Raw genomic sequence first — 56,137 nt, 5'->3', positions numbered from 1 at the left:
TATCAGTATGTAATATAATTTTAATAATTTTAACTAATGAATTCTGTCATACCTCCTGAAGAACTACTACTAATTATCTACTAATTAAGGTTAAACAAAAAAAATCACTAAGAAGTAACTACTGAACAGTCATACAAAACTAACCTCAGATTATTTGTATATTTTATATACAGTACTGTGTGTGTCTGTTTTCCTCAGCATAGAATGCCATTGAGTAAATTCATGTATTTGAGGCAACGACTGAGGGAAACTGAAAATATAGGGAACTTATTAGTAATTAATAAATAAGTATCAAATAATTCTGCAGGAATTAGGCTACTTATAATCTGAAACAGTCTTCTAAAGTGAAAATATAAGGAACTTATTAGTAATTAATAAATAACTTTTAAATAGTTCTTCAGGGATTACTTAGAAGCTGGAACAGTATACAATACAGGGAACCCATTAGTAATAATTAATAAATAATTATCAAATAATTATCTGGGAATTAGGTTACTTATAACCTGAAACAGTCTTCTAAAGTAAAAATATAAGGAACTTATTAGTAATTAATAAATAATTATTAAATAGTCCTTCAGCAATTTCTTAGAACCTGAAACAGTATTCTAAAGTGACAATATAGGGAACCCATTAGTAATTAATAAAGAATTACCACATCCTCCTGACTCAATTCAAACTTACTGTATGTGTGTGTATATATATATATATATATATATATATATATATATATATATATATACATATATACACTCTCAGAAAAAAAAGGTACAAAAACTGTCACTGGGGCTGTACCTTTTCAAAAGGTAGACTTTTGTATCCAAAAGCTACATATTGGTACCTTAGTGGTACATATTAGCACCTGAAATGTACATATTAGCTCATGAAATGGACATATTATCACCTAAAATGTTCATATTGCCACCTAAAATGGACATATTAGCTGATGAAATGGAAATATTACCACCTAAAATGCACATAGCTCATAAAATGGACGTATTATCACCTAAAATGTACATATTACCCCGTAAAATGGACATATTAGCTCATGAAATGGACATATTAGCATCTAAAATGTACATATTAGCACATAAAATGTACATACCGGTATTAGCACCTAAAATGTACATATTATCACATAAAATGGACAAAAGTTTACCTTTTGAAAAGGTACAGCCCCAGTGACAGCTTTTGTACCTTTTTTTCTGAGAGTGTAGCCTATACAGTATATATTAACGTAATCATCTAAACTTTTGTAAAATACATGACAATTACTTGTTTAAATGATATCTTCCTTTATTTCAGATGAGAACATTTTTTAATATAGCAAAATTTTTATTTCGTTTTAACATGTATTATACTGTTTACGTTTAAACTCATTTAACAAACATTTTAGAATTAAAAAAAATACTTGACTCCATAACCTGCCCATAACAGTCAAGTCAAGTTTATATAGCGCTTTTTACAATAGAAATTGTTTTGAACCCCATGAACCCCAACTAAGCAAGCCAAAATGGCGACAAAGGCGAAGAGAGGCGAAAAAGGCAATGAACGCATTGGACAGACTGATCTCATGAAGTAGCGTGTGTATGACACGCCAATTCGTATTTCTATTTTTGGCGTGCTATCAAGACGCATAATCGCTTTTCAGCGTGTTTATGAATGCGGTGACTTAACGTTACATTACTGTATATATAAACTTGACTTACCTCAACCCCGTCCCTAAACCTAACCGTCACTGGGGTTAATGGCATTTATGACTGGACATTTGACGGCGTGTACAGACACGCGTAATGACGCGAACGTTAATGGCGTAGACATACACGCGGATAGCACAAAATGCGTAGAGATAACACGCCACCTGACTCGAAAGTGGCGTGTATGTTTACGCAAAAGTCATGATGTCATGTTGGAATGGAGAAAAAAACCTTGGGAGAACCCAGGCTCGGTGTATGTGGCGACCGCGATATTGCCAGAACTTGAATGGTGCAAAAGAAGTTTAAAATGTATAAGAACTAAGTATGATGATAAGGTGTAATATACATGATATGTTTTTGCTTATTTGCAGATCATAGCCTATAGGTAAATGTCTGCACTTATCTTTCTTCGTGCTGAAGAATGACAAACTGACTACTGTGTATGACTGTTAATTAGTAGTTACTTACTTATTTTTCTTGAACCTTAATTATAGATATTTAGTAGTAGTTCTTCAGGAGGTATGACAGAATTCATAAGCTATTGATTAACTAACTGATACTAAACACAATCATACAATTATATTACTGATTAGTTAACACATCTTCCTTAGTAGTTAACAGTAGTGACTTAAGTGTTAATAAAGAATTACATATTAGTTCTTCATTAATTCCTTATTAGTTATGCAGTAAGTAAGATACGGTATTCTAAAGTGTTACCAGATATTTGGCAAAACATTGAGAAAATCTCTTTAAAGTTGTCCATTGATGTTCATGATTGTGCTGCATTCACTCACAAAAATAAATGTTTTCTATTTAGTTACAAAATATCTTCATGGAACATGATCTTTACTTAACATCCTAATGATTTTTGGCATAAAAGAAAAATTAATCATTTTGACCCATACCACACCCGTGCGACGTGACTGGTTTAGTGATCCAGGGTCTCATGGGGACAACACTCAGTTGCAATCACTTTGCATGTTCCTCCTGAGGAACAGTTGATCAAGAGTTAATCGATTTTGTAAAACAACCTTCCTCATTTCATCCATTTCCTCTGCAAAGATAGTTTTAGCTGCGGCCTCAAAAAAATGGGACCAACCATTTTTCAGTTTCAGAGATTGAACGCTTTGATTAAATTGTCTCGCATAATCCTCTGATTGCCAGTAGAAGATACGCCAAACAGCATCTACAGTACCTTCCCATCCTGAGCGTTGTTCCCATAAACAAGATATGTGCCATTCGGAGCAATGAGTGTTTCGTTTGTCGTTGTTTGAAAATTAAAATTTGAAATGCTTTTCTGGCTTAGCTTTCACTACACTGTTTCTTTCACTACACCAGGAAGAATTCCCTTCAGATTGAACATAAAGAGCCAACTGATCTGAATCACTGTTGAATGCCATGAAGTATAATGTGGACGAGAACCACTTCTGTAGTGACAAACACTGCTTGTAATCAACACACCTGTAAGGATTTGATGTCACCAATGTTTTATTTCAACTGTGCATTCGGCACCAGAGAAGTGATCAGTAAGGAAACCAACACCGTTAAGAAAAGCCTCATGTTCATTTGGTGCATATCCTTCAGTGTGATAGTTGAGAATTGTCCACAGGCCTGGCTTTAATTTAGATACAGGCTAAAAATGTTTAGGGCTGCTATTATACCCACAAGAGCGGCATTTCGGTCTAGATTCAGGCAAAACACCCTGAAAACAAATGAAACTAACCGTACATGACGACTTTCCCTGCTGGAAATAACTACTGATTTTTTTTAAGAATCTTCTGAAATTTGGGTATGATTGAAACGGTCGGGGGTAGTTTTTTTTGTTTTTTGTATTTATGTCTTGCTCTGATTGGTTAATTGTCTTGTTTGTGCACAGGTGTCCCTTGATTAGTCCTTGTGTGTAGTGTATCTAAAAGCCCTCATGTTTGCCATGTTCCCTTGTCTAGTATTGTCCCACTGTTGGTGAGGTCATGTCCTTTGTTTTATGCTAAGCAATGTCAAGCCAAGTATTTGTTTTTGTGTTTAGTCCATGCTCATGTTAAGCCTCTGGGGTTCTTCGGGTCAATAATGACCCGAAGCGTTTAAATAAAAAAATGTTAAAAATCGTAGCTTCATAGGAATGGTCCGAAACTTGGTGACTTATGAACACCCAAAAAAATTGGGGACAGGATTTGAAAAGTCTAAGTGGTCGTAAAAAAAAAAAGTCACAATCAGGACAAAAAAATGACCCGCATAGGAAATGAATGGGAAATTGGCAAAAATGTGAAAATACTGAGTTTTTTTGTGCGTACAATGTACAAATCAGCCACGATCTTGGAAAAAAAGCACACAACAGTGAAGGGGTGAATCTATAAAACATCAAGAGTGCAAAACAGACACATCCACACACACACACAAACACAAAAAATTCAGATTATACATGCGTTTTGCATTTTTAAAAAGCTCAGTTTGTCCACGAGATGGCATCCATCTAATTTCAAAAATTGCTTTTATGAAGCCTAGGCTTGACTCTAAAATGAAATACAGCTTTAAAAAAAAAATATATATTTTTTAAAATATTTTTTTCTATTATATTCAATGGGGGAAAATTTGGTCATGATTATTGCATTAATACTACTACTAATTTTTTTTTTTTTTGAAATTTTCTCAAAACACCAAAAAAGAAAAGAAAAAATATTATAAAAAACAAGTAAAAAAAAAAAATTATGATTTTCTTTTTTAAATATGAATCCCGCCCTTTGGGTCAATTTTGACCCGAAGGTCCCGAAGAACCCCAGAGGGTTAATAAACTGCACGTGGGTTCTTCTGCAAACTTGCCTCCATCGGGTTTCACTACATCTTTTAAAAATACATTATTTAAAATCTTTAAGTTGTAGTATATTTAAGGCTACATTTGAGTATATATTATAAGTTTTCTTGGAATTCACTTCATCACATGGACATTACTTTCAGAAAGTGTTAAGATTTTTTTTTAATGTATGCAGTGTAGAATTGCCTATTGTGATTCAAGTCTAAATAATATGTTTAATAAGTTCACACGTGCAGAGAAGAAGAATCACGTAACATAATAGATTTCTAAACCGTACCTTCGGTTTTTCAATACATTGCCACATATTTCATAATCCGTGCACACTTCGGTTGTTTAGTAATATTCAGTTCCTGTGAAAATTTGTGAAAATCTCTTCCAGTAGGTGAAGTTTTCATAAGACCTGATACACAACAATAGTGCTGTTAGATTATGAATGCATGGTTATTAATATTTGGATGTAATATTCAGTCCTGTGAAAAACTGTGCCAGGTAATGGAGTATACACAGGTGATGTGTAATAATAAACTCCACCTGGAACAGTTTCAACAGGAACTGATCACATCCAAATATTAATAACCACACATTCATAATCTCACAGCACTATTGTTGTGTAATCAGGTCTTGTGAAAACTTCACCTACTGGAACAGATTTTCACAAATGTTCACAGAAACTGAATATTACAAAACACAGGCTCAGTTTTGCAAACTGTACTTTAGGAAACTGTAACTGTTCATTTTAGTAATCTAGTCTAGAACAAGAACAAGCTCCCAATTCTGTTTCTGTATATTGTTTTATTTGTGTATTGTGTAATTTCAAATACTGTCTTCCTCTTTTAACTTGTTTGACTTGGTTGCCTCTATTTGCAGGTACTGAGAATTTTGACTGTTCAATCTCTGCCATAATTGTTATTACCAGAGCCCGTCTACTACGGAGAGCCTTGGCACCATAGATATCTCTATAAAGGCTAGATATCTCGTCCACGCTGCTGGCCAATGGAGGTCGACGTCTACACCTGGCGGCCATCTTGTCACAGGCAGCTCGCTCACTCGTAACATTGTGTTAATGGCACATGTTCTATTTAAATGACCATAACTTGCTCAATTTTATACCGATTTTCAAACGGTTTGTTTTGTTATAAACGTCAGAGATGTAGTTATGACACTGCATACTTATGAATAAAAAGTGTATAAAAAATAATCATCCAGATAATTATAGCCACGTTAATAACGTTTGTAAGAAACCAAACCGTTTGTAAATCCGTCAAGATTTCAACGAGATAAGAGTATTTGTGTTCGTGCTGACCACTCATCTTACATCAGCTTATCTGTGACAAGATGGCCGTCGGTGATGACGACAGAAACTCCGCCTTAAGACTTCTAGCCTTTATATAGATATCTATGCTTGGCACCATAGATATCTATATAAAGGCTAGATGTGTTACGGTGGAGTTTCCATCGTCATCACCATAGAAGCATGTTAATCTGCCAGTCATGGGTCTTTCATGTGTATACTTTCCTCGTGTTTTGCAATTAGAATATAATGATGCATTTAAAAGTAATGGCTAAACGTATCCTTACAAAAGTTCACAATGCTGCTGCAGATGCAATATAATGTGGAGAACAGTGAATAAATTAATTTTCGTCAGATCAGATCGTGTTAATTAATCACTCAAACCTCTTTATCTAAACCTCTCAACATAACCGCGGGACTCGCGCGTCCTCCGTGTCTGTAGTTTTTTTTTTTTTAACACTTTTTACTCGTGTTTGTAGTTCTAACCGAATCCTCGTCCAACGCGCAAAGGGTTGTGGGCAATATCAGCCGTTAGAGTGTGCATCGATCTACACTTCGGATTCTGACCGGAAAAAGTAGACAATTTTAACATACTTCGGTTTGGGACGCACTAATTCTATTTTCGAATACTATTTAGGACGGATAGTATGCGAATTGGGACGCAGCAAATGTTGTATCGTACATATCAACGATAAACTCAGAGAAAACGGAAACTTCTGGATGATCTCTTTTTTTATTAGGAGTAGGACTCATCTCTATAGACACACACACACACACACACACACACACACACACAGCTTTCTTCTCTGCTTTGAACGGTGCCGTGCTAGCGCCCACAAACACAGTGCGCCACCGCCCCCTTCTGGACAAATCCGATACCACCCTGAACAAACAACAACTTTGTATGTCCTAATTATTACCTTTTATGACATCATTTTTAATTTGTCATAATTATTATTTATTATATTAATCAATAATTATTTTATCAGAATTTTGCCCTTTTTAAGTCATTTTTGTCAGAATTTGTCACTTTTAAGTCAGAATTTCACAAATGTTATGTAATAATTTTGACTTCTAGAATTTAGTCAGAATTTCAACTTTTTAATTAACAATTATATTTTTTTTCCAGTCATAAGTTTGGCTTTTTATATCATAATTAAAGTATTGAGAAATGTTCTCACCCTGATCAAATGTTTTGAATGGTAGTGTATTACTTTCCACAAAAATATGAAGAAGCACAAATGTTTTCAACACTGATGATAATCATAACTGTTTCTTGAGCATCAGATCCTCATATTAGAGTGATTTCTGGAGGATCATGTGACTCTGAAGACTGGAGTAATGATGCTGAACATCACAGGAATAAATTACACTGTATATTCACATAGACAACAGATGATTTACACTAGAATAATATTTCACAATTTTACTGTATTTTTGATCAAATACTGCAGCCTTGGTGAGCAGAAGACACTTTTTCAAACACACACACAAATAATCATTATTCAAAAATGGCTAACTTTTGCTACTGTATTATTAATGTATTACTCTATTTGTCTTTAATGTGTTCATTGATCATTATGATTTCAGAAACACGTTTCTGCTGTCTCTTGTGTCTTTACAGTGATTGTTTGGCGTCATATAACACACACACACACACACACACACACACACACACACACTCTTTCTCTCTCTCTGACTGACACACACACACACAATCTTGTGGGGTGTGTCTTTGAGGCGCCCATGTCTTTGTGTGTGTGTTTGAGAGAGAGAGTGAGAGAGAGAGAGAGAGAGAGAGAGTCTCAGTAGAAGTTCTGTAGTCCAGTTCAGTTTTCAGTTCGGGTGTGTTCTGATCATGTCTTAAATGCTCTGCAGCGGATCCGTGTGTGTGGGTGTGTGTTCAAACTTTCTGGAAGACACGAACAGCGTCATTGTCTCGCGGTGAGTTTGTGATTTTGTGTTTGAGAGAAACTTCTTCAGACTCTCGGCGAGCTTTAGATCGTTCCGCTCGAGCACAAAGCGAATCGGTGAGAGATTTATGCACGTTTATTCTGTGTGTGTGTGTGTGTGTGTGTGTGTGTGTTGTGAGACATGAGGAAAGACTCACCTGAAGTCCCGCGTTACTGTAACACGTGCTCGATACATTCCCACTGTTACTTTCAAACGCGTCTTTGATGTGGCCGCGAGCGCACTGTGGCGTCACTCTCCGTCGGAAGCGCGCTTGTCTTTGATGTTTGAACCGTTTGTTTATTGCGTCTGTCTCTCGTTCCAGTGCTCATTCAGGTCCGGTGGGTTCGCTTCGTAATGCAGCCTTCATCTTCATCTTCATCCTCATCAGTGTTTCTTCTTCTTCTGTCAAGTTTTTCTCTTGCTTTGGCCTGTAATAAAGCTCTGTGTGCCAGTGACGTCAGCAAGTGTCTCATTCAGGTAAGAGTCTCGCGTTCTGTTTAATGTGTATAATGGATCACAAATAAACACTTCAGAAAGTTCAGTGAATCATGTGTTGGATATGATCATGTGCAAGATAGATGCTTTTCAGCTTCATAATCTTTATGATTTTAACATTTACAATTGAGTCATGTTTATTAATCTGCCTTTACATACAGTCATTTTGCTTTGCACATATTTGATACTCTCTGTAATAAAAGGATATAATATCTAAAAAAATGTTGGCTTACATGCTAGATTCCTTCCCTCATATTTATCACCAAGACAAATTCCTTGGCAATAAAAAAATAAGATTATTTGTAGGCTCATGTTTCTGATTATGTTATTTCGGACTTTGTAAATGTGATTTGAACACCGGAATGAACCTTCTTGTAGGAGCCATTTAATTTTTATTTGTACTTTGTTACTTTTATTATTATTATTAAAGCTGCTGCTGTTGTTGTTGTTGTATTGGCAGGAGTTGTGTCAGTGCCGGCCGGCCGATGGGAACTGCTCGTGTTGTAAGGAGTGTATGATGTGTTTGGGAACTCTCTGGGAAGAGTGCTGCGACTGTGTGGGTGAGAACATCATATTATTGATATATGACACTACAGAACATTATAATATCTGCTGCATCGTGTCGGTTCTGACGGCAGAAATCATAATCAAGTGCAAATAAACAAGTACGTGTTCACTTACACGTTTCAGAGGAGGTCATTTCTATTCCTGCAGATGACATGCATATTGTTTGGTGATTAAATTTGAATATTTTCTTTAATTGAAAATGAACAATTGTATTTTTAGTTATTTATTTTTAATTTTAAAAAGGTCGGAATTGTGAGAAATATATTAAACTCACTATTGTAAAAAAAAAGTCTGAAATGTGACATTATTATCCATTATCCAACATTATTTTCGGAGTTTATTTCTCGTCATTATGACTTATCTTTTCCATAATGACTTTATTTACATCATAACGACTATTTTTGTCATTACGACTTTTGTCTGCCATTATGACTTTATTTACATCATAACAGCTTTATTCTCGTCATAACGACTTTATTTCTTGCCATTACGACTTTATTTTCGTCATTACGACTTAATTTCTCGCCATTACGACTTTAATTACATCTTAATGAAGCGACTTTATTTCTCGCCATTATGACTTTATTTCTTGTCATTACGACTTAATTTACATCATTACGACTTTATTTCTTGCCATTACGACTTTATTGTCGTCATTACGACTTTATTTTCATCATTATGACTTTATTTACATCATAACGAAACGCCTTTATTTCTCGACACTACGACTTTATTTACATCATAACGAAACGCCTTTATTTCTCGACACTACGACTTTATTTACATCATAATGAAACAACTTTTTCTCGCCATTACAACTTTATTTCTCAGCATTACAACTTTTTATTCTCATCATAACGACTTTATTCTCATCATTACAACTTTATTTCTCGCCATTACGACTTTATTTCTCACCATTACGACTTTATTTCTCGCCATTACGACTTTATTTTTTTGCCATTACGACTTTATTTCTCATCATTACGACTTTATTTTTTTGCCATTACGACTTTATTTCTCATCATTACGACTTAATTTTTTTGCCATTACGACTTTATTTCTCGCCATTACGACTCTGTGAGATAAAAAAAATTGCAATAAAAAACGAAATTGTTTCTTTAGTTTTTTATCCCGTGGCAGAAACAAGCTTCCATGAGTTAATTCAGTCTAAATCAGTTTGATATTTAGTTGTGTGCGTGATGCGTTACGTGAGTGTGTGAGGCAGTAAAGTGTGTGTTCTGTCACCTCAGGCATGTGTAACCCGAAGAACCACAGCGACACGCCGGCGACGGCCAAGAGCACGGTGGAGGAGCTGTTCCGGCCGATCCCGTCGCTCTTCCGCGCGCTCACCGAGGGCGAAGCGCCCGTCAACATGATGGTGGTGTCGTTCCCCGTGGCCGAAGAGCTTTCGTATCACGAGAACCTGCTGTCCTTCCTGGAGACGCTGGAGGACTCGCACCAGAACGTGTCTCTGCCGGGGAACAGCATCCACGCCAGCTACGACACCAGCGGTGAGGCTTAGCATTATTGCTGATCGCTGTTGATATGCTGTACTATAAAACTCCTCTAAATATCCTCCATGGTTGCATATACCGATCTGCAGGACACGTGTAAACGACTTTACTTGGACCTGTTGTGCGAGTCTTTTTAATACCACGTGTTTATATTAGGGGCTTTTGAACGTTTTCATCGTTCCTAGAACTAGCGGCGGGAGTTTGGCGTGTTAGCACCGCATGAACTGGGAACGATTTCAGTTCCAGGAATCCTTCAGAGGGACCACAGTGACGGTAGTGTTTGCTGATTGGCCGGAGAACAGGAGAATACGATCTCTGGCATTCTCATCGCCGTCAAAATAAAAGTCCCAACAGCAAGCGCGTCTCACGTCACTTCAGAGTTCCTGCCGGCGCTCGAACGACACCAGGAGAACGCTGACATTTGACACACACACCAAACAAGAGAACATGTACCGCATCTATCTCAAACCCTGTTGCACGCCGTTACAGGAAACATGTCGTTCAACCCGGAAACCGTAGCAAAACGCTGCTTGAACATGCCCTAGCGCTTCACTGAGCAGCAACGTCGTTAGCTTGAGCTTCATCCACTGGGATGTGGATTCCTGAGGTGACCCCGTGACCTCGAGCTGAGGCGGTAATGAGACGTCCAGCGGCGAGCAGGTGTTGGAACGGAAACACACCAGATCACTCGCCGACTACGCCAACGCTCATTTGTGTCACGCTGGAGGTCATATATCTGACACACACTTAAGTTTGGGATAATTAAGATTTTTCAGCATCGTTACTCCAGTCTTCGGTGTCACATGACAAAAAATGAAATTGATTCCTACTTTTTATGTCAATGGTTACTTTTTTCTGTGGTTTCCTGATCTCTCTTTCTCTCTCCAGATAAGATGTGTACGGTGGTTTACTTCGACGACTGTGTGTCCATCCGCCAGTGTAAGCAATACTGCGAGTCCATGGGCGGGTCCAAGTACCGCTGGTTCCACAACGCCTGCTGCGAGTGTATCGGCCCCGAGTGTGTCGACTACGGCAGCAAAGCGGCCAAGTGCCTCAACTGCCTTTACTGACTTCCTGTCCGTCAGTGACGTCTGATTCTCAACTTCCTGTCCGCTACTGACGTCTGATTCTCAACTTCCTGTCCGCTACTGACGTCTGATTCTCAACTTCCTGTCCGTTACTGACTTCCTGTCTGTCAGTGAAGTCTGATTCTCAACTTCCTGTCCGTCACTGACGTCTGATTCTCAACTTCCTGTCCGTTACTGACTTCCTGTCCGTCAGTGAAGTCTGATTCTAAACTTCCTGTCCGCTACTGACGTCTGATTCTCAACTTCCTGTCCGTCACTGACGTCTGATTGTGTCCTGCGTATTAGGCTTCACGCAAAAGAGTTTGTATATAGATTATTTTTATCCTTGCCGGTTCGTTTAGTCACAGACATGCAGACGAGCGATGATTTTGATAGAGAATAGACGCATATCTGCGCTTGAGTAGATTATCTGCGCTTGTCGGGTTATTATTCATATTCATCATCTTATGAACTCAAAGTCTTTATTAAGACTGAATTAAGTTGAAATCATTAGTTTGTCTTCAAGAACAAAATCCACGTGTAAATGATCATTAAACATCGTCGAGTGAAGCTGGTGTGTGTGTGATGTCGAGACGACGAACACCAGCCATAGAAATCACTAGTTTCAATAAAACATCTCCAATTCTTTATTCTTGTCTTTTCATTTGATATTTTTTTCGTTATACATTTCTATTTTTTTTTTTTACTTTTTTTCTGCTATATAATTTTTTTTTTAGCATTTTATAAATTTTAAAAAAAATTTATTTTTTGTATTTTTCTTTTTGCCTTCTGTTTCTATATTTTCACTTTATTAAATTATTTTCTTTATGTATTTTTAATTTGTTTCTCGTGTGTTGAGCGCTGTTAATCTGGGTTCACAGGTGTCCTAACGAAGTGTCCCACTTTCAGTCGCACACAAAGGCAGACGCTCGTTTGCTGAACACAAACACAAAGAGCTCATTCAGTCCCATGAGCCTCCAGTCATCCGTCCGACATAAACTACAAACTCACTGAAGTTCACTTGAGTTCCTCAAACAGAAAGACCGTCTCTCTGCAGTGACACGATCATTAATCAGAGTATCCGTCAATATCAAACACTCTCTGTGTTCCTGATCTTTACTGGGAACCATTCAGGGAGCGGGAAGAAAAACTTCAATCAGAATGTAAATTTTCTTTGCATTTTAATTTTAAAGTTGTCAAAACGGGTAAACCTTTACATTAGGGTTTCATTAGTTAACATAATACAGCAATAATGATAATCCCAATAGGTCGTTGTTCAGATCATATCAGATTTATAGATTATATTACAAGGTCAAATATATCTGTGAACATTTTTATTAAGGTTAATAAACGCTTTAATGCATTAACTTATACAAATGAAACCATATAAACGATAAAAGAGTTTAGGAATCTAAATGAATGATGATAATAAAATAATATTATAAATTGACTACTGATTTATAACTTATTAGATACCGCTGTTCATTGTAAATTCATAATGCACTGTTAATTTATACAACTTAAAAGAAGTTTTACCGTGATCGTCTTCATGAGGAGCGACTCCAAGAACAACAGGAGGTGATTTCATCTGAAATTTTATTCTGGACAGGTTAAGAGAATATCATCAGCTATTCATGATCAAAAACAGGAATATATACAGAAGAGTTTGCATTAAAACACTCAAGGCTTCAAGTGAGTTCAGACTGAATGTTCACATGGACCACTCGTGATATCGTTAAAAAACACTCGTCTAAGTGGAGTCCGTCAGAGCAACAATGTGCTGCGCTGAAGATTAAAAGAGCCCTTGAGATGTGTGTGTGTGTGTGTATGTGTGTGCAGCATATAGTAGAGCCGGTTCATCCGGTCACATGTCAACGGGTTAGTCGTTTGATATCTCCAGCTGTTCAAGTATTCTCTGGTTTAAGGAAGACACGTTTAAGGCTTCTGTGGCAAAAATAAAAGAGAGAATGCACAAAACCGCCACAAAAGGTCCTGTAGTGAGGTGCATTCTGGGAAAGCTGTTCAGTATGTGGAGGACGTGGTGCTCATGGCGTCCTCGTTCACTCGCGTGTTTGCCGGATGGACGCTGGCGAAGTATTTGACGTCCTTGTCGACGTCCGTCTGCAGCGACACGAGTGTGTGTTCCAGCGCCTCCTGCTGGCAGCCCGCCGACGACAGGAAGAACTCTACAGGACACACACACACACACACACACCGTCAGCGAGCGCTCACACGGGCAGGGCGTGCATGCACATAAAAGAAAATTAAACTAGGAAAAATAAATATGAATAAAAGCACAAAAGAAAATAAAATGGGAAAAAAAACAGAGGAACAAAAAGAAATAATGAAAGACTAAGAAAAAAGAAACCAATAATAAAAAATGAGAAAGGAAGAAAAAAAGATAGATAAAACTAAAAACAATAGAACTAAAATAACTAAGGAAAAGAGAGGGAAGACAACAAAATAAGACCATAAGAAAAAAAATACATAAAACAAAAGAAATACCAAAAATGAGAGAAATAAAATAAAACAAAGACAGACAGAAAAGGGAAAATAAAAGTAAATAAAAAAAGAAAAGAATCATAAAATGAAAAGAATAGATAAATAAATACATGAATGAACAAAAATAAATAAAGAGAAAAATTTTAGAACAAAGAAATATATATATATATATATATATATATATATATATATGAAAATGAAAGAAAATAAATGCAAAAACAGAAATAACACACACCTCGCTCCAGCAGGGTCTGCCTCAGGGTTTTGGCCAGCAGGACTCTCACGTTGGGAACGGGATCCGACGCCAGCAGGAGCAGCGGAGGGAGAAGATGCTCCGAGAACTGATCCAGGGACACACACTCCTCCTCTACTGACAGCTGACACACACAGAGACACGCGTCAGGATAACACACACACACACTGAGGAGGAGGAGGAGGAGTGCGTCTCACCTGACAGACGAAGGCGAACGCCTGCCGACCGGACCACTTCCGAGAGTGGCAGAACTTCTCCACCAGTTCTCCCAGAAAACCCACCAGCAGAGACGAGCACGACGACAGCTTCCGGATGATCTCGCTCACCTGCACACACACACTCGCTCGTTCATTCGGGAGAACGACTCATTCAGGAGAACGACTCACTCGCTCGTTCATTCGGGAGAACGACTCACTGCAAACAGACTCGCTCGTTCATTCGGGACAACGACTCATTCAGGAGAACGACTCACTGCGAACAGACTCGCTCGTTCATTCGGGACAACGACTCATTCAGGAGAACGACTCACTGCGAACAAACTCGCTCGTTCATTCGGGAGAACGACTCATTCAGGAGAACGACTCACTGCGAACAGACTCGCTCGTTCATTCGGGACAACGACTCATTCAGGAGAACGACTCACTGCGAACAAACTCGCTCGTTCATTCGGGAGAACGACTCACTGCAAACAGAGACTCGCTCGTTCATTCGGTACAACGACTCATTCAGGAGAACGACTCACTCGCTACAAACACAGACTCACTCACACATTCACAATTCACTCATTGGGGAGAGAACGACTCGCTAGAATCAAATGGCGCTTTTCGAACACACAGTACCGACTCGACTCGCCTTTGTTTGGTTCTCCACAGTGTAAAAGTTGTACCTGTTCCTGCTTTCGGGTACTTTTATTGTATCACCTACGACAAGGTTCTGAGCGAGCTGAGGCGATACTAAGATGTGACATGAAAACAATGCCGACCGCTGATTGGTCAGACAGAATCGTCACCATTGTATGCGCCAGATGGAGTATCCAGAATAACCCCGCCATTTTTAAATAGTTTGACCAGTGATAGTTTCTAAACTAACTGCTATTATTATGGCAACTCGGGAGAATACGCCGTGGTCAAAGAGGAGGAGCAGACTTTCCTTTGTTTAGTTGCGGAAGACAGGATCCAGCGAGAGATTGATGGGGCAACGAGGAACGAAAGGCGTCGCTATGACGACCGGGTACTATGCAGTGGTGGAATGTAACGAAGTACAAACACTTCGTTACTTTACTTAAGTACATTTTTCACGTATCTTTACTTTACTTAAGTAGAATAAATAGTGCATACTTTTTACTTTTACTTCGTTACATTTTGCAGCAATTATTCTACTTTCTACTCCACTACATTTCTACAACTTCTGTTACATTTTCGTTACATTTCCTGATCAGTTTTTCCCCTGCCAAACCGTAATCTGACCGTCCGTTCGTTGCACGTTTGTCTCACCAGTGACGTTTGGTTGCCATAGATACAGTATATCAACCCGGTCACACTAAATGCGTCTCGCACGCAGTGTGTTTATCATGCAACTCATACGTGAAAATTTGTTTTTACGTGCATAGGAAACACACCGTGTGTAATATACGTTTGGTTAGGATTATGGCAAGCCAAGAGGTTCAGAATTACACCATAAATGAATCGCGTTTACTGCCGAACATAGTTATTAACATATAGTAAGGATAAGCATGATATTGCCTAATTGCAAGCTTGTTTCAGAAATGGTGCCATTTTTTTCCATCATTATTGAACATCATTATAGGAGTAGGCTATTAGGTTGAATGAGTTAGAATTAAATGTTTTATTAATCATTAGAAAATAGACATTAAGATAATAAATTGTTATGCAAGTACTTTTACTTTTAATACTTAAAGTACATTTAAAATAAAGTACTTTTTACTTAAGTATGGTTGTCATTGTGTTACTTCTACTTTTACTAAAGTAAATATTTATCTGGGTATTTGTACTTTTACTTAAGTACTGAGATTCAGTACTTCCTCCACCCCTGGTACTATGTGGCGGCACTGTCTGAAATGGAAAACGGCGCGAAAAGCGAGCGGAGTCGAGTTGAGCTGGTTCTGGTAATGGAAAAGCGCCAAAAGTGAATTATTCACTAGTGCAATTCATTCAGAAGAGCGAATCATTGAGAAGAACGACTCACTAGAATCAGAGTGAATCATTCAGAAGAGCGAATCATTGAGAAGAACGACTCGCTAGAATCAGAGTGAATCATTCAGAAGAGCAAATCATTGAGAAGAACGACTCACTAGAATCAGAGTGAATCATTCAGAAGAGCGAATCATTGAGAAGAACGACTCACTAGAATCCGAGTGAATCATTCAGAAGAGCGAATCATTGAGAAGAACGACTCGCTAGAATCAGAGTGAATCATTCAGAAGAGTGAATCATTAAAAACAATGACTCCCAATTCAAATTTCACTACAATCTCACCCAAATTTACCAGGCAAGACAGAAATAAAAAAAGGGAAAGAAACTAAGAAAAGCAAAACAGAAAAAAAGAGAGAGAAGAGAAAGAAAGAGAAAAAATTAAAACACAAAAAGAAAGGAAAATGAAGAAAGTTAAAGACAGAAATAAAGTAATAGAGAAAGTGAAAGAAATAGACAAGGAAAGAGAAAGATGGAATGAATGAACGAAAGGCAGACAGAGAGAGAGAGAGAGAGAGAGAGAGAGAGAGTACCAGTCTGTAGGACGTCCAGCGAACGGATGAGACTCGGTCAGTGCAGAGACAGAAGGCCAGCGGTCTCAGATAATCATGAACATCCTGCGCACTGTACAGCTCCAGCAACAACACCAGCTGCCTGCGTCACACACACACACACAGAATCATGACATCATCACACACACAAACACACAGAGAGAAGAGTGACATCATCAGCCACATCATCACACACACACACACACACACACAGAAGGACTTGGCCAGCTTGGAGCAAAACCTGTCTCTCTCTCTCTCTCTCTCACACACACACACACACACACACACACACACATACTCGGCCAGCTCGGAGCGAAACCTGTCTCTCTCTCTCTCACACACACACACACACACACACACGTACTCGGCCAGCTCGGAGCGAAACCTCCAGTTGCGGCTGTTGTCGGTCACCAGGAACTCCTGAAGCTGGTAGAGGTACTTCCTCCTCGTGTCCTGATGCAGAAGCTGGAAGAGGAACACATGAAGATGAACTCAGACTTCTGTCTGAAATATGAACAAAATTTGAATTATATTTGAATTCTAAAAGGCAATATTTAATGCTAAAGGTGACAATATTACACCCCCTTTCACCAGATGTAATATAACATGCAAACCGTGCCGATTGTGTGTGTGTCCCTTTAAATGCAAATGAGCTTTAGCACACACACACACGCTCAGCTCTGAGCGAAACACTGAGTGATGAAGAGGACTGACCTTGAGGAAGTCGTAGAGGTGCTTGAGGACGCCGATGCGAACCTCGTCCAGATCCTTCAGGAAACTGTTGAAGACGGGAACCAGATACGCGGCCGTCAGCTGATCGCCCAGGATCTGAGCCAGCTCGTGGATGGAGAACGCCAGCGTCCGCCGCACCTTCCACTGAGAGAGAGAGAGAGAGAGAGAGGGGGCGAGAGAGAGAGGGAGTTGAGAGAGTGAGAGGGTGAGAGAGGGAGAGAGAGAGAGAGATCAATATTCAAGATTAGAGGAGAACGTTCAGAGGATGATGTCCAGCAGGCCTGCGTCGCCGCACTGATTCGGCTAATCTTCACGGTACTTTAGATCGCAATCAGTGTTGGGTGTGACTAATCACTAAGTAATTAGTTACTGTAGTTTAATCACTTTTCCCTTGAAAATGTAAAGTAAGGGATAATTCTTCATTTATCTGTAATTTAATAACAGTTACTTTTTTTTTTTTTTTTTTTATTAATGCAATGTTAATAAACAGAACAAGACAAGACATACAAGCAGTAAACAAACTATCAAAACAAGGAGACATTATGATATCAAATACATTAAGAGAGGAGATATGAAAAGAAATAACATTATTTTACATTAGTCTTAAAGAAAATTACAGTTACTTCTGATGTAATTGATGTAAATACTGTGTATAGATCAATCCGATCTCACAGCGATTCGTACGCATTTTATGAGGTGTCTAAATATTACGACCGCACTCGTACAAATTCGTGTAAAATATGATAAAAATGTGAAATGTCATGAGATCAGACATAAAACAATAGTGGGTTTAACATCAAAATGTATTGTCTGATGCTAAAAAGTATGTTTTTATAATGTAACCTTCTCCACCTTGGTCAGTTTAAGGATAATTCATGCAATTTTATAGTATTTATTTGAAATAATTAAAACAGATTCATGTCTATCCTTGTATTATTCAGCTGGTTGAGATTGATATGGGATTTTGAAAGTAATTAGTAATTAAATACTTTTCACAGAAAGTAATTAGTACAGTAATCTAATTACACTGTTGAAGAGGTAATTAGTAACTAGTAATTAATTACTGTTTTAGAGTAACTCACCCAACACTGATCGCGATGGAAACGCAGATAGCAAATGCTCTGGGGAGAAAACGTTTCTGGGTAATTTCGGTGTAAATGCAGCTATATTGCTTGTAATAAAACGGTTAGTTCCAATCCTTGATTCTGATTGGTCAATAGCTGTGTTTTACCCAACAGTTACACAACACCCCAAGTCGTCCTTTTGTTGCGTCTTGTCTCCCCGTGATATCAAGTTTGAGTCCGTTCACTGTAAAAGTCTTCTCTACGACTCACTCGCTCAAAGCCAGTAATGTAAACATCAGTCGCTGTTGACGGTCAGGGACTACTTTTTACAGCGGAAGGAACGCTTTTAAAGATTCTACCTCATGAAAGTTGCATATTTATTGTATTGTGAGCATGTGTCATGATGATCAGACCCGCACCTGCATGTCTGAGGCCAGCGTCTCGTAGGTGTCGCGCAGGCAGTGCCAGTTCTGGCGTCCTAGCGTTAGCGCCACGCCGGGCAGACTGTAGGCGCAGTGCTTCGCGATCTCCATGTCCACGGTCTGAGCGCGCGACGGGTCCGTCATCGACAGGTACTGATCCAGCAACGCCTGAGGAACCACGTCCTGCGGGGCGGCACACGGTCAGAGCAGAGCATCATGGGATTGAGCTCATGATGGGATGATCAAGTTGTATAGAGCTTTTCACACACACATCGTTTACAGGAAACACACATTAGTGTACAGTGATCCGTTATCATCAGAGGAGACTGTCTGAGTTATGTATTTCAGAATAGGGATGGGCAATGATTAATCGCATCCAAAATAAAAGTTTGTGTTTACATAATATATGTGTGTGTAGTGTGTATAATTAATTTGTATATATAAATACACACACATGCATGCATACATTTAAGAAAAATGTGTTATTAATACATCAAATATTTATATTTATATATAATATTACTTGTGAATAAATATATATAAAATATATACATGCACATTTTTCTTAAATATATACATGCATATGTGGGTATTTATATATACAAATTAATTATACACACTACACACACATATATTATGTAAACACAAACTTATTTTGGATGCGATTAATCGCGATTAATCGTTGCCCATCCCAATTTTAGAATACAAAATGCAGTATTTGAATGCGGATACACTGATGATGGTCAGCTGACCTGCTGTTTCGATTTCCTCTCATCGTCAGGATTGGCGCTGCCGTCGCTCACGTCAGAATCATCGGCCGAATCACGCCTCTGAAACACACACGTGAACCCGACACAAACATCCAGCGGTTTACATGCAACAGCCACTCGAACAATCAGGACCGGATTAAAAACTACAACTTTTCGAATCAGGAATATAATTCACGTTTTCCAACAAAACATTTCAGTGCTTGAAAAACGGCATGTGTGACAAACTAATCAGTCTGTAATCAGAATCGCATCACTGAACTGAACTAGTTTAAACGAGAGATGTGTGTGTGTGTGTGTGTGTGTGTTCACCTGTGTGTTGTCTGACAGGAGCTCAGAGGGGTTCTGGGAACTGAAGGGATTGGATTGGGCCGATCGGGGCTCCAGGAAAGCGTCTTCTAGTCCTGAATCCAGTGTCGTGGCTCTCAGAGCTGCCGTTAAGACGTCCACTTGTGCTGAAACACACACACACACACACACACATCAGCACAGAACAGGTTTTCCTGCTCGAATGTTGATTATTCTCCTCATATTCTCCATTGTTGCGGCTCCTCTCTTCCCAGTCTGTCAGTAACGCTCCGTTTACTTCCTGTCTCTATGAAGCCCCTCCTCCTGAAAGCACACTGTGTTCTGATTGGTCGGCTGGAGCAGTGTGTTGTGATTGGTCGATCGCTTCGAGTGGGTTTAGGGAATGCCCCGCCCCTTTCCTTAAACACCAGTTTAAGACACTACTAACTCAACCAGGCCCCGCCCCTTTATTCTGCGCATTAATTATTATAATGAGGAATATTGTGACGTGTTCGTGTTCCTACAGTGGAGGCGTTTCAGGAGTTCAGACACACTGACACTGATATAGAGGAGAACGTGTTCATGCTCAAACATCACACACTGAAGAGATGGAGATCCTCCTCTTTAAAACAACATTTACTTCTGAACACACACACACACACACACACACACAGATATTGTGCGTCACTGCTTCTGTTTTTCGGCTCAAGCACTTCCTGCACTCGTTTCCTTCCACTGACACACAGGTCTCGGATCAGCCGCTTTAAGGCTCGAGTTTCTGCAGACCGGGAAACACAAGCTTGCGATTCATCGATTCAAATCAGATGCCTTGTCTAAATACACACTCTTGGCAACACACACCAAACCCACACTACACTAAGCGTATCCCATCATGCACTATGTTTTAGGAACTCATGCCCGGAAATTACGAGATGTCGAGGAAAACATTTCACTGTAATTTAAATTAATTAGATGGATATAATTTGATAGTAAAAACTAAGTGTTGCACAGACATTTTCTTGGTGCACAGATTGTGAATGAGTAAGATGTGTGTGTGTGTGTGTGTGTGTGTGTGGTCTATTTTGTACATTTGCAACTGTTTTTATCCCTTAAAAGCTCAGTAAACCCTTAAGACTATAAGTGGAAATACTAGGGGTGGAACGTTTCACAAAACTCACGGATCATTTATGGTTTTTGAGACACGGATCAGATCATTTTTTTGATCAGCAAATTAAAAAAAATTATATATATATATATATATATATATATATATATTTATTTATTTATTTATTTAATTTGCTGATATATAAATTTTTTTTTTATTTGCTGATCAAAAAAATGATCCGATCCGTGTCTCAAAAACCATAAATTATATATATATATATATATACATACACACACACACACACATACACACACACACAAACACACATATATATATACACATATTCATACATATATATATATATTATGGGTGTAACTTTGCTTTTCATTTATTACTAAATTCATTTATTACTTCCACTGCCAAACTGGTAAAGTTCAAACATTATTAAAAATAAGTGAACAGTCATTTTGTTGTTTTATTATCATCCGATTTCTTTCTCAACTGTTCACTCATGATATAACAGAGAACACTTTCAGAGACGGGTGTATAGACATATTTATATGTGTGTGTGTGTGTGTGTGTGTGTGTGTGTCCATTCAAGGGCAGGGAAACGCCAAAGAGGAATCAGTGTTTGAGCGCTGTCTGAAACACACACTCTCCCTCTGTCTCCCACACACACACACACACACACTGTTGTGCGCACAGATAACGCACGAGTCCCGATTTTTGCCTCATCTTTTGCATTTAAAATAGTTTAAAAGTGTAAACTGGGAAGACAAAACACCTCAAAATCATAAACTTGAACTCTACGATGGTTAAATTTAGCAGCTAATCGGCGAATCACACGCGTTCGATCCGTACGGTATGGATCAACTGCGATCCATTCCAACTCTAGGAAATGCATCATGCATGTACACAAGAGTTCACGAGCAGAGGTCGCAGGTGTGGGCGTGCGGAGAAGCGAACTCGGCGCTCACCTTTGACATCCGGGTCGTCGATGTGCGGCTCCAGGTTTTCGATGAGCTCCTCCAGCTGTTTCCTCCCCAGCGCCGGAGCGGACGGCCGGTTCTTCTCCTCCTCTTTCTCCTCCTCCTCCTCCCTTTTCTCTTCCTCTTTCTCCTCCTCTTCTTCCTCCTCCTCTTCCTCCAGCAGGTCCAGGTTGATCTCTGGGATGGGTGTCCTCCAGTACTGGAAGGAGTTGAAGATCTCCTGCTCCTCCTGTGGATGTGGATCGGGATCATCCGGCGCTGGAGTGGGAGAATCGCGGTCCTCCGTCTCCTCATGAAGCCACTCGACCTCCTCCTCACATCCCGAGGGATTGTGGGAAACAGCTGGCGTCTCTGTGCTTGTGCTGAACGAGACACAAATGAGACGAGCGAGAGAAGGTTCGTTAGTGCCGCTGACCAAAAAATGATGTCATGCTACTTATGAGACGAAATACTGCAGTGGACCGACTCAGAATGCCCAATTTTACAGTCAATATTCCCTATATTGTAGAAAATCAACACTAGTATTAATACAGGTTTGATGCGGTTTATAAAGACGTCCAGCAGGAGGCGCTGTGGGAGCGGCGGAAACCTCATTCATAAACGGCGTCTCTTCATCAGTCGTCTCTCACCTGTGTGTTTGCGTCTCGCTCCAGTTGGCCTCGTCTCTGAAGTACTGACCCGCGTGACCGCTGGGACTCGCGAACGTGGAGATGAACTGACCCAGCGACTGAAACGCGGCCTGACGCACCTGGAGACCGAAGCACACACTCATCAGAGGAGCGGGTCACTACAGGATTCACTTCCTGATTATTTACTCTCTCGTACGTCCTCCAAGATGTTCACGTCTGTCTTTCTTCAGTGGAAATGAAGGATTAGAAATCAGGATTGATCTCCATATAGTGTCTTCAATGGGGTCTAGGATTGGGTATCGTTTGAATTTGAACGATTCTGATTCCGATTCCGATTCCTTGTTTTGATTCCGGTTCCTAAAGATTCTCGATTCCGATTCTTTTAAGAGGCAGGGTCAAAAAAGTTTAGCTAACCTTGCTAACCAACGGTCTTTCTGAAGGAAATACTCCTGTCACAAATACTCCTTTTGTCACAAATTTTGCATTTTGCCGAGATTTCGTTATTTTTAGAAAAGTGAAGTCACACTTTGGATCGCTGACGTAAGCTACTACACTGTAAAAAATATTTTCAAGATTTGTTATCACAACGTATTTTCTTTTGTCAAATCAACTTTATAATAATTTATTTAGTTGAGATAACTTATTATTTTGAGTTTCTGATGGTTAAATTAATCTACTTCATTGTATTAACTCACTTTTTCCAGTTCAATTTTAAAGCAACCCAGGTTACTTACCTTTTTAAGTTAAACCAACAATATTTTTTTTACAGTGTAGTAATCACAACATTTTTTCTTTTGTCAAATCAACTTAAATAATTTATTTAGTTCAGATAACATATAATTTTAAGTTTCTGATGATTAAATTAATCTCCTTCAATGTATTAACTCACTTTTTCCAGTTCAATGAACTTAAAATTTTAAGGCAACCAGGTTATTTACTTTTTTACGTTAAACCATCAATATTTTTTTACAGTGTAATGTTCGACTCGCGCGGTTATGCCAACACTTCCGGTAGACGCTTCTTCGTTGGTGTTGTTCAGCGGTTTCTTCTTCCGCTCGGCGGACTGTGAATATCGAAACTAGGAATCGAAATTTTAACTTTTGAACGATTCCGGGAAAAACGAAAAGTTAGTCCCAGTTCCAATCGATACTCGATTCTCGATACCCAACCCTAATGGGGTCCAACGGGTCGAAGGTCCAGATGTGAGATTCAAAGTCTCGACACGATCCAGCCGAGGAATAAGAGTCTGATCTAGACACACCAGCGACATTTACAACACAATACACACTCAATCCACTAATGCTGGTCTTGATCGTCCACGTCCACGAAAGGTCAAATGTGTTCCGGTTCAGAAATGTAGTGTCATTTTTTCCTCAAAATTCAAAATCATCCAAAGTTTGTCTAGATCAGACTCTTATTCCTCGGCTGGATCGTGTCGAGACTTTGAAGCTGCACTGAAACTCACATCTGACCTTCGACCCGTTGGACCCCATTATGGAGATCAATCCTGATTTCTAATCCTTCATTTCCACTGAAGAAAGACAGACGTGAACATCTTGGAGAGTCGATCATCAGGAGACTGAACTCCTCCTTTAACACGTTACAGATTGGGTGAGTGGGGTAAGGTGTGCCGTACCCAGCGCGAGGGGTCGCTGATCAGACTGATGAACAGAGAGGAGAGTTTGGTCCGCCGCACTTCTGGAGACGTGGCCGAGGACACGGACATGAAGCACTCGGCGCAGGCCTTCCTCACGCCCCACACGTTATCCGAGCAGAGCTGGAAGAACCGGGGCAGCTGGACCAACCACAGGAAGCGCATCACAGAGCTGATTACATCACAACACTTATAAAGACTTCTAGCTCAAACAGTAGAGCGTTGGCGCTTGCAACGGCAAGGTATGGGTTCGATTCCCAGGGAAATCAACAGATAAGAATATATTTGATCTAAGTCTACCAAAAAAGCATAAATGTATAGTCTGATTTTGAGTATTTTATATGAATAAAGTTGCTATTGCCCCGGTGTGCATCATACCAGCAGCTCCTCTGTGGCCTCTCCTCCGACAACACTGCAGATGTCCCCGAAGTTGGCCGCACACACCTGTCAAACACACACACACACACTCTGATCAGCCATCGTGCTCTCGACTCCCGAACACGAGCCGGTCAGAATGACACACACACACACACACACACACACACACACACACACCTTGCGCACGTGGAACATCCTGCAGTCGCAGCACATCTCGCAGAAGCGCGGCAGAAAGAGCCGCTCCGTGATGTCCTTGCCCACCATCGGCGCCATTTTACAGATGATCTGAGAAAACATCACAAACAAGTCCTGTCACGAGTGGTTTTACTTGGAATATAATATAATATAATATAATATAATGCTTATTTAATGGCATGAAAATCAATATTAATATAATTATAGGATAATACAATTTTAAAAAAGGCCCATGTAATTAGATCAGCCATCACGGATTAACCGCTGGAGTTTGAGTGAGGACAGATTCTCACCGCCATGGCTTCGGTCTTCACGTCGTCGTTGCTGTCAGGAGCGGTGAGGTCCACCAGAACGGGACACACCAGACTCTCCACGTCTCCTCGCTCGATGAGCTCCTGCTCCAGCAGAACCAGCAGCGCCGCCTGACTCGTCTTACGGACCTGAACCAGGGAACACGTCACATGATCATGAAACACATCACATGACCAGGAAATCAAACGGGTCACATGACCAGGACATGAAACGTGTCACATGACCAGAGGAAACGGGTCACATGACCAGGAAAGGAAAGGCATCACATGACCAGGAAATGAAACACGTCACATGACCAGGAAATGAAACACGTCACATGACCAGAATTGAAACTCGTCACATGACCAGGAAATGAAACGCGTCACATGACCAGAGGAAACGGGTCACATGACCAGGAAATTAAACGCGTCACATGACCGGGAAATGAAACGGGTCACATGACCAGGAAATGAAACGCGCCACATGACCGGGAAATGAAACGGGTCACATGACCGGGAAATGAAACGGGTCACATGACCGGGAAATGAAACGCGTCACATGACCAGGAAATGAAACGGGTCACATGACCGGGAAATGAAACGGGTCACATGACCAGGAAATGAAACGCGTCACATGACCAGGAAATGAAACGCGTCACATGACCGGGAAATGAAACGGGTCACATGACCAGGAAATGAAACGCGTCACATGACCAGAGGAAACGGGTCACATGACCAGGAAATGAAACGCGTCACATGACCAGAGGAAACGGGTCACATGACCAGGAAATGAAACGCGTCGCATGACCAGGAAATGAAACGCGTCACATGACCAGAGGAAACACGTCGCATGACCAGGAAACAAAACGCGTCACATGACCAGGAAACGAAACGCGTCACATGACCAGGAAATGAAACGCGTCACATGACCAGGAAAGGAAACGGGTCACATGACCAGGAAATGAAACGCGTCGCATGACCAGGAAATGAAACGCGTCACATGACCAGAGGAAACACGTCGCATGACCAGGAAATGAAACGCGTCGCATGACCAGGAAACGAAACGAGTCACATGACCAGGAAATGAAACGGGTCACATGACCAGAGGAAGCGGGTCACATGACCAGAGGAAGCGGGTCACATGACCAGAGGAAGCGGGTCACATGACCAGAGGAAGCGGGTCACATGACCAGAGGAAGCGGGTCACATGACCAGGAAATGAAACACGTCACATGACCAGGAAATGAAACACGTCACATGACCAGGAAATGAAACACGTCACATGACCAGGAAATGAAACACGTCACATGACCAGGAAATGAAACACGTCACATGACCAGGAAATGAAACGAGTCACATGACCAGGAAATGAAACGTGTCACATGACCAGAGGAAACGCGTCACATGACCAGAATAAACACATCACATGACCAGCACCCCAGAGAAGCCTCGAGCAGAGACTCGCACTCACCAGGTTGTTCTGGTCGGCCAGGTATCGGACCACGATGGGCAGGAGGAACTTGGAGAAGGCGAAGGGAATGGAGGGCCGGTTCTCCTGACAGAAGATGGCGATGTGTGGGATCTGCTCCATGAGCTCCGCTCGAACCGTCGGCTCTGAGGGACACACGGCACACACATTGGTGAAGTCCCAGGCATCTAACAGCACCGAACACCTTGAACACACTACCAGCCCAAAGTCCAAGATCGACAATGAAACAGATATTAGTAATTTAGTTAATTAACATTATATCAGATATTGAAATACGGTTTTTACTGTAATTTAAGCCTATAAAAATCAAATGTTGCTACCGTATTTTTTTATGGTAAATTTCTGGCAACCTCAGCTGCCCTTTCTTTTACCGTAGATTTAACAGATTGGTTTTTACAGTGTAGAGCAGAAAGGGACGCATCGATATAATGTTCTATTTCAGATAAATGCTGTTGAACTTTCTCTTCACTGTGTCCAACACTGATAATAATCATAAATGTGTCTTGATCCTCATATTTAGAGTGATTTCTGAAGGATCATGTGACACTGAAGACAGGAGTAATGATGATAAATTCAGCTTTGATCACAAGAATACTGTATATTCACATAGAAAACAGCTGATTTACATTATAATATTTCAATATTGCTGATTTTGTATTTTTAATCAAAACAAATGAACCCCTGGTGAGCAGAAGAGACTTTTTAAAAATATTAAACTTCGTACAGATCCCAAACGTTTGTCTGGTAGAGTACATGAGCAATACTGTAATATGATGTGTGCTTCCGCTAATAATGCAGGAGTTATTTTGGACCCCGACTCCCTTTAAGTGAATCAACTGCGCACCGGAGTCGTCTGCGAGTCTGTCGATCCTCTCCAACACGGACACACACTCACGCTCATCCTCGCTGATGGCTCGGAGTGTGTCCAGAAGACTGCGGGCCACCATCTGCCTGAAACACACCAGATCAACGTCACAACGATTCAATGACGCACTCATTAAGACAGTCAAAATGATTCGTTCCTGAATGAATCGGTTGACCAAATGACTCAACGATTCGCTCTTTAACAGTGACTTGCCGCCATCATACCGGTGGTTTTAATTTCACATTTAATATCAAAATCATGCAAAAAAAATGCAATAAACACACTCTGAAAATCCCAGGAAGTAGTCATGTGATGCATGTTCACCTGTTGAAGACGTTCTCACTGCTGATGTACTTGTCGAGTCGGCCCATCGGAGTCAACATCTCATCCTGAGACACGAAGTCCAGCACTGAAGGGACAACAGCGGTGTCAGACACACACACACACACTCCTCTGTGAGTCCAGCTTCATCAACGTCAGTGATGATCTTATGGATCCTAAACTTCTCAGTCAAATGTTTCATAATTCAAATTGTTTCAGCCAATCATGATGTTGGTAATCTCTGCCTCAGACATTTAGTGAAGATCAAACAATCGAGTGTTGAGATTTGCTGTATAGGCCTAATACATATTCCTTTATGTGACTGAATTTAATATTCAACAATATTATTGATCCGCCTCACTTCAGGTGGACATTGACACAATTTTCTTCTAGGAACAACCTTGCTGTATTATTTTCCTGTTCTCACTCATGTTATTACTCCTTTGATGCAATCTGTGTTGTGAAAGCGCTGTATAAATAAAGGTGACTTGACTTGATTGAATGTAGATAATATTGGATTTATTAATGTGGAAATATTGAGGATTAGGAAATCATGAGGATTTTGTCAATTTCTAACTATTTGATGACGTGACGAGTAATTAAATGATGTACATAAATGACAGGTTTAAACACTTATACATAACACATAATCAGAAGTTTGACTTGAGTCTTCTATCAGCTGAAATTGAATGTCTCATATTTGATGAAGTTTGGATCATTGATCGTTTTATCTTCAAACCCAAACCCTGTCCAGCGCATGGCCATCAGTACACACACCATGACTGTGGACGAGGCGATCTTTAAAGGTGTGTTTACGTCAAGTGTTATCATTTAAGCGTGTATATACATGCACACATCTCGAATTACCACAATATCTCTCTCTCTCACACACACACACACACACACACAGTCTGATGGCAGCGGGTTTGCGCGGGTCACGTGACCTGCTGTTTATGAATCACGTTAAAATGTAAAGTTGACAACATGCTAACGCTACACACACACACACAGAAGAAACTCACATCCGTCCGTGTCCTCCTGCGAGTCTTGCAGCAGAGAGAGATCTGAAACACACAACACGATCAGTAAATGTGTGTGTGTAAGAGAGAGAGAGAGAGAGTGTATGTGTGTGTGTTCAGCTCTACACACCCGCCATCGTGCGCCGCTTCTACATTTAACCCGCTTCTGTGCTGATGGCCAACAAGCGCCGCAACACAAACTACACAAAACTACACAAAAACACACAAACACGCGCCTCTGAACTCCACTCGAGCACTACCACCGGGCCCGCGCATTGATCCTTTATCACGCACGCGCCGAGGGCAGCCTCTTAGAACGCGCACGCAAGGATACTGTTGAACGCATGCGCAGTGACGAATACCAGAATTCCCGGTATTCGAATTTATTTACTTATTTGTTTATTTATAGGTTACACAATATTTTTAAGCCATTTAATTATTTTTAACGTATATATTAATTGAATTTCAATAAAGTACGACAGTAAGAACAAAGTACATTCAGAATCAGAACTACAGTAATATACAGGAAGTAATACGATTAAAAATACATGAGCATCTGGTATAATATAGACTTATTTGGATGCCATGGAATGACATCATTTTGTTAAAAGATTTTTTTTTGTATTATATATGTGTACATATTGTTTTTATTATTTTATTGGAGTCTAAAAGTGAGACGTTTATTTGTTGCACATGGTATATTATTATTTTATTTTTTAAATGTGCGGCGTGGCAGAAGGCTACGCACAAGCACACGCGCGCACGGGCACACTTTACCAGTTCAACCAGTTTCTGTGCTTTTATTATGGCTTTTATCATTTGTTTTCGAGAATCACGTATAACCCTAAGGGTCATCAGTCACCGCGCATGCGCATTGCGACCACTGCTGCAGAAGCGATTCTGATGATCCGCGTCTTTTTTGTCTTTTAATTAAATAGACATATGTGGAAATATGATAACAACTGTTAAGAAATACATTTAAAAACAACTACAACAGTTTGCTCTCTGTTCATCTATTCTAAGTGACGTGTCCCGCCGTGCGCGCAGCCGGCCTGCCTCCTCCACTCACTGTGCTCGAGCCGCGCGCGGGTGTGTGAGTGTGTATGTGTGATCGTGAGTGCGCGCGCGTGCGTCGTGGCCGGGGCTCTTGAGCAGCACGCGAGTGTGTGTGTCCCGTTTAACGGCTGTCATGTCCAAACTGGAGCAGATTCTGATCCTCGACCCGTCGAGCGACCTCCGTTTCAAAGGTAAAGCGGTTTAATCCCGAATAACCGGCTGTTATAACCGAACCGGCTCGCGGAGGCCTGTTCGCGCGCGCCCGCATGCCTGCATCACTCCCTCGGCTGCAATTTCACGCGACGCCCGGGGATCTGCGGGCCTCTGAGGAAAACGCATATAAATGATTTTAGTTTTAACATCCGCTCTCTGTGTAAGACGTGTTTTGGTCTGTAAAAGGCTCGTTCACTCGTTAGTGTGTTCAGTGAGCTGTCACAGTTAGCCTCAGTGCTAACAACAGATTAAAGATTCAGATCTTGAATGAATCTGATCTGTCAGTTTTGCTGCTCGATCAGATCAAACGCGGGTTGAAGGCAGTTTTGATTATCAGTTGACATTAATGTGATCAATACTGCACTGTCTGAAGCTGAGTAAAGGTTAAACGTGTTGTCAGACTGATTTGAGGCTAATCATTATGTGTAAAGATGTAATGCTGTATAAAAGCGAGACTTACACCTACTCTTAGCCATTAGTAAAAAGTGCACAATTAAAATGACTGTGAATATGCATTTATGCCACAAATGAGCTGCATTAAAAGCCTAATAGAAGTATTTCACAGTGTAAACATGATAGTTGGAAATATAGAGTTTGAGGGTCATACTGCATTAATATCTCAAGTGTTTGATTCAGTTTAATAGAGTATATGAATCCCACTTTATGCATTGAGTCCTGATGGAAAATGTTTGATTCTTCGGGACAGTGTTTGTGCCGTAAGGATAGGAAAGGGGTTTTGCATTATTAATGAATGACTTGAACAAACCAACCCGTCTGACGACATGCGAGCCTTACGGAAGAAGCTTCATTACATGCGATTCACCATTAATATTCACTAATATACTCATCATTATTATGATCATCCCAGAAAACTTGCACTGTGCTGTAAAAATTATTGTAATTTTAAACATGCAAATGCTACAGTAAAACCTGGTAACAGGGAATTCACTTACTAATTACTATACATGATAGTTCTTAGTCAAACAAGTCGTCTTATTTCCTGATTTACAGGGAAAAGTCATAAACTGACATTCCCAGAATTCCTCGTATTTGATTGTGTGACGTTCCCTGATGAACATCTGCTGTGTGTGTGTGTGTGTAGGACCTTTCACAGATGTGGTGACCACTAACCTGAAGCTGAGGAACCCGTCCGACAGAAGAGTATGTTTCAAAGTCAAGACGACAGCGCCTCGCCGGTACTGTGTGAGGCCCAACAGCGGCCTCATCGACCCCGGCGCCACCGTCATTATCTCAGGTCAGAGGTCACACACAATTATACATCACTATTCTCTGGGATTTTCTTTAATTAGACGATATTTTGCTGAGTGTGTTTACTGTGTATCGTGTTTAGCACTGTGAACAGAGTCTCTTAAAGTATTTAATATAGTGTGTGTGAGTGTGGGAGAGAAAGTGAGTGTCTATACACTAGATATACATCACACACACTCTCACTCGTGTGTTCTCCTCTTCAGTGATGCTTCAACCGTTTGATTACGACCCGAACGAGAAGAGCAAACACAAGTTCATGGTGCAGACCATCTTCGCGCCGTCCGGAGCGACGGACCTGGAGGCGATGGTGAGATCTCTCTCTCTCTGCACGCAGAAACATCACAATTAATAATCTGGTTATACATTATTTGGTAACACTTTATTTTACTGTGTCCTTGTCACATGTAGTTACCATAGTAATATGCATAATTATATTCAACCAAATCCCACCCTAACCCTATAGTAAGGACATGCAGTTAATGATTATTACACATTTTTTAGAATAAAGTGTAACCCGTAAGCTTCGATGTGTCATCCTCTGAATCCTGGAAACACTGCTTTCATCTGCTCGTATCTGACTGTGACATCATTTCCTGTGAAACACCTGACGATAGACGTTGTGTTTTGTCGTCTGCAGTGGAAAGATGCCAAACCGGACGACCTGATGGACTCTAAACTGCGCTGTGTGTTCGACATGCCCTCGGACAGCGAGAAGATGGTGAGCGTGTGTCCGTCTCTCTTCAGATTCATGTTCACTCGTACTATGATGAAGCTGATATGCAGTTCAGTGTGTCTCGAGTTTGACGGATGAAGGAATTTAGATATATTTTTAAGATGGAAAAATGCAGTTTTACAGATTCTATTCACCTGACGTTTTTTGTCCAATAATTAAAATCTGGATTGGTGAGTTTCGTCGGGGCGTAAAGAAATATACAGCATATATATAGAGTATCATCAGCATAACAGTGAAAGCTAATTCCATGTTTCTAATGAAATCTCCTAATGGCAGCATGTACAGAGTGAACAGCAGCGGTCCTAGCACTGAGCCTTGTGGTACGCCATACTGAACTTGTGATCGATAAGACATCTCTCGCATTTTTACGTCTTAAAAAAATTGATAATACCTAGAATACCAAAATCGACTGCAGGCGGGAGATCCTTTTCCTATTTAGCACCAAACCTGTGTGTGTGTGTGATCAGAGCGAGCTGGAGTCCACCAAAGCGTCGTCGGCTCTGAGCGCGTCGAAGGCCGATGGCCCGGCCGGATCCAGGAGCACCGATGATGCGGAGATGAGGAAGGTCGTGGAGGAGTGCAAGAGACTACAGACAGAAGTGGGGAAACTGCACGACGAGAACCGCCAACTCAGGGTACCTCACACACACACACAATCATACATGACATCACTATCACAATCTAAATCAGGGATTCACAAACGTTTGTCTACGATATTAGAGCTAAAATATTATATAATTTATATTTCAATTAATATTTAAAGTATTATTATAATGAATATATATATATAGACCATTTCACAAGATGTAAACAACACTGGTCCAGAAGCACTTCCTGTTTCAGTTTTTTAACACTACATAAAAGCTGGGATAAAATACAACCAACAGAACATTTAAAACTGAATCAAAAAGTTAAACAAACATCTTTAAGTTTTTTATTTACATGTGAAATAAAGAAAACAGTTACAAACTGAAACAGGAAGTGTTTCTGGACCAGTGTTGTTTACATCTTGTGAAATGGTCTATATATATATATATATATATATATATATATTTATTATTTTTTTAAAATGTTTTTTCACTACTAAACCTAATTTGATGAACCTAATCAAATTTTATAAATACTAATTATTATTATGTAATTCTTAAAAGAGAGAAATACAGGCAATTACTGCTGTAAAATACGATTGAACTGCAAAATATATTAATACTTCAAATAAAACACTTAAATATTATCCATTTAAAATATGATTACAATCAATATAACATCTTTTAAACAACTTTTGGCACTATTAAACATTTTTTTTAGTTTAGTCCACATTATATTCATTTTATTAACCTAATTTTATATGATTATTATTAACTCTTAAGACAGAAATATAGGCAATTACTGCTAATAAATTAATATTTAAACATTTTAAAATAATCATTTATTTTACTCTAAAATTTACAATATGATATTTGTCTTAAATTCTTCAATTCTACACAGTGAAAGCTCAGTGGTGTTCTGTGAACACTAGATGGCGTAACCATCTCATCATTAGGACTCCGCATATACACTATTATCAGAATAATCATTGTTATTCATGAAAATTTGAGACCATTACAAATAAAAAAACATGTTTAATTGTGAGAAGTGTTGATTTTAATTAACATAATATTTTTAGTGTTTTATTTAAAATCTCAATATTATTTAAAATATGTATATAATTAACATAATTAACATGTTTTAATGGTGTCTCAGTCCACATTATTATGATTATGTAACTTTTTAAAACAGAAATACAGGCGATTACTGCTGTAAAACACAACCGTACTGTAGAATAAATTAATACAATATTTTGCACTTGTGATAAGTGTCTTAAATTCTTCAGTTTAAAACATTCAAACCCTCGAGAATAAAATGAGAAATGTTTTAAAAATGATGAACGATTTGGACGGTGGTTTCACTGTCAGTGCGTTCTGTGAACACTAGGGGGCGGAACAATCTCACACAGCAGCATCGTGTGTGTGTGTGTGTGTGTGTGTTTACCTGTGTGTACCTGTGTGTGTTGTCTGGAGCAGGACGAAGGGCTGAGGATGAGGAAGGCTAATCAGTACGACAGCTCGGTCTCGAAGTCTTCCTCGATGCTGAGTAAAGAGCCGGGTTCGCGCTCGCTCCCGTCGCTGCTCGTCGTCATCGCCGCGATCTTCATCGGCTTCTTCCTCGGGAAGTTCGTCTTGTAGAGTCGGTGTGTGTTCTGGCGAGACGAGCGCGTTCATGTCCACACCCGTCGAGACGAGCCCTACGGCAGCGGGAGTAAACGTGTCTGTGTACAGGATCATTCAAACAGGCCTTGCCTTTCTCACACGGTTAGTACACACACTAGCACACACACACACACACACTCACACACGCACACACACTCACTCTCGTTTCTCCCTCTTTTCCGCCGTCTGGGGGTTTTCTGTGGGTCGGGGAAGCAGAAATCGTCCATTTTGTCGAAGCATCACTAGCAGTCTCGCTGAGGCACGTGTGTGTGTGTAGAGACCTTGACAAGTCAACCTATGAATAAATAAAAGGACGTGTTTCTCTTTTTCTCTGTGGTTTTATTAAAGCGTTTAATGGAATGTTTTAAGTGTGTCATGTACATGTTCTTTTAGATTCTGTTGAGAAAAATGGGAAATGCAGATTCATCGTTAATAAAAGAAAAACAAACCAGTCGTCTTCGCTACTTTGTCGCCGGATGGTCACGTGACACACACGTTCCACGTTTATTTTCTTGAATGTGACGAGGTCCGCTGGGAAAGACATGTTTTCCCGCTGACACAAACCCATTCCAGTCGTTTCATGGATTTCTTTATGCAGATTATATATTCAATTGTGAGGCAACTTGACTGAGTACAGCGCCATGTTGCAGTCGTGTCCCGTGGTGATGAACGTGGCTGAAATAAAGAATCTTTAACACACTCTTCAGCTCGTCTCTGTCTCTCTCTGTGTGTGTGTGTTGCACATCACATGACGCTCGGCTTCAGCTCAAACCATCTCACTATTAAATGATACGCTGGAAATGTGTCGATGGAAACAAAAATAATACATTATTCTACAAAATTACGTAAAGAATCATTAATGGCATCAGAAGCAAAACTGCCAATTTAGTATTTGATAAAAAGTAGAGTTTTTAGATTTTGTCATTTTAGAATTTTTTTTTTTTTAATGTTTATATAGTTTTTATAAAATTCATTGTTTTTTTTTTTACTGTAGATTAAAATGGTTTTAGTTAACTAGAATAACCCTGAACTGTAAGTGCTAAAGTATCACAATACTGTAATAATTTAAGTTTTTTTTTTTATAATTTAATATTCTAAATTTAGTTTAGTATTTTTTTTGTCAGTTCTGTCTATGAAGTTTTTATGAATTACGTCGGTTCGACAGATTTCAGCATAAGTTATGATTAATGATGACATTCACGTTTCTGCGATGATGACGTTAAACGTTCTGTACGGTAAGAAGATTGATTGATTCAAATTATAGCCCCATATATACTCTATAATAGTGTAATTTTAATGTCGATGTTTTGTTTATTGTTATTTAACAGTATATCGCTGCAACTTTTTACTTTAAATGAAGAACGAATTCTACATATAAACACTTTAAACTAAATGGAAATGACAAATGTTGCCTTTTCAGCTCCAAACAATAATTTGTTTGAGTCAACTATTTCAAGTATGGATTATTTGTATTGTTTTAGTTCACTATAATAACCCTGAAGTGTAAGTGCTTAAGTATCACAATACTGTAATAATTTAAGTTTTTTTTAAAAATATAATTTAATATTTTAATTTTAGTTCTAGTATTTTTTTTGTCAGTTCTGTCTATGAAGTTTTTATGAATTACGTCGGTTCGACAGATTTCAGCATAAGTTATGATTAATGATGACATTTACGTTTCTGCGACTTATACAATGTTCATGATGATGTTATTAAACCGTTCTGTACGTTAACGTCGATGTGTCAAAAGATTGATTCAAATTAGTCTCATATATTCTCTATAATAGTGTAATTTTAATGTCGATGTTTTCTGAACGGTTGTTTAACAGTATATAGCGCTGCAACGTTTTACTTTAAATGAAGAACGAATTCTACATATAAACACTTTAAACTAAATGCAAATGACAAATGTTGCCTTTTCAGCTCCAAACAATAATTTGTTTGAGTCAACTATTTCATTGTATTGTATTGTTTTAGTTCACTATAATAACCCTGAAGTGTAAGATTATAACGGTAGGGGTCACAGGTTTCACTCAGGCATCATGAGACCAGGTTTCAATCAGGTCCTTTGCTGTAATCCCATAATCACTGCAGTTTCCAGCTTGGATATTTACAGCGGTGATTCTCTGAGAAACATTATTTCATGATGAGCTCAAGTATAAGTGACGGTACAGAGTGAACGGTAACTCCGCTAGCGCGCATGCATGGCTAATCAACCCGTTCCCGTTCAGTCCGTTGGTTGCTCACTGTTTTTGGTTTTTAGTCGGCTCACCTTTATGATGATCAGTGTTTATAACATATGTGCAAACGGTGATCGAGAGCGTCTCTGCTCAGACGTCCAGCTGCACACACACACGCAGTACGACCAACGCGACGAATCCGCCGATGATCTGTGTGTGGCTCGCGGCGCTGCGTCTGAAGTGCTGATCTCCCTCTCGGCCGGCGTGCGGCGGGTCACAGCGGGTCAGCGGCGGCTGGAAAGACGTGGGCCGGCGCTCGACCCGGTCCGGACTGGAGCCGTTGGTGGGTCTCTGGCCGTTGTAGAGCAGAGTGTGTCCGGAGGAGTCCTGGCTGATGGTGAAGAGCTCGTACTCGGTGTGAGGCAGGCGGATCCCCAGCGCCACACACCCGCCCGTCGAGGTCACGTCCTGAGGAACGCCGCGCTCCCACGAGCCCTCGCCACACACACTCACGCGCCCGCTGAACACACTCAGGAGAGACGTCGTGGCGGCGTCCATCGGAGTCACCGTCATGTGGGTCACTGGGGGAGCACGAGAGGTTAGACTCAGTCACACAAACACACACTCACAGACACACACACTTACTCCAGCTGAACACACTCAGGAGTAGGGTTGGGTATCGTTTGAATTTGAACGATTCTGATTCCGATTCCTTGTTTCGATTCCGGTTCCTAACGATTCCGATTCTTTTAAGAGGCAGGGTCAAAAAAGTTTAGCTAACCTTGCTAACCAACGGGCTTTCTGAAGGAAATACTCCTTCTGTAAAAATACTCCTTTTGTCACAAATTTTGCCGAGATTTCATTATTTTTAGAAAAGTGAAGCCACACCTTGGATCGCCGACGTAAGCTACTCATGTTCGACTCGTGTGGTTATGCCAGCACTTCCAGTAGACGCTTCTTCGTTGTTGTTGTTCAGCGGTTTCTTCTTCCGCTCGGCGGACTGTGAATATCGAAACTTTTTTTTTGTTGTTGTTTTTTTTGTGAATATCGAAACTAGGAATCGAAATTTTTACTTTTGAACGATTTCGGGAAAAACGAAAAGTTAGTCCCGGTTTCAATCGATACTCGATTCTCGATACCCAACCCTACTCAGGAGAGACGTGAGATCGGCCTTTGTTGTTATTGCCGGAGTCTCTGAAGTTCGTGTGAAGGCTCCGCCCTCTTCTGAACAAAGGCGGAGCTAAAGCTCATTTGCATTTAAAGGGACACACACAAACGCCATGTTTTCCTCAAAAAAGGGGCAAATTTGACAAGCTATAATTAATGATATGGGGGAGATTTTGAGCTGGAATTTCACACACACATTGTGGGACACCATAGATTAATATTACACTTGTCAGAAAGAAAGTCATTAATATCTTGTATGGTGTGCGGATGAGTACATTATCAGAAAATTTTAATTCTGAAGTGAATTCCTTTAATAAGTGTTAAAGCTACACTGTGTAACTCTTTTAGTTTATTCTTAGCTAAAAACACTTAGTTCTAAATGTATGTGCTCATTAATGTATATTTACTTCGTTCAAGTAATAATGTATTCTCGTGAGTGTATAATATGCCATTGAAAATACATATACGGGGTCGACATGTTGCCCCTCCATCTTGAAAGTACATTAGCCAAAGAAAGACATACCCGTTAATTCAAGCTTCGCGTTTCGCGTTTACGTTTGAGTTAAAACTCATGGACGAGGTCGAACTGGAAGCCGTGTTAATCTTGGACTACATTGGCCACCGTAGGAGTTAAAACGAAATGAAACAGAAACTAATATTCACTGGATGGCCATATACCTTTTCACCACTAGATGGGGGTAAAAATCACACAGTGTAGCTTTAAGTGTTAGCGTGAGGAATCGTCAGTTTCTCCCAGTGTTCACCTGTGCTCAGATTTCATGGGTCACGTACCGGTGAAGGTGAACTCGACGGCGCCCCTGATGGTGTGCGACGGGTCCCCGCGGGTGTAGCGTCCGCTGGCGGAGATGCTGAAGGTGGGGTGCCGGCAGACGGGGTCGGAGAAGTGCTCGTACTCTCCCTCCCAGGTGTGTGTGTGCTCGTGGAAGGCCAGCCGGCGGGTGAGGAAGAGCACGCCGGGTCGAGCCTCGCACCGCACGCTCACCCAGGTCCCGTCGAGACGCACCGGACGCTCGCTCTGGGCCGGCAGAAGCGGAGGATGATGAAGATCGGCCGCCGCCACGATCTGGCAGATCCGGTCATTGCTCTGAGAGGAAGAACAGATGAAAAGTGAAAAGCGAGTGTCTGAATAATTTTTGGTTCTTAAAGGGACAGTAGCCTCATAAACTGTTGCCACACGTTCCATTATCTTTCGAATTAATCCATTTATTTAATTCAGTTATTATTATTTTTTTTTTTTACTTCGGTTTTAAAAATCCCTCATTGTATGACACCGTTTCAACAAAACCTCATACATTACCTGTAGAATTATTAGAGAGTGGAACTGCTCACAAGATCAATGCATGAACTCATATATAGCATTACAGCACACAAAGCCTTCAGGGATGTTGCAGAGTCACACTCATAATGTGAAACAAGGACAGTTCTGGATCATAATTCTGTCACCGGACATGATAATGCCTTCAGAGCCTCGCGTCATCCGATTACAAAGCCGTGATTTAATCGCCATCAATCAGAGAGAGAGCTCACGGGACACGTGTGTGTGTGTGTGTTTGACTTTGGATCAGTTGCCAATGCTTACTAGAGTCGTCCTGCTCATCAATTATTCAGCCTGAACCAGAATTCATTAACATTGCATTACATGTTTCCAGCCTCTTTCGGCGACGGCGGGGAGTCGCGCACATGAAAGAAATGAATCCATCAGAAAAGCTCATCTCTCTCTCTCAGGTGTGGAGCCGAGACCCAATCCCGACCGCAAACACCATCCCCACATTCCCTTTGAAGCCGAGGGGGGATCAGCACTGCCGACATGGCTCAAATCACACTATTTAAACGGCATGATGGGAAACGCAGCAATCTGGTTTCAGATCGGCGATGCCGAGTCTCGGGTGATGACGTGACAGCCGGCGGCGCGCATTAATTAATCAGACGATGTCACGTCCCAAATTAAGCACAATGTTATGTATTAAACAGACTTTTACTTCAGTGAACATGGCATTTCATGCATTAATCATTCCTCTGTCAAAAGCCTCATGTATTTTTTAGGATTGCGGGTTTTATTTTAACTCGGACTGAACGTCTGTCACTCAGGAGTGTGTTCTTCTGCTCTTCACACACACACACACGCACACATTAACTGCATTTGTTGGAAAAACGAGTTCGGACACACACACACACACACACACACACACACACGCCTCTATCCGAGCTATAAAACACCAGTTTATGATGCTTCTGCTACACACATTGCAAATTATAGTTTATTAATCACTGCGCATGACGTGTGTACTGAAGACTTCATAGCTATCAAGCTCTCTGACGACAACAGTGAAGAAACTATTTTTATTCCACAAATAATTCGATTTAACATTTTTGCAGTAGAAAGACTGAAATAGTATTTTCTTGTAGATCATCTCAAGTTCTTTTTTTTTTTTTTTTTTTACAGAAACTATAGTGTGTATTTTAAAATATGTACCAAAAAAATAAAATAACTAAGAATTTCAGTTTTAAGAGCTCTCACTCTTTTCCAGTTGCTTCCGATTTACTCATCAGGATTAGGAAAGAAAAATATTTTTTACTCACAAATTTCTAGCCGATAAAATACTGTAGAATTTATATTTGTGGAAAAATGTATATTCATTATGACGTTTTAAGATTTTATAAAATTCCATGACTTTTCCTGGTTTAGAAATCAATCTTCTTCATATATCCCAGAACAACAAAAACAATTAAAATAAGAAATATCTTGATTTAGCTTATTTTAATGCTTGATTGGTCTTATGTCAAAGTCATTTTGAGATCAAAAGTTTCTTAAGATCACGAGAAACAAATTCATTCAAACGGTTCGATGAGAAGGACGAGACTGGAAACATGAGGAACTGATTGGATGATGAAAACAGTCTGTGACTGAAAACATGTGACGCATGTATTAAAGAGGATCTATTCTGCCCGTTTACAGTCTTGATGTGTTTCAGGCTCGACTAGAACAGGTTTCTCTACCTAAATGTTGATTATTCTCCTCATATTCTCCATTGTTACGGCTCCTCTCTTCCCAGTCTGTCAGTAACGCTCTGTTTACTTCCTGTCTCTATGAAGCCCCTCCTTCTGAAAAGCACACTGTGCTCTGATTGGTCGGCTGGAGCAGTGTGTTGTGATTGGTCGAGTGCTTCGAGTGTGTTTGGGAATGCCCCGCCCCTTTCCATAACCACCAGTTTAACACACTACTAACTAACTCAACCAGGCCCCGCCCCTTTATTCTGCGCGTTAATTATTATAATGAGGAATATTGAGACGTGTTCGTGTTCCTACAATGGAGGCGTTTCAGGAGTTCAGAAACACTGACACTGATATAGAGGAGAACTGGAGCTTTTTGCTGGGTTGTTTTAACCCAAATTTGGGTCAAATATGAAAAAAAATACAATTTTAACCCAACGGTTGGGTTTGTCCATATTTAACCTAAATTTGGGTTAAAACAACCCAGCATTTTTAGAGTGGTACACACTAAAGACTGTTCTTTTCTACGGCACTATATTCTATTCTATTTTTCATGCTCAAACAGCAACATCACACACTAAAGACTCTATTCTACTGCACTATATTCTCTATGCACTGCGACAACGTGTGTGTGACCCAGCCTCTTCACACTCTCTCAATATTAATGCTCTGCGCTCAGCTGTGGCTCGAGAACACATTCAAATGAAGCTCTTTCATGCTCAAACAGCAATGCTCAAACAGCTGTTTTAACCCAACTTTGGGTCAAATATGGACAAACCCAGCAGTTGGGTTAAAAAAAATGTATTAAAATTTTTAACCCAAATTTTTGACAATATTTGTATAGCATTTTTAGAGTGTAAGACTTTCTTTTCTATTCTACTGCACTAAATTCTAGTCTATTTTCATGCAAAAACAGCAACATTACACACTTAAAAAATGCTGGGTTGTTTTAACCCAACTTTGAGTCAAACATGGACTAACCCAGGATTACAAATTTTATTTGACTCAAATTTGAGTTAAAACAACCCAGCATATTTTATTTAGAGCGTACACACTAAAGTCAGACGTTCTGTTCTATTCTCCCGCACTGCATACACACCGTGTGTGACACAGCCTCTTCACTCTCTCAATATTAATGCTCTGTGCTCAGCTGTGGCTCTAAAACACATTCAAATGAAATCCATCAATATGTATCAGCGCAAACGCGAGTTCTCTGACCTTGGCGCTGTGAAGCGGGGTCTGGTAGCCCGAGGGCTGGTGGAGTCTCCTCTGAGCGCGCTCAGTGTGAACGTCTCCGAGGAACAGCTCCTCCTCCACCCGTCCACCGGCGTCGCCATGGCGACCGCGCCGCTCCACGCGCATCAGCCGCAGCTCCTGCATGGTGAAGCCGAGCCCGCGGGTGCAGTCCAGAGGCTCCGCCCACATCTCGAACGCCTCGCCGGGTCTCAGCCGGATCTGCCGCGCACAGGCCGGATCCAGGCGCCGCTGGACGAGCTCGGTCGACGCCGGCCCGTGACACAGCAGCGTGACGCTAGTTAGCCAGTAGTCGCACGTCGCGGCCCCGCGCACTAGCCAGGAGGCCTGAGCCGGGCCGAAGCCGCCCCGGACCCGCAGGCTGTAGACCGGCTGGCGACACCGGCTGTCCTCGTAGTAGAACTGGAGCGCGTCGAACGTGTGGTTCGGGTAGAAGCTGTAGGAGCGGGTCAGGAACTCTGGGCCGGGTCGGACCTCACAGCTGGAATCGGTCACAAGCATAATATTAACACACTTTATGTTCGCATGGCAGCGTGCTCGAAGTTTATTCATGCACTGCTCCGTTTTAAACTCACCTTTTGCATCACAGTCACACACACACACACACTCAACACTCACAAACACACTCACTCACACAGCTGGAATCATCATAACCATTATACTAACACACATACACTGGTATGTTACCATGGTAGCATGTTTGAAGATTGTTAGTGTATTTTCATTATATAATCTTAGATACTTCAGGCAAAACTAGTGTTTATTCATGCACTGCTCCTTTTGAAACTCGATTTTGCATTACAGTCACACACACACACACTCAATACTCACTAACACATTCACTCACACACTCATTCACTCTTTAAGGCGTGAGTTTGAGTGAGAGATCTCCTCTTCAGCAGTTTCTCACACACCGAATTTTAGTTTTATTCATATCTATATTAAAGGTTTGAATACTGAAGGTTTGTTCACACATCATTCGCCTTTACTCCTAAAAACATGGTAACATCTATTTTTATGGCTGTCGACTGTTTTTTTAATTTATAAAATGATAAAAAGAGAAATTAAAAATCCTCTCTGTAAAAAAAAATTGAATATGTCGACAAAAATCAATCAAGAATTATGAACATGGCTTCATCCAGTATTCAAATTTCTGGTCTGGAAAATGAACTTGTAATGAATGATGTGGGCCGGATCTGAGCCGACACCGTGTTGTTGTCTGGGAATGTATGTAATTATTTAACTATAGTGATGATATCAGTTAAATAATTAGTAATTAATCTGAATTCGGACACTGGGGTGAGATCCTTACAGTGCATTGTGGGTATTCTCGATTGAGTGTACATCAGCTGTACACTCTTTATCGCGGTGCATTATGGGATTGAATGAGTGCACTCGCCACATAACGTCCACTGTGGTTTTGGACACCACTACACATGGCTGTAGTGGGGCATATGGGGTGATTGGGACACAGCGCAGGAGTTGAGCTCTCACCTGTCGGACACCCAGTGCCCGGAGATGTCGGGTGGGATCTGGACCGTCACTTGCTGTCTGGCGTGAAGATGTTTGAGTTGGGAGTGACACTGGGAACTCCTCTCCAGCAGAACCGGACCAGCACTGACCCTCAACACACACACTCTCACTACACACACACACACACACACACACACACACGGATCACATCAGAGACTGTCATTGAGAATATCTTTCTCATCTAACTGATAAGGTTCTATTATGAACAAACGTTCTAACAATAACGTTCTTTCAAATTTATCTGGTATTTAATAGTGTTTCTTAAAATATTAGCAACAAAAACATTATTCATGGAACGTTTTTCCCTTTAAACGTTTCATTGTGACATTCAAATAATGTTTTTTAATGTTATACTTGTTACTTTCAAATGTTCTTTAAAGTTCTAATAATGTTTTTAAAATAATGAAATGGAATGTTCCCTTTTCACGTTTAAAACATTTAAAAACGTTTAGAGAACATTCAAAATAACGTTTATATATAAATATATATTATATATAAGTTATTTGTTATGTTCTCTCTCTCTCTCTCTCTCTCTCTCTCTCTCTCTCTCTCTCTCTCTATATATATATATATATATATATATATATATATATATATATATATATATAATTTAATGGGGACGTTAGCAAAATATTTTTCAAACATTTTGTTTTGTTTTTTTAGCTGGGTTAAATCTTCACATTAGACATTTTTTTTATTCGTTCATCTGCATCTGGTTCATAAACTCGCAATACACACATTATCTTCTGGAATATTTAAGCTTCAATAACATTTTAAGATATGAAAACCATAAAGTTACTTACCTGAGGAAAGCAGAATGACAAGAGAATATAAAGACAACATCTTAATAAATCATCTGACAAAAAACAACAACAAAGTTTCATATAACTGGCGAGTCTCGTGATGAAGATGAGAATTTTAAACGCGTTAAAGTTTCGCCTCCGCTCTTTAATGTGCTTTTCTTGTCGTTACATCCTCAGGATCAGCCTTTAGAGTCCAGAAAGAGAATAAACACAGAGAGAATGATTGTATGAGCGACACCTTTCATATCTGACTCCAATCTGAGGAGAATCTCTGACGCTCTCGCGCTAGTGAAGCCTGATGCGCGAACGAGTCGTTCGGCTGAACCAATTCTTTTGAATGATTCGGTTAAAACGATTTTCACAACGCATTTCAATCATTTGACTATTACAGGTACTTTGCTAGCAGTAAAACGGTGGAAAATATTCACAATAGATGGAATAACTCAGCTTTTAATGTTGTTTGTGTGTATGGGGTGTTTTTAATATGCTTTAACACACCATATGTAAGTTGATAAGTGGACAGCATTGCTGAGTATTTCCTCCTTAAACCTGCAGTGAACCAAAGACAGTCTCAAAAAAACACACTTTGAAATCGCTGGTGTTTCTGACGTCACAAACGACCTCAGATCAGATCAACGTGTGATCGTCAACCAGTGGATCTCTGAGCGAGTGAGTGAGTGAGGAGGCGGAGCTCATTTGCATATTCATAACCACGCATACTAAACGAGGCAAGGGTGTCGAGTTACACTCAAGATATGTTAAGGCATGAAGGGGAAAAATACGTTTTTCGTTTTTAATTTTGGTGATCAAAGCATGATCAAATATGAGTTTTAAGAGGTAGGCCTACAATTACTACAGGGGGATTTTTATGTTATAACACAACAACATAAATGTAATCCATATAACCTAATCGAAAACATAGTTGTAAGCGGCAATATTACGGCAAAGATCAAAAAGACACCTGATTTGAGTGATTAATCAAGAGATTCAGTGACCGTTGTGTGAATATGTTCACTGAAATGAATCGCCCAAATGAATCGATTTGCTCAAATGAATCGAACTCCCGAATCGAACTCCCGAGCGCAGTCGTGGGCGCGCATTGTGGGCACAATCTCTGATGGATCGAACCGCAGGACTCGGATTCAATCACCATGATCTTATGAGTCACTGTGTGTGTGTCGTGATCACGTATAAAGGCGCACAGGTGAATAAGAGCAGTCTGTGTGGTTCTGTGTAAGTTTTTCACATTATGACATTCACAGCATTTTTCTCAGGCAGAACACACACACACACACGCACACGAAGATCCTGTTCTGACTGTAAGCGGTTTCAGATCTTATGAATTTTTTACTCTAGTTCTCTTGTATTTCATTTTAATGACTTGCAACTTTTGAAACAATTAGGCGACTCTCATTTTGTCAGAAAACCACTGAACACTTCAAAGCGGTGAACACACACACACACACACAGTCAGTCAGTCATTGCTGTTATTATGGTATGATAAAACGGTACAGGAGGATAGCTACTGTGTTTTTGGTCATGCATCATGCTATAATGTTATTCTCTCAATACTTCGAAAGCATCATGTGAATGCAGGGATATACCAAAAATCAATTACAGTCTAATGTAAATTATGCATAGGCTTCAGTAGCCTATTCCAACTTTTTATAAGCTGAAACCAAAACCTAGAGGCATTGGAGGAGGTGGAATATGAATCTATATCATAAACTCTACAGCAGAATCACAGAGCTGTTTACTGTAAATATGCCTTTAAGGGCTAATTGGTGACATCATCACAGATATTAACGACCGCTGTATAATGGCCTGCCACTGAGTGTTCAATAACTGCTGGAGAACCTCATCTTTAATTCATGCTCGAGTGTTTTTATAGATCACCGTGTGTGTATGATGAGTGATGACGGTGGTGTGTTTAGCTGAAGCGCTCAGGTGTGAGCTCGGGTGTGTCCGGCGGGCTCGGGAACACTGGGAAACACTATCGGGATTTTAACGGTAAAAAACTAAAAATGCCATGGTGAGAAACTGTACTATACACGGTAAATAACTGTGATGGATCCAACAATGTTTTCGGTAGTGAAAAAGAACAAGTCAATGTATAATTTACAGTAAAATACTGTTAATTGGCATTTCCCACAATCTCCGCTGTGATTGGTGGATATCGGTGTGTTAGAATTGTACAAAACAAATATTAGTACATCAATAGATTGGTAAATTAACATTATATCAGATAATGAAATACGGTTTATTACTGTAAATCTAAGTTAAAGCTGCAGTGTGTAATATTGATGAGGACATCATATTCATAACTGTGCGTTCAGTGGTGTATATGACGACCTTACCTGATGAACCGTTATGTGTTTATTAGCTTAGATTGAGGCGTTTCTGTCTACACACACCGCGGGTCCGCTAACATCCACACGTTTCTACGGTGGCCCTGAGCGGACACACGCGTTTCGTCACTATGTTGTTCTTCATGATCAGAAGCTGCTAAAGTCACAATGATGAACAAGTGACAATAATATCCGCAATAACATCGTTTTACTGAATAATTAAGTAAACGTAATTTCTTAATTTATCTTCGTAAAGAGTCCTCATTGCTTCGCTGTCTCAGACGATGACATCACTTCCTGTCGGCCACCGTAACTTCTGTTGAGTGCGATTCTCAACCTTACCACAAGAGGCCGCTAAACATTACACACTGCAGCTTTAAGTCTGTAAAACCTCAAATGTTGCTACCGTATTTTTTACCGTTAATGTTTTTTTTTTACAGGGCATGACTGTGATTACCGGTGTCAGACGAGCAGAAACATCTCTCTCTCTCTCCTGCAGGAACGAGTGGGCGCACGTCTGCCAGCCAAACCCACCGACCATCAGGGAACCGGCACACACTCGACAAGACCAAAATATACGTGTTGAGATGAGTGAGAAAAACAGTAGACGCTTCACACATCTACAGGAGCTCAGAGAGAGGAACACACTGCAGGATAAACATGAGAAACACGGGTCAATAAAGACCACACGAGGGAAACCAGACCGGCGGAAACCAGGCCTCCTCAAATCAAAGTTTTTATCTTTCAGAATGAATGTGTCAGCCTTAAGGTTTCCAAAACAATGACAAAATTCATTAATGCTCTTAACTTCAGTGGGCATTTAAACACCTGAGCGACGACTGAGGAACATGTGAAGCCTGACAAATGGTGTATATATATATATATATATATATATATATATATATATATATATATATATATTTAAAAAAGAAAATCAGGCTTCTATGACTCTGATATAATGACAATATGAAGGAAAACCAGCTCAACTGGGCAAAAAATATGCAGTTTAGTGCAGATTCTGATATTTATATGACATTCTGATGCTTGTAATGTAAAATCAATGAGATTTTTATAACAGACTACTGACAATATTAATATCTGATACTAATGTCTTTGTAAGATCATATTTAAATGTTTAGTTTTATGATCAAAAGCTCTGTAGTTTTAAAACATGATGTAATTAAATACAATGATGATTGAGATGAACAAATAAACCTTCCTCAAAAGCCTGCGGATCATATTTGATATCTCATTAAAAAAATTACCAACAATATCAAAGTTATTCTTGCGTTTACTTGATAAATCAGAGCAGATTTGACACAGAAACACGAGCTGAACGAGTACATTTCTACTAAAAGACTTTCACTGGATAAAAGAGTCTAAACTATCAGACACAGAAGAAGACTGGAGGAGAGTGTGTGAAACAAACATGTTGATTATTTAAAAATGCACATATCGAATATTGCACTGGTTTTATAGGGTTAAACATGTTTTAGCTTACAGGGTGAATTTCAAATATTGATTTCTAGGTCATATTTCACCCCTCAAATCAATAAAAAATAAATTCTTCATTTTTTGGGGGGTGAAGTGAGCCATGTGTTTCTGAATGGGTTTAGAACTGGACTGACGGACGGTCGGGGTCAGAGGTCACTGATCTGACTGAGCCAGAACAGACAGTTTTACAGAACCGGTTAAATCCAGCTCAGCACGCGTCTGTGTGATGCGGGAAAATAACAGGACTTCCTCTAAAAGCACCCTTTCTTTAATCAGAGGAAGACAGTGACTTTATGAGATACTATGAATAAATGTATGAGCAAAAACTAGACACCATGTCTGCTATTAGGCCAGAATGGATAATTAGCTGCTCTTCTGAAATGGATGGAGCAAAAACACACAGCGTCATGAAAAATACATCCAGAACTGAGCCGAGCTTCAAAGACGCCCATGTTTTCTGCTCCGAGGATCAGAGGTTCGTCACATGATATCCCAGCTAACCAAGATTCGTTAAGAACCTTTTCCCAGCGTTCCCATTAAGCTGTGAAAACGAACGCTCTCAAAGCAAAGTTCTTGGTTATGCAAACGACAAGGGAACATTCCATTGTCTCATTCTGCAAACATTGCGGAATGTTACTTTTGAATGTTCTCTGAAGATTCCGAGACAAGGAACATTTCTCTGAAGATTCCGAAACGAGTAACATTTCTCTGAAAATTCCGAAACAAGTAACATTTCTTTGAAGATTCCAAAACTAGTGACATTTCTTTGGAGATTCCGAAATTAGAAACGAAATTTCTTTGAAGATTCCGAAACTAGAAACGACATTTCTTTGAAGATTCTGAAATGATTGACATTTCTTTGAAGATTCCAAAACAAGTAACACTTCTTTGAAGATTCCGAAACTAGAAACGACATTTCTTTGAAGATTCCGAAACTAGTGACATTTCTTTGAAGATTCCGAAACTAGTAACATTTCTTTGAAGATTCCAAAACTAGTAACGACATTTCTATAAAAGATTCCAAAACTAGTTACATTTCTTTGAAGATTCCGCAACTAGTAACGACATTTCTTTGAAGATTCCGCAACTAGTAACGACATTTCTTTGAAGATTCCGAAACGAGTAACATTTCTCTGAAAATTCCGAAACAAGTAACATTTCTTTGAAGATTCCAAAACTAGTGACATTTCTTTGGAGATTCCGAAATTAGAAACGAAATTTCTTTGAAGATTCCGAAACTAGAAACGACATTTCTTTGAAGATTCTGAAATGATTGACATTTCTTTGAAGATTCCAAAACAAGTAACACTTCTTTGAAGATTCCGAAACTAGAAACGACATTTCTTTGAAGATTCCGAAACTAGTGACATTTCTTTGAAGATTCCGAAACTAGTAACATTTCTTTGAAGATTCCAAAACTAGTAACGACATTTCTATAAAAGATTCCAAAACTAGTTACATTTCTTTGAAGATTCCGCAACTAGTAACGACATTTCTTTGAAGATTCCGCAACTAGTAACGACATTTCTTTGAAGATTCCGAAACTAGTAACGACATTTCTTTGAAGATTCCGAAACTAGAAATGACATTTCTTTGAAGATTCCGAAACTAGAAACGACATTTCTTTGAAGATTCCAAAACTAGTAACGACATTTCTATAAAAGATTCCGAAACTAGTTTCATTTCTTTGACGATTCCGAAACTAGTAACAACATTTCTTTGAAGATTCCGCAACTAGTAACGACATTTCTTTAAAAGATTCCGAAACTAGTAACGACATTTCTTTGAAGATTCCGAAACTAGAAACGACATTTCTTTGAAGATTCCAAAACTAGTAACATTTCTTTGAAGATTCCAAAACTAGTAACGACATTTCTATAAAAGATTCCGAAATTAGTTTCATTTCTTTGACGATTCCGAAACTAGTAACAACATTTCTTTGAAGATTCCGCAACTAGTAACGACATTTCTTTAAAAGATTCCGAAACTAGTAACGACATTTCTTTGAAGATTCCGAAACTAGTAACGACATTTCTTTGAAGATTCCGAAACTAGTAATGACATTTCTTTAAAAGATTCCGAAACTAGTAGCGACATTTCTTTGAAGATTCCGAAACTAGTAATGACATTTCTTTAACCTGTTAACTGTCACCCCCCCTTTTTTGAATAGACATGAAAATGCACATTTCGAACTTAAATGGTTGTAATTCAAGAATGCTTTGGAATATAGACATATAATTGGTCTTGTTTTAAAGAAGACATTTGGCAGATTTTTGTAGAAGTGAAATAAATTAAGAAAGTGAAACAGAAAAAAAGTTATAGAAGTTTGAGTTTATGGAAATGTACAATGCAAAAATATTAATTATTCATATTTTACATAAAATATATATTTTCAAAAACCTGGGCTACTCTAAAATGGCAGAAAGATCAAAGCCAAAAATCTGAACAAGTTGTGTTTCAAATTTTAGGTTGATATCTCAAAAAATTAGCTTTCAGTAAGATTTTGTTTGAGCGCAGTACCAAACTTTTTCACTAGGGCACAATCAGACTCCATTACTGCCCATATAAGGGCGCCTGCATTTCCATTCGTGTTTTGAGTGATATGAACCATTATTTTCACAATTTTTATACAATTTCTGAAGTAGAGATCCTATTCAGAAATAGCATGGGAAGTTTGGCAGATTTTGATATGAATTGAACCTCTAAGAAACACATACAAAGAACATGCATGTAAGTCATAGCTAGCTGCCACGTCACAAATGGTGAATTTATTATTCTTTTCTTGATATTTCAAACTTTTCAGACCTTTTTTTTTCCAAAATAATTTAATGGATTCTATCTTTTGAACTTTTGGCATGAAAACAAACTGAGGTATCTACCATTTTTTCATGATTTTTCATGTTTACTGCTATTTTAAAATAAAGGTCTGAACACGCCTTATGAGTATGAAAATATTCTTGTTTTATATTGATAAATTATGGCTCCTCTGTAATATATTTTGAAAATCAGTCACCAAATATGGAAACTAGAGATTGTAAGCTTTCAAATGATATATAGTTTGTCAATATTATTTAAGGTATTTACTAAGATATTATTGTTTTAAAAATATAGTGGCAAACGTCCCACCTGTGGGACGGTGACAGTTAAGTGGTTAAAAGATTCCGAAACTAGTAGCGACATTTCTTTGAAGATTCCGAAACTACTAACGACATTTCTTTGAAGATTCCGAAACTAGTGACATTTGTTCGAAGACTCTAAAACTAGTGACATTTATTTTAGATTCCGAAACTAGTAACGTTTCTTTTAGATTACGAAATTAGTGACATTTAAAAAATGTTAGGTGAACTAAAAATGTTCCATGAACGATGAGAACATAAAACCAGATAAGTTTGAATGAACATTATATTAATGTTACTGAAGAACGTTTGGTCGAAACTTTTAGTCAGTTCCCAAAGCTGTGTCCCAAAGTTGATTGTAAACCAATTCCTCGTGGGCTCACAGTGCCCAGCAACATGGTGTCGGCCCAGATGTGGGCCGGATCTGGGCCGACACTACGTTGCTGTCTGGGTTCTTTTGGGATATCGGCCCCAGAACGTTCCATTAGCCGGGATGAACCCGAAGCCATCGGAGAAGCTGTCGCTCATCTACTGTAACAGCTGTAAGTGTGTGTGCATCTGCTGCGCTGACAGACGAACACATGTAAACAAACGCTGATTTGAGAGACGAGCTGCTGGAGTTACACGGCCCGTAACGTTCACCACGCCATCTTATCCCTCAGTAAGGAGAAAACCAGGAGGAAAAACAGCTTGGTGCCGTTAAATATGCAATGGCAGACTGCCACTGACACAAACGGTGCGAAATATGATGCTTCTTCTGTAAAGACTAATTTTCCAAAGGCAGAATCAGACAAACTTTTTTTCCGGCCGTTTTAAAATGAGATGCTTAATTCAGTTGTGCTCGGCCCGTCTCATTCCCGGATAAACGGATTCCCACTAAATATAACGTCTGGAGGCGGCAGAAAAGGTTTTAGTTTGATAAATGATTTTACTATGAAACAGCGGCCACACGCCCCCAGTTAGAGGCTCATTTACACAGTTAAACCAGTGAAGACGACAGGCAGAGGCAAACCCACATGAGTTCTGTTAGGACGGGCCTCGGCTGCCAGACTGCCCCTAATCCGCAGGATAAACAGCGGGAAAAATCCTCGTTCGGAAAACCCGTGCCGCAGCTGAGAAGACTGATTACCGGCGGAGAGAATCAAGCGTTCTGGAAACACAAAAGAAAGATGAAGCGCTTTAGCCAGATGGAGCAGAACTCGAACCCGAGGGCCAAACGCAACAGCTCATTCTCAAGGTCAAACCGACAGGAAAAAGAAACGTTGAAAAACTCCAGCTAACAAAAACATGTTCACACTAATCTAATAAAATGTGATTTCTAAATGTTCTCCGAACGGTTAACGTCACAAACGACCGTGTAACCAATCAGATCAACGTGCGATCGTCGAGTGAGTGAGTGGAGGCGGGGCTCATTTGCATATTCATAGAACCGCGAATACTCAATGAGGCAAGGGTGTTGAGTTACATTCAAGATATTTTAAGACATGAAGATGGAAAAAACGTTTAAACGTAATTTTGAACTTCAAATAAAGATAGTTAAGGGGTTAAATTAAGTTTGGGATCATAAAAGCGCCAGTGTTTTTGGCTTCAGGAACACAAACTCTCAGTATTCATCATAAACCACAGCCGTGTTTGTTCTTTGTTCCTCTGAATAAATTAGCACTTTGGCTCAGAAACCACACGAAGAAGAGTTTAGAGCCGCTGTGTTCATCACATCCTCATCGACTCCGTGTGGAGCAGAAAAACAGTGTCAATCACCGGCTGTGCGGATGAGCGCGGACATTGTTCTGTTTTCCCGCCATTCTACCAAAGCGCTTTGATGTGCGCCGCGACTGATGGTCCAGATGGGGCTCGGGAACGGCGTAAACACGGCCAGCAGGAGAGCGGCTCGGCCCAGAACGAGCCTTAATTAAAAAAACATGTATTAATCTGGGCAGCGTAATGAAAAAAAAGATTAACGTTGATATTATTGAACCCCTGCAGGGTCAAAGGGCACATAATCAACATTTCTAATGTCATTTTCACTACAATCCCTGAATGACAATTACTGGACAAACATGACAGACTCTCACAGATTCAGAGAAATAAATGTAGGTGAAACAACTGGGTCGAACACATCTTTAGCTGGATTAAATTCACCTTGTTTATTATGAATTATGTATGGGCGCACATTATTGCTTTAGTAATCGTGAATCAGAATCACTTCCCTTCTCTGAGGATGAGGGCGGGACTTTAACCTGTCAATCACATGCGATCAGCCAATAGCAAACCACAACCAACACAATCAAGCCCCGCCCACATCTGTTCTCGTTCACTCGGATATACAATACGGCACAATGGAGAAAGAGATCTCAGGCTGGTTTAGCATCATATACAGCCACAAAACCTAATCTTTCACAATTATAACTGTCTGCAAATGACTCACTCATAAATTAAAGAATGAATAAATAAACACTTGAAATAAAGGGGTCCATGGAAAAGTCTATAGAAAAAAAAGTACAAAATTAATATTAAAATAAGTAAATAAATTATATATAAATAGATTAAAATGAATAAAGTACTTGCATGTTAACTTTAAATTCTAAAAGAACCATAAAAAAGTAAATACATATTAAAATAAGCAATTCAATTAGATCAAAATTAAATAAATAAGTGTTTTAAAAATTGATTAAAAAAATGTTTAAAAAAAAGTCTAGTGAAAAACGGTAAAAAAAAAATATTAAAATAAGTAAATTTAAATAAATTAACGTGGAAAAGTCAAGAGGAAAAAAAGTAAAAAATATATTAGAAAAGTAGATAAATTCGATTAAAATAAATGTGATTGAAATCTACATCTAAAAAAAAATGGAATCTATTAAAAAATAATACTAAAATTAAATTCATACATTATATACAAAATATATAATAATGCAACTTAACTGAAACATTTATATTGTATATCCAAAATTAGTTTGTGTATAAATTGGCTGTTTGATGCGGTTCAAACGTTAGGATGATCATATTATGGGCTTCATGGATCTAAAAGACGGAAAAGCTCTGAATGATCATCATGCAAACTGTGCGAGGATGTGTTGAACTTTGTAGGGGAATTTATTTTAATTACATAAATAAATAAAATGCATACTAGTCTAACATGGGGGATAACAGACCAGCCTGACTGTCTGAGGAACTACATCTAATGGAGGAGTACATCAACTCAGAATCAGAGGAAGGTGAGCTTTACGAAATTAAAAATGACTGACTGATTCTTAACGAAGCTGAACACTAGCATCTGTGTGAACGCGTTTGAGTCGAGATTCACAGTCAAACATTCCAACATCACTAATGGTAATGAAATATGATATTTGACTGGTTTCGTCCGTCCTTCTGTTGGACTCACATGAATTATGTTGAATATCTGTCAGCTGTTCAATTGAACTACACAATTAGAGAATAGCAGTTTAGCTCAAGCAATGCAAATGTTGTTGAGTGTGAAGTTCACACACACTGTAGTGAAACATTATCAAAAATGATCTCTGGTGTCTGGATAATGTGTGGTTTGACTTTACCCAGCACAGAGTGTTTCAGAGCAGCTTTACAGAGATAACCGGAGAATAAAGACACAGTGTGTTTCCAGCGTCTCAGTCCAGCTTAAGGAACTTCAGTGATGCTTCATTATTGTTCTAAAACAAGTTATTTAGTTCATTTATATTTGTATGTATATATATATATATATATATATATATAGCCACAGTAAACCGTGACGTCCTTGTCCAGCTCTCATATAACGCAGGAGATCAATAATACAGCTGAATATTAAAGTAAATATTATGTGCACTGCATATGCGTCACACAAGAGCATTTCTCCTGATTAACGGTCGAGTCGCCGCTCTACAGAGACGATATTAGGAAACTCCTGCAAACACACTGCGGATCCCTTATTATTCCTGGCCGTTCCCTCTCGGAGCGAAGCCTAATCCGGGCCTGATCCCACTGCAGTCTCGCTGACGACACCGCGAGAAACAGCGGATCGTGAGACACTCGCCCATCCCTCGAGACTCCACAGCGGACACACTGTCAATCACACACCAACCACTGATCAAACTAGATGTTTTATTGTTATCATCATCATCAGTGTTACACAACAGATCAACTCAAACCCAGCCAGATAATACCCGGATCAAAACTGGAAGGTCTCGTCCGTCATGTGGATGGCCCAGGTGAACTTGTCCCGCTGGGTCTTATTGTAGATCTTTTCAACGGGGACGTTGTGTTTCTTACACCTAGCAAAGCAACATCGTGAGATTAGCGCGTTATCCTGATCTGACGGAAACTCAAACACTGCGTTTACACTGACACACACGTTCAGCACGAGTTTAAACACACAAATCCGCTCAAGATCCAATTTGTTCACATCTCATCTGAGCAAAATGTGGTTTTAACCCTCTGATGGTCTTCCTTTATGAGTGACGTCCTGGGCCTTCCCGGTCAGAAGTGACCGGAGGCCTAAAAATGAAACTTCTTCCATCCCAGTAAAACCAATGCAATTTATTTTTGTTCTATAATATTTATTCTTTTTAATGTAGTATTTTGAGACAATTTGATTGAATTTATTAAT

General features: G+C 39.7%; 5 protein-coding genes across 13 annotated transcripts in view; 2 read left to right on the top strand and 3 right to left on the bottom strand.

Annotated features, from left to right (window-relative positions):
* Positions 1–7,498: 7,498 nt before the first annotated feature.
* On the top strand, positions 7,499–11,495 carry twsg1b (twisted gastrulation BMP signaling modulator 1b). Of its 2 annotated transcripts, none has more exons than XM_039656384.2 (5): positions 7,499–7,738; positions 8,070–8,224; positions 8,703–8,802; positions 10,060–10,320; positions 11,212–11,495. In XM_039656384.2, the coding sequence occupies exons 2-5, from the start codon at positions 8,102–8,104 to the stop codon at positions 11,391–11,393; spliced, it is 666 nt and encodes a 221-aa protein (XP_039512318.2). In that variant the 5' UTR covers positions 7,499–7,738; positions 8,070–8,101; the 3' UTR covers positions 11,394–11,495. The 2 variants fall into 2 exon arrangements, with proteins under 2 accessions (XP_039512318.2, XP_088981914.1); XM_089125788.1 differs by having other exon boundaries at positions 7,733–7,824.
* A 1,474-nt stretch (positions 11,496–12,969) lies between these two features.
* Positions 12,970–29,674, bottom strand: ppp4r1 (protein phosphatase 4, regulatory subunit 1). 2 transcript variants are annotated; one of them, XM_039656363.2, is made up of 20 exons: positions 29,244–29,674; positions 29,117–29,158; positions 28,098–28,182; positions 27,753–27,859; positions 26,891–27,033; positions 25,423–25,569; positions 25,112–25,219; positions 24,935–25,000; positions 24,539–24,697; positions 22,903–23,021; positions 22,262–22,635; positions 20,204–20,346; positions 19,877–19,954; positions 19,122–19,307; positions 17,621–17,782; positions 17,271–17,371; positions 16,889–17,009; positions 14,343–14,471; positions 14,128–14,269; positions 12,970–13,576 (listed from the first exon to the last, which is right to left on the bottom strand). In XM_039656363.2, exons 1-20 carry the CDS (start codon positions 29,248–29,250, stop codon positions 13,413–13,415), a joined length of 2,583 nt encoding a protein of 860 aa, XP_039512297.1. In that variant the 5' UTR covers positions 29,251–29,674; the 3' UTR covers positions 12,970–13,412. The 2 variants fall into 2 exon arrangements, with proteins under 2 accessions (XP_039512297.1, XP_088981913.1); XM_089125787.1 differs by having other exon boundaries at positions 26,891–27,102; positions 29,244–29,382.
* Positions 29,675–29,976: 302 nt separating this feature from the next.
* On the top strand, positions 29,977–34,961 carry vapa (VAMP (vesicle-associated membrane protein)-associated protein A). Its single transcript, XM_039656383.2, has 6 exons — positions 29,977–30,360; positions 31,485–31,637; positions 31,855–31,958; positions 32,289–32,369; positions 32,852–33,019; positions 34,448–34,961. The coding sequence occupies exons 1-6, from the start codon at positions 30,303–30,305 to the stop codon at positions 34,607–34,609; spliced, it is 726 nt and encodes a 241-aa protein (XP_039512317.1). The 5' UTR covers positions 29,977–30,302; the 3' UTR covers positions 34,610–34,961.
* A 1,875-nt stretch (positions 34,962–36,836) lies between these two features.
* Positions 36,837–44,827, bottom strand: LOC120467828 (protein APCDD1). Its single transcript, XM_039656377.2, has 5 exons — positions 44,583–44,827; positions 43,741–43,888; positions 42,211–42,727; positions 38,773–39,085; positions 36,837–37,394 (listed from the first exon to the last, which is right to left on the bottom strand). Exons 1-5 carry the CDS (start codon positions 44,620–44,622, stop codon positions 36,964–36,966), a joined length of 1,449 nt encoding a protein of 482 aa, XP_039512311.2. The 5' UTR covers positions 44,623–44,827; the 3' UTR covers positions 36,837–36,963.
* Positions 44,828–55,612: 10,785 nt separating this feature from the next.
* top1mt (DNA topoisomerase I mitochondrial) overlaps positions 55,613–56,137 on the bottom strand; it is a 16,607-nt gene continuing 16,082 nt past the window's right edge. For all 7 annotated transcript variants that reach the window (XM_089125643.1, XM_089125644.1, XM_089125645.1 and 4 more), the window contains one exon: positions 55,613–55,802. In XM_089125643.1, coding sequence (XP_088981769.1) covers positions 55,700–55,802 — 103 coding nt within the window. In that variant the 3' untranslated portion in view covers positions 55,613–55,699. The remainder of the gene's footprint in view (positions 55,803–56,137) is intronic.

Source organism: Pimephales promelas, chromosome 22 (assembly GCF_988280905.1).
Source record: "Pimephales promelas chromosome 22, fPimPro1.hap1.1, whole genome shotgun sequence".
Taxonomy (NCBI): Eukaryota; Metazoa; Chordata; class Actinopteri; order Cypriniformes; family Leuciscidae; genus Pimephales; species Pimephales promelas.
The sequence above is the reverse complement of the archived record's forward strand: the minus strand, read 5'-3'. Positions and strand labels throughout refer to the sequence as shown.

Excerpts from the sequence above, each read along its gene's own strand:
- LOC120467828 (XM_039656377.2), bottom strand. The coding sequence starts at position 44,622 with ATGTTGTCTTTATATTCTCTTGTCATTCTGCTTTCCTCAG. Across the intron at positions 43,889-44,582 it reads TGTCATTCTGCTTTCCTCAG|TGAGAGTGTGTGTGTTGAGG; the intron begins GTAAGTAACTTT and ends GTGTGTGTGTAG. Across the intron at positions 39,086-42,210 it reads CCCCGCTTCACAGCGCCAAG|AGCAATGACCGGATCTGCCA; the intron begins GTCAGAGAACTC and ends TCTTCCTCTCAG.
- ppp4r1 (XM_089125787.1), bottom strand. Across the intron at positions 17,372-17,620 it reads ACCTCTACGACTTCCTCAAG|CTTCTGCATCAGGACACGAG; the intron begins GTCAGTCCTCTT and ends TTCCTCTTCCAG. Across the intron at positions 14,270-14,342 it reads CGTTCGCCTTCGTCTGTCAG|CTGTCAGTAGAGGAGGAGTG; the intron begins GTGAGACGCACT and ends TGTGTGTGTCAG.
- vapa (XM_039656383.2), top strand. The coding sequence starts at position 30,303 with ATGTCCAAACTGGAGCAGATTCTGATCCTCGACCCGTCGAGCGACCTC. Across the intron at positions 31,638-31,854 it reads CGCCACCGTCATTATCTCAG|TGATGCTTCAACCGTTTGAT; the intron begins GTCAGAGGTCAC and ends TCTCCTCTTCAG. Across the intron at positions 33,020-34,447 it reads ACGAGAACCGCCAACTCAGG|GACGAAGGGCTGAGGATGAG; the intron begins GTACCTCACACA and ends TGTCTGGAGCAG.
- twsg1b (XM_039656384.2), top strand. The coding sequence starts at position 8,102 with ATGCAGCCTTCATCTTCATCTTCATCCTCATCAGTGTTTCTTCTTCTT. Across the intron at positions 8,225-8,702 it reads TCAGCAAGTGTCTCATTCAG|GAGTTGTGTCAGTGCCGGCC; the intron begins GTAAGAGTCTCG and ends TTGTATTGGCAG. Across the intron at positions 8,803-10,059 it reads AGAGTGCTGCGACTGTGTGG|GCATGTGTAACCCGAAGAAC; the intron begins GTGAGAACATCA and ends CTGTCACCTCAG.